General features: G+C 52.0%; 1 protein-coding gene across 4 annotated transcripts; it reads left to right on the forward strand.

The window, feature by feature from the left end:
* The first annotated feature begins 23,316 nt into the window (after nucleotides 1–23,316).
* On the forward strand, nucleotides 23,317–59,274 carry TACC1 (transforming acidic coiled-coil containing protein 1). Of its 4 annotated transcripts, XM_058820139.1 has the most exons (14): nucleotides 36,228–36,420; nucleotides 37,309–37,421; nucleotides 44,250–45,180; nucleotides 46,292–46,327; nucleotides 47,978–48,041; nucleotides 48,867–49,065; nucleotides 50,641–50,696; nucleotides 52,507–52,629; nucleotides 52,859–52,935; nucleotides 53,893–53,936; nucleotides 54,031–54,191; nucleotides 54,433–54,539; nucleotides 55,686–55,806; nucleotides 56,401–59,274. In XM_058820139.1, the coding sequence occupies exons 1-14, from the start codon at nucleotides 36,245–36,247 to the stop codon at nucleotides 56,467–56,469; spliced, it is 2,277 nt and encodes a 758-aa protein (XP_058676122.1). In that variant the 5' UTR covers nucleotides 36,228–36,244; the 3' UTR covers nucleotides 56,470–59,274. The 4 variants fall into 4 exon arrangements, with proteins under 4 accessions (XP_058676120.1, XP_058676118.1, XP_058676121.1 ...); XM_058820137.1 differs by lacking the exons at nucleotides 36,228–36,420; nucleotides 46,292–46,327 and adding an exon at nucleotides 23,317–23,421; XM_058820135.1 differs by lacking the exons at nucleotides 36,228–36,420; nucleotides 46,292–46,327 and adding an exon at nucleotides 28,699–28,788.
* The last annotated feature ends 1,674 nt before the right edge of the window (nucleotides 59,275–60,948 follow it).

The raw sequence follows: 60,948 nt of genomic DNA on the forward strand, positions 1-60,948 counted from the left end.
TTCTCTGAGGTTCAGAGAAAGCCAGAAATATTCTTGGGAGGAATTGTGCCTTGCTTTTCTCTGTGGAGAGAAATGTGATGCCAATCCTCTCTCTCTGTCCCCAGGCAACCCCCGAGTGCTCCTGGCTGTGCCATCTATTTTGTGGTGTGATTGAAGAGCTCTCCAGTGCCCGGCATTTGCTGCCCACGGAGGCACTTACTCACTGCAATCAGGGAGGCACTTCAGCTCCTTCTGATTAGCTGAGCAGGGCTCAATCAGGCTGCAGGAAGCACCCCGTGGAGATGCAGCACCTCGTGGAGATTCTTCCCAATGCTCTTGGAGATGCTCCTCAGCACCCCAGGGTTAAAAATAAGTTAGAAAGTGTCGTAAAATAGTTGGTAGGTCGTCAAGCATGTACTCTCAGTTTGGTTATTATATTGTAAAAGGGGTTCAAAGGGTGGTTGTAAGAAATCCGGTACTCAAGGTACCATAACGCACCTCAGCAAAGCACACCACGAGCCGGCCTGGACAGAACTGCAATGGCCAATCAAGGCCTAAAACCTTCATGCAGATGAAGGATCCAAACAGAAACCAATCCAAAGGGACAAAAAACAGGATAAAAAGGGGCTCCTGACCCACTGAGTTGTGCTGCTCCATCTGGGACATCATCAAAAAGAAAATCCAGGGCTGGTGGATGGGAACGCTCCTGCTTGGCCCACTCCCCCTTGCTTTAGGCCTTTTTTTTTTCATAATAAATGCTGAAAATCACCCTTGCTTTAGGCCTTTTTTTTTCTTATAATAAATGTTGAAAATCGCTTCAGTACCTGGATCCTGCTCTGTTTTTATCACCAGGGAGATGCCCTGGTTCAGTGATGCTGCTCCCACTTCCACTGCCCAGACAGGGGATGCTGGAGAGGCCCTTGTCTGTGCTGCAGCTCCCAGGGAGGGATTTCTCAGCTCCCTGGCTTGGCTGGATGAGACTCTGAGACCCCTCAGCCCCAGGACACCGCAGAGCAGCCAGACTTGCTTCTAAGAGCCAAACCCTGCAGATAACAGACCAGCTGCTGGGCAGAGAACGGGCTCAAGGGTGCAGTTACAGCACAGATACTGCACCTTGGAGCTGCCATGGTGCTGGAGACGTCCAAAACTTGGATGTTCATGAAACCCCTGCCCCAGGAGCTGCTTCCCCATCCCGCAGCAATCTGTTCCGGCAGATTTTGTGAGGGCACTGTAGGGCAGGCAGCAGCCAGAGATTGCTCTCAACCAAAAAGCACTAAAAAGCAGGAAGGGTTTAAACCCTCCCCTCGGAACGAGCAAGGCATGTTACCTATAAATCAGGGTGATTAGTGGGTTTTTAAGGGCTGGGAGCATCGATCCCGGCGGGAGCACTCAGCCAGCACTCCAGGCAGCCCGGCAGCCTAATGGACACGGATGTATTTGCAGGAACATCCGATGAGATTGTTGCTGTGGGGTTTTTGCTCTTCCAGGATTGTGAAATCAATTCCCCTGACCTGGTGTCCTCATCCCAGGCTCCTGCACTGCCTGCTCTGGGCACACAGGGCTGTGGAAGATGATGATGGGGATATGATACAGAAATGGCTGCCTCGCACCAAGGAATTAAAACTTTTTATGAGTCTTCTCCTGCCCATTCTGCCCATGTGATGAGAGTCTTTCCCCCATTCCTACTGGAAATATTGTGGGGGGATCAACCCTCCTCCCTCCTCAGCACCATCTTGGGAACCACGAGGGGCTCTGTCCCAACAGTGCTGTGGAAGATGATGGGAATGTGATACAGAAATGGCTGCCTCACACCAAAAAATTAAAACTTTTATAAACCTCTTCTTGCCCGTTCTGCCCATGTGATGAGAGTTTTTCCCCCATTCCCACTGGAAACATTGTGGGGGGATCAACCCTCCTCCCTCCTCAGCACCATCTTGGGAACCACAAGTGAACCCTGGCAAATCTTGGATGCTTTGGTGAGCACAGAGCACATTATCTCCTTTCCTGAGGCCTAATTAGTGTCTGGAATCAAAAATATATTTCCTCTCACTCCATGGGGGTGTGAGGAGTCAGAAAAGGAGCACCTGGATAAGCAATGGCCACATCCCTGATCTCTGGTGGCAGAGCCTTGGTCCTGGAGCTTTTAAAAAAGGTTTTCATCCCAAAATGTGTGTTCAGGCATCAAAATAAGATGGAGGATTCCCAACAGGATCCGGGCTGCTGCTGTTTGGAGCTGGAAGGGAGCAGGGAAATTCTCTGGAGCTGCGGATGGGAACGGCTGTGTGCTCATGGTGCGCTGGAAACCTGAGCCCGCCCCAGCAGGAATTTGCTGGCAAAGGCATAAAACAAAGCCTCTGTCCTGGGAAGTCAAAATGCAGAATTATGGAGATGCAAACTTCAGCTTGCCTTCAGGAGAGACACTCCGCAGCAGCGGTTTATGCAAATGCCATGCAAATGAGGCTGATAAATATGTAGTAGGATGGAAAGGCGACAAAAGGTGGCTGAGTGACTCTGGCACATGATCTGGGGGTGCTGTCCAGAGGAACCCTGAACTGTCAGGAGCCAGGACGTCCCTCTGGCTGTCCTGAGCAGCCCAGACCCCGCCAGGGGTCTCAGAGACCCTGGCACAGAGCCCAAAATGCCTGTGGTTTGAATTATTCCCAACCTTAGATGAAGATCTGCAAGCCATGACAAATTCAGTAGTTAGGAATGATAGTAAATTTAGAATAATTAATTAATTAATTAATTAGTAATTAAGTAGAATGATAGCAAATTTACCACAAAGTAAAAAAAAAAAAAAGTAGATTTTGAAGTTTTTAGAATAGAAATTTAGAAAAACAAAATGGAAGAATCTAAGTGCATCCAGCCTTTGTCCTTCTTCTTCTTGGCCTCCATCTTCTGCTGTGATGGTGGCACTTCTAGATTAATTTAGAGTAGAAGCTCACTGTCTAACACAGGTGATAAGTATTAGGAAGTAATTGTGAATATTGTACATTTAGTTTTTAGTATAAAAACATAACACCGCCCCGGGGGCAGGCAGAGTGCCTCTGACTGACTCAGCAGAACAAAAGAACGATTTTTATAGATAAGACACAATAAACAACCTTGAGACCGAGAAATGAAGAGTTCTGACTCTTCCTTCAAGCACAGGCCTAAGAAAAGAGACTTCCCAGCTTTTCTTGAAGTCATTCTGACCAGCTAAAGATCATGAGGATGCTCTGGAGGAGGTGAGAGCCCCTGCAGGGCTGGTTGGAACTCGGGGGCTCCTTCTCTACCCAAGCTCCTGGGGTTTGCTGCAGGTTTTCTCCCTGCTCAGAGCTCCATCCTCAGCTCCTCCTGCTCAGCAGAATGCTGTGAAACGCAGCAGGGGCAGAGGGAAAAATCCCAAACAACAACAGGATGCTGCAGGCAGCTTGGAGCAGAAATGGCCAAGTGCTGCCACCAGCCAGGGGCTTGTTGGTCTCAGATCCACGGGGAGCAGCGATGGAGCCGTGAGGAGAAACGCTGCGTGCCAGCTGAGCCCAGCACTGCCTCCTCCTCCGTGCTTTCCAGTAAATCTGTTAAAATAACTGGAATAAATCAATAACGGCATGCTTGGTCTGCCCCTCCTGCCAAGGAGAGATTTGGACGGGCTGTGGGGAGGAAGGGATGAGGGGAAGGGTGTGGGGAAGGGATTTGGGGAAGGGTTTTGGGGAGGAAGGGCCGTGAGGAAGGAAGGGCTGAAGGGAGGAAGAGCTTTGGGGAAGGGATTTGGGGAAGGGATATGCGGAGGAAGGGTTGTGGGGAAAGGCTGAGGAGAAGAAGGGTTTTGGGGAGGAAGGGTTTTGGGGAAGGGCTCTGGGGAAGGGTTTTGAGGAGGAAGGGCTGTGTAGAAGAAGAGTTTTGGGGAAGGGCTTTAGGAAAGGACTGAGGAGAGGAAGGGCTTTGAGGAAGGGCTCTGGGGAAGGCATTTGGGGAGGAAGGGCTGAGGGGAAGGGATGTCAGGGAGGGATTTGGGGAAGGGATTTGGGGAAGGGCTCTGGGGAGGAAGGGCTTTGGAGAAGAAAGGTTTTGGGGAGGAAGGGCTGTGAGGAAGGGCTCTGGGGAGGAACGCCTTTGGGGAAGGGTTTTGGGGAGGAAGGCCTTTGGGGAAGGGCTGAGGGAAGGAAGGGCTTTGGGGAAGGGATTTGAGGATTTGGGGAGGAAGGGCTGTGGGGAAGGGCTGAGGGGCTGCAGGAGCTCCTGGCAGGCACTGCAGCGCTGCCCCTGCCCCCGGTAGCCCCCATGGCCCGCAGGGCTCCCTCCCAGCCCTGCCCGCCCTCCTGCTCTCACCCAAGCTAGCAAGGCGCTTTTGTTCCATTCGCCCGGCCTCGTTCCGCCGTCTTTGTTTTCCTTGCGAAGGCAGAGCCGGTGATTTCTGCTGAATTCAGCTGCCGGCTAACAGCGTTGTGTGTTTGCACAAGTTCTCACTGCAGCTTCACACCCGGAGGGCTCAGGAAGGCTCAAAGCAGCCCCTGTTCCTGCAGACGCCAGAGAAAACACAGCTCCCTCCTCGCAGAGGGATGGCGTGAGCAGGTTTTGCTGCTCATGAATCAGAATTTCCCCAGAAATCACACATCTGGCGTGTGGCCTGTATTCCCAGGGCTCAGCAGTGGGGTGGGGAGGTCAAAGCCCCCCGAATGCAGGGGGTGCTGGTGCAGGGGTGGCCCCATCCCAGCACAGGGCTCTCTGGTGATGCCCTGGCTTCCCAGCCACCCTGTGGATGCTGCAGACAAGGATTTGCTCATGGTTTTCTCCTCACAGGAGCCCAGGTTTTCTCCTGGCAGGACCCCAAGATTTCTCCTCACCCTCCTCTCTCTCAGACATTTATTTGAAAGCTCGTGGCCCAGGAGCAGCCCTCAGGCTCTCTGGTGATGCCCTGGCTTCCCAGCCACCCTGTGGATGCTGCAGACAAGGATTTGCTCATGGTTTGGGGGATAAGACTCGAGCAGCAGCCTGAATCCTGCTCGCAGGACCCCAGGATTTCTCTTGGCAGGACCCCAGGTTTTCTCCTCGCCCTCCTCTCTCTCAGACATTTATTTAAAAGCCCGTGGCCGGGATCAGCCCTCAGGCAGCTCCTCTCCCTCCCACACCGGTGTCATTTTCCCTGCGACTCTTCTTCCCCCCGTAATTCACGGCTGGATCCCGGGTTTTGACACTCGGATCACTCCAGATAGGAATCCGCCAGCATTATGATGCAGATGAGCTTCTGAAAGCCTCGGAGTGCTTCTTGTCTGTGCGGCGAGGGGGGTTAAAACAAAGCGGTGTTTATTCCTCGGCTGTGGGAGGAATGCCAAGTGGCATCGCTGGGCTCGGCGTCGTCTGCGCAGCACCCCCAGACTGCTGCAGGGGGAAACCGCCTTGTTCCTGCTCTTTTGCCTTGGAAAGCGGCATTTCAGCCCTCTGGGTTGGGTTATTCTTGTGTGAGTTTGATGGGGAGGGGTTGAGTTCCAGCACTGCCGGCAGGGAGAGGGGAGCAGGGTGAGTTTGGTCTGGAGGGGGCTGGGGATGGAGGTGAACATTCCCCATGCTGAGTAACCCCGCATTTCCCTTCGCAGGGAAAAGCAAGGCACAATTCTCCCCAAGAATATTCCTGGCATTCACGTTCTCTGAACCTCAGAGAAAGGAAACGCAATTCTTATTGGTTTTCTACTACAAAAGTAGAATGCAATATGGAGATTGTTTACCCACAGTGATGGTGTTTTGTTTCCTTGGCCTGTCAGGGCCAGGTGTGTTGTGTGTGTGTGTCGGGACTGTCGGGACAGTCACGAGATTCTGTGCAGTGTGTGCACTCCATTCAGAAAAGATGGAAGAAGTGAAAGATGTGTTAAATGGCAATAATCCCTCGATGAAGTATTTCTCCACATCAGGCGCTGTTGTGTTGTGATTTCAGGGTTTACCTCAGAAACTCAACCCTGATAATTCCCTCCCAGGTGTATCACTCACCCAGCCAGCCAAAAGTGTCTCTGGGGTGAAACACCACAGTGCCACTCTTTGCTTCAGCACCAAGGGCCAGACAAGCTCAGGCACGTTCTGTCTGGCTATATTGGTAATTATTCCAATAAGGCACCAGTAAATGATGATGGTTGTGCCCAGCCTTGATTGTTTCACCTCTGCTTGCATCCTTCATTAGGAATCATCCATGCTCTCTACTCTTGCTCCCCTCCCTGCCCATATATTTATTACCTGTGGGGTCGATGTTCTACACAAACACCTTATAATGAAATTACAAGCAGAAGAAAATCACATTTTAATAGAAATCCTATTGGGTAACATGCCCTGCAGATTTGGGGGGTGGGGGGAATCTCTTTTATCATGTTGGGTTGCAAAAAACAAACAACCATGATTGAGGGGACCTGCATTACCTCGAGTCCACAGCAATGTACTCAGAGCAGTAATGGAAGCTACTCCAGCTTTTGGGGGCACAGCATCCCTGCCAAAACCATCCCACCACTGGAGTATCTTACCAGGATGATGCCACAGTGCCTCTGCCAGGCTGGTGAAATTCCACTTTTGAGGGTTTTTGCTCTGTGCAGACTCTCTATCATTTTCATGGAAAGTTTTGCTGAGACGCCACGTTCTCCTGGACCCATTTTCCAATTTTCCATCAAAAACTTGGGATGTTTTTCAAGTAGAACAAGGCCCACTTCCAAGGAATATGGGCTAGGCTTTGGCCTGCTTTCCAAGAAAAAGGGGATTTTTGCTTTAAGAACATGCCAAAAAATTGTTTTCTCAGGGCTTTTTCTTCTGCACAAAAATTGCAGTTTCATTGAAATTGAAGGAAGAAGGGAACAAAAATCCTCATCCAGGGCTCTTTGAAAGAGGAGCTGCAGCGTGGGGGTTCAGCCTCCCACAGACACAGCCACCCTGGAGCAGGGGTGCCTTTGCTGGGCCATGGAGTATTATAGGGTTGATGTGGAGTATTATAGTATTTATATTTATTTGTATTTGTAGGGAATGTCTCAATGAAGGCAGGAATTAATCATCTGACTCCATGTTCTCAAAAGGCTAATTTATTATTTTATGATACTATATTATATTGAAGAATATTATACTATGCTAAGGAATACAGAATGGATACTTATTAAATGCTGAAAAGATAATAATGAGCACCCCGGGCTTTTTGCAAGCTGGAAAAGCAGTGCCCAAGGGTGTTGAGCAGAGGGTGGCTCCCTGGCCAGCAGGGATCCAGCCCCATGGGGCAGGTGAGGACAGGGATGGGGCAGCACTGATCCAACCCCGTGGTGTTCACATGCCCTCTGAACAGAGAGAAGCTGTGAGACAAGCAAAGAAGGAAAACACAACTCTGATCTTGCTTGCTGTGCTTTGAGATCCCTCAGTTACTGAACAACTGGAAAACAATGGTGTGGCTGGCTGAAGGTGATCCCCTTTTGATGGAACAACACCCTCTGCTTGCAGACAGCTCCAAGGCTCAGAGCAGACCCTACAGCTTGGCAGAAGGGCCCAAAGAGGAGTTTTAGGGTTTAAAATGTAACACAGGATGGCAATGTAATGATTCTTATGGGCTGTATGTAAACGCTGTAGGATTTGTATCTTGTACTAGATTGGTTAGTGAGAATCAAATATTCAACACAGAAGGTTTATTGTATTGGAATGGGAACTTCGCCCTCTTAGCTCTTACCTCTTGTCTCTTAGCTCTTGCTTTTTATGCTCTTACCCCTTTTACTCTCTTACCCTTTTACTCTCTCCCCCTCTCCTCTCTCAGGCCTGCTCTGAGCTGTGCCTGGCAGCTCCCAGCAGGGCCCTGCACTTGGCCCTTTGCAATGAACCCCAAGTTCCATGACCAGAAGAAGATTTATTTTATTGTAACGGGAACCTTGCTCTCTCATCCTCTTTACCCCTCTCTTTACCTCTCTTTCTCTCTCTCAGGCCTGCTCTGAGCTGTGGCTGGCAGCTCCAAACAAGGCCTGCACTTGGCCCTTCGCAATAACCCCAAATTCCAAGCCCTGGCTGCAGAGATCTCTCATCTCCATCCATCCCCACCATCCTACCCCCAACTCTCCACATGCTGCCCCTTCATGGGGTACATGGGGAGGGAGATGCCAATCCAAGAGAGCTGCAGCTCCCCTGGCAGGGCAGCCCTGTCCCTGTGTGCCTGTGTGTGGCCTTTACAGCCCGTGACCAATGGCCCCGCTCAGCCCGAGCCGGCCGCCGCAGCCGCGGGCTTTCATCCCAGCCAGGAATGCCAATTAAACTTTGACTTTCTCGGTGTCGCTTACCCAAGAGCTCAACTCTAACCCTTCGCCTTTCATATCGCAAATCGAGCCGTAGCACGCCTGTTAACATCTGCACAGATGTTTGGGGAGGGAGAGGAGGGAGATCCAGCCCTGGAGGGACCTTGCTGGTGCCACTCCTCTCCTCGAAGCCCCAGCGATCACGCCCTCCCAATCATCTCTAGGTTGAATTGCTCAGCCCAGCACTTGCATTTTCCTCATATGACCTTGCTGCAGGGGTGGGAGAGTGTCAGTGATGGAGATTGACTCGGTGATCAGAACCCCATTTTATTGTGGGATGCTGTTGGAACCTGGGAAATTCCTCTGGCTGCTCTGGAGGGCTTGAGTCCCTGCCCAGGGGGCTCAGAGACCAAGACCTCTGTGCCTTTGATTTAGCCCTTGGAAAAAAACAATTACCAACCTTTACATGAAGAATTACAAGTCAAATGAGTTCAAGTAGAATAATAGTCACTGAGTGAAAACCAGATTTTTTGAGGTTTTTAGAATGGGGGCTTGAGGTCCCAAGATGGAGGAATTTGGGCATGGCCTGTCCTTCTTCTTTCTTCTTCCTAGCCTCCATCTTCTAAGTGATGTTGACGTTTTTAAATTAAAGTAGAAACTCACTGTCTAACATAAGTAATAAGTATTGGAAAGTTATTGTAAATATTGTACACGTAGTTTTTAGTATGACAAGATAACACCACCCCAGGGGTGGCCAAGGTGCCTCTGTCTGACCTGCTGAATGGACCTCAGCAGGCCAGAGAAAGAATTTTACAGATAAGAAACAATGAACAACCTTGAGAAAAAAAACTGAAGAGTTTTGACTCCTTCGACTTCTGGGCTGAGAAAAGAGACTTTAACATATCTCAGAGTCACTCTGAGCAGCAGAGATTCCAAGAGGATACAAACACTTCTATCCTATTTCAGGGAGACCAGTAATGTGTACTACAATGATTAGGTTACAATCACACACACAAACTTATCCATATAACAACATCTCTTGCTTGCAGAGTTTAATGGGATTTTCTTCTTTTGGTAAACCTGTTTGATTTAATCTTCTTGCAATCCAGGTCTAATTTTCAAAGCTGTATTTGCTTTTGCCAAGGCATCCTGTTATCAAATCTCTTATGTTAACCAGGTCTAAAGTCCATCATCTGTCCTGTGACCCCCAACATTCCAAGAGGAGAGGAGCCCCCTCAGCAGCAGTGCAGCTCTGCTGAGGGAGATGATGGTTATCAGAGTGCATTGCTGTGTTTCCACAGGGGAGCAGGAATTTCCAGGTGTGTCCACGTCCCTGTGGAGTTCTGGCTTGGCTGAAAGGTGCCAGGCAAAAGAAGGGCTGCCATGGGGACTCCCATGGAATTTCTGAATCCTCTCAGCTCTCATCTCTGGAATCCTAGCAGAGCAGATGTCGCATGCATGACCACAGGCAGAAACTCCCAGGCTGGATTTGCAGCCCCAGCTCATCCAACCACCTGAGCCCCGTTCTCTCTCGTTTTAATTCATCATCTCCCCATGTCTGCAGGGAGGGCAGGCTGGCTGCTGTGCCTGTCCTGATGCCCAGGTGAGGGCAGGGCCCTGCTGCTCCCCACCCTGGGCAGCAAAGGAGCACTGTTAGAAGCCTGCAATGGTTATGCCCTTCTGCAGAAGGAAAGGGAGGAGGCAGGAGCAGCGGTGCCCTGAGTAATCCCCCTCCTCCCCAGCAGCTGCCAGCAGGGGTTTACAGCTCCTCTCAAGGTTTTATTAGTGCCTGGTACAGACCCAGGCCTCCTGCCTCTGCCCAATTGGCAGGTTGCTCATAAACCAGAATGATTTTGGAATAACTAATGCTGAAAGTATTCCATATCACAAAGGATCAAGGGCTCCTTCCCTGCCAGAAATGCTCTGCAGTGATGGTGCTCCTGAGCCCTGGTGAGCTACAGAAAACAGAGAGCACTTAATTAAACAAAAAGGCAGAGAGGAAACCAGCATGGTGCAGGGTTGCTGGGATGCCAGGGTGTTTATAAACACATTCTGGGCTCATGGAGCTGCCTGGCCACAGCATCCTGAAATAGTTTGGGATGGACCTTAAAGCCCATCCATGTCCCCACACCATGGGCAGGGACACCTCTCACCATCCCAGGTTTTCCAAGCCCTATCCAAAGCAGTGTGGTGCAGGGTTTGCTGAGGTGTCAGGGTGTTTACAAACACGTTTTTGGGCTCATGGAGATGCCTGGCCACAGCAGGGACATCACAGAATCCTGAAATGGTTTGGGATGGACCTTAAAGCCCATCCATGCCCCCACACCTCTCACCATCCCAGGTTTTCCAAGGCCTGTCCAACCTGGCCTTGAACCCTTGCAGAGACGGGGCAGCCACAGCTTCTCAGGACATCTGTGGCACTGAAATGAGCTCAAAGATCTCCCTGAAACCTTCTCTTCTCCAGGCTGAAAACCCCCAAAATAGAGACCCAAGTCCCTCGGGAGTCCGGCATGGAGCTGGGGTGCTCAGCACAGGTCTCAGCCCTGTCCCTCTGCCCAGTGACACTCTGGTGGCCAGTGTCACCCATCCTGGGAGGGTCTGGGGACCAGGCAGGAGCCAGCCCGGGGTTCTGTGCTCATCTGCCGGGCTGCGGGCGGGCGGGAGGAGGCTGCTGGGGAGCGGGATCGGGTTCTCCTCTCTGCGGTGCCGTATCTCCTTGAAGCGTGACAGCCGCGATTGCTTCCAGATGTTCTCCTGCTCGCCTCCAGCCGGCCGGGGGGGATGTGGTGAGCTCGGCGATGGAAACCAAAACGCGGAGCAGATGTAGCAGGGCAGGCTCAGCGAGGAGCGCATCTGGCACCGCCGCTCCTCCCCGCAGCATCCTCCCTCCGCAGGTACCTGTTGTGTTTGGGAGGTGGCAGGAAGGAAATGATGAATCGGACTCCGTGTTCTTAGAAGGGTGATACTATGTTATATTAAGATATAAGATATATATAAGATACGATATAAGATATATATAAGATATGTTAAAGAATGCTATACTATAGCATTGTTTAGTAAAGTATACTATACTAAAATATACAGAAAGGATACAGACACAAGGTTATAAAGATACCAATGAAGGCTGATACTATATTATATTAAGATATAAGATAGGTATATATATAAGATACTATATTATATTAAAGAATGCTATACTATAGCATTGTTTAGTAAAGTATACTAAAGTAAACTATACTGAAAATACAGAAAGGATCCAGACAGAAGGCTAAAAAGATAATAATGAAGGCTGATACTATCTTATATTAAGATATAAGATAGGTATATAAGATATTATGTTATATTATAGAATGTTATACTATAGCATTCCTTAGTAAAGTATATTATACTAGAGTATACTATACTGAAAATACAGAAAGGATACAGACAGAAGGTTAGAAAGATAATAATGAAGGCTGATACTATCTTATATTAAGATATAAGATAAATATAAGATACTATGTTATAGTAAATAATGTTATACTACAGCATTATTTAGTAAAGTATATTATACTAAAGTATACTATACTGAAAATACAGAAAGGATATAGACAGAAGGATAAAAGGATAATAATGAAAACTTGTGACTCTTTCCAGAGTCCTGACACAGCTTGGCCCCTGATGGGCCAATAAGTTGAAACAATTCACATGAAATTTAATGACACAATCACCAGTTGGTAAACAATGTCCAAACCACATTCCAAAGCAGCAAGACACAGGAGAAGTGAATCAGATAATTATTGTTTTCATTTTTCTCTGAGGCCTCTCAGCTTCCCAGGAGAAGAATCCTGGGCAAAGAGATTTTTCCAGAAAACATGACAGTGACAGGAACCAGTGGCAGCCAGCCTGGGGGCGGCCAGAAAGGTTCTGGGGGGCTGTGCAGCCCCTCCTTAGTGCCACTGAGACCTTGAGCTGTGCTGTGGGTCTCAGGTTGAGGGAAGAGACGAGGATCTGGCTCCATGTTTCAGAAGGCTTGATTAATTATTTTATGATATATATTACATTAAAACTATACTAAAAGAATAGAAGAAAAGGTTCTCATCAGAAGGCCGGCTAAGCTAAGAATAGAAAGGAATGATAACAAAGGTTTGTGGCTCGGACAGAGAGCTCGAGCCAGCTGGGCTGTGATTGGCCATTAATGAGAAACAACCACATGAGACCAATCCCAGACCCACCTGTTGCATTCCACAGCAGCAGATAACCATTGTTTACATTTTGTTCCTGAGGCCTCCCAGCTTCTCAGGAGGAAAAATCCTAAGGAAAGGATTTTCCATAAAAGATGTCTGCGACACCTCCCCTGCAGCCTGCACAGCCCATTCCATCCAGCCAATGCCTTGGAACTCTGCTTTTACTTTGGATCTCACTTCCCCCCTCACACCCAGCACTCATAACAGCTATCCTCATGTTCCCCCTTCACAGAGGACTCGGGAGAAGCAATTAATCTCAGTAACAGGCTTTGAAGAGCAGAAGTGCTGCCTAAGCACTGTGCTGTCTCCTTTTGATGGGGTTAGCCGTGCTGGAATATGAGCAAAGACATTTGGAGTAAATTAATAAAGCGTTTAATGACATCCAAAAGTTAGGGGGATGGAGCATTTGAAAGGGGTTTATGGCTTTATGGGCAATGGAGAGCAATGCAGAGGGCGCGTTTTCTACATCAGCTCTGTTCTTTGGGCTGCCTGAACATGAGAAAACCTTTCTTTGTGTTTTTTACCGGGGTGCATCTGTAACCCCAGCCAGGCCAATCCCACATCCCAGTGCCTGCTGCTCCCCTGGCAGTGCTGCTGGTCCAGGACATGGATATGTGGTCACATTCTGGTGCTCCAAAATGGGAGGATTTGTGTGGATGCTCTGCTGGCACTGCTGATCCTCACTCTGCTGATGCCAGGGTTGCAGTGGGAAGCTCAGGACGCTGCAGACAATAATTTAAATAATTCAGTTATTTAAATCTCACTTTCCCTACAGGTGAGGACATGGATGTGTGGTCATGTTCTGGTGCTCCAGAATGGGAGGATTTGTGTGAATGCTCTGCTGGCACTGCTGATCCTCACTCTGCTGATGCCAGGGCTGCAGTGGGAAGGTCAGGGCGCTGCAGGACAGTCATTTAAATAATTCAGTTATTATTTATTATTTTATTACTCTTCACATTTCTTTTCTGATGCTTCTCAGCTTCCCAGGAGAAGAATCCTGGGCAAAGAGATTTTTCCAGAAAATATGACGGTGACAGGTTACCAGTTCCCCTACAGGTGATGATGAAGGATCATTAAAATGCAACAGGTGCCATGGGCTGCTCTGAGCTCTCCCTGCTCCAAGAGCACTGCAGAGATAATGTGTTTTCCTGGTGTATTTATGAGAGTGGAGATATGAGCACTTGGCCAAGCTCCCGGAGCGAGCGGCTGATGCCGCACACCCCCCTAGATGGTGTTTTTCATGTTGTTTTTATATTTTTAGCCTGATTAATACCCTTGTGGTGGCTGGAGCACGGAGGCTGCTTTATGTTTTGCCAGCAGGTTCTGAAGCCGACGTGATTTACGCAGCAGCTGGTGGGAGGGGGAGACACTGATGCAGCAAAGGGTTCTTCACCCGCTTCCTCAGCACCTTCCTGGTGCCTTGGCATCTCCTGGGATGTGACACCTTCCCTGCACCCAATTTCATGGCACAGCCTTTCCAAATAACGCCTTTTGCTGATGATCCCCAAGGGTCCCAAAGCAGGGCCTGGGGCTGTGTGTGGGGATGGTTTTTCCCTGCAGATCTGCTTGGGAAAGCAAAGGGGGGAGCAGCCAGGGTGCCCTCCCTCTGCTCAGTGCTTCCAGCTCTGCAGGAATACCTTGGAGAGTCTAACACCCAGCCTAGGGTGGGCAGAAAAGCCCCCAGGGTGCCCCCTGGCTCTGGGGCTCCTCCAGATGTTAATCTGACATTAATGAGCTGTTAATTAGCCATCAGGCCCCTACAGGCTATAAAAGCTCTTTGTGACTGTAGCAGCCCAGCCCAAGGCTCTGAGAGCTGGGCATTTGGGCATTTATTTCCACAGGCAGAGCCTTGCAGGTGCCCAGAGCCCTGTGAGCTGCTGGCACCACGCTCTGCAGAGGGACACAGGTGAGGATGAGGCACTTCCAGGGACAGATGCACCTTGCAGGTGTCAGATAAACCACGGTGGTGCAGCAAAAAATGTGTTAAATCCTTAAAGCCAGGCTGGAACACATAAAAGGCACATGTAGATCTGTATAAACATCCAGGTATGTGCTTGCATGAGGGTACAGCTATTTCTCAGGGAGTCCTGGCCTTGTTTTCCCTGCCTTTTCTTGGTCTGGGTGGTTGTTCCATGTTAGTGCTGCCCTGGTTTTGGCAGCACATCCTCCCCACCTCCCAGCCTGGCCCTGGCTCTTGTGCTGCTCTGAGAGGCTTCCTTGGGCTCTGGGACCCTGCACTGTCACTGTGGTGCCTCTCCCTGGCCTGATGGGCTTTGCTGGCTTCATCCAAAGGGAGATCTGGGATGGGAAATGTGCAGGGCTAGGGCAGACCCCACTGGGACCTTCTCTCAGGCTTCAGCACATGTAGGGCAGTGGTTGGAGAACAGGGATAGAACAGTGCAACCAGAACACACCCTCCTGCCCTTTCCATGGGGCTGGAACTGCCCTACAGATCTGCAGCTATTCCTTAATTCCACGCTGTGACTACGCAATCAAACTCTGCGGCGCAATAACTCCAAACCCCTTCTCGATTCCTGCATTAAATAAAGCACATTTACAGAGTATATGAATTCCAGATTCAGCCCAGGACTCCAGGGATGCATATTCCTCTCCTGGAACTTGTATATCCGGCCTGAGGATGAAAACCCCCCGAAGCCCTGAGCATAACAAGCATTTCTTGTATTTCTGCTGTCTCCGTCACATCGGGCATGTAGCGAGCGCTCGGGCTGATAAACAGCATCTGGTTGGAGTCAGGTAAGGCCCTCTCTGGGGATTTGCTCCGTGGTCAGCTGCCAACCTTTCTCTCCCTCCTTAATGTGCTTTTGCAGATGGATGAGAAGCGCAGCCAGTCAGGGCTGTGGTTTCAGATAACGCTGGGGAAGGGGAGGGGGCTCCATGATTAAGCAAGAGCCCTGGCAGCAGGACAGAACCGACCTTGTCCCCCCTCCCCTCCTCACAGGGGGCTAAAAGGGAACTCCATGGGGCGAGCTACGTAAAAAACCCTGGAGCCGATTTCCCTTTGTGCAGATCAGGGTGCCAGGTGCCTCTCTGTGCTTGCCTTGCTGCTGCTTTCAAGGAAGGGAGCAGTGATGCCCCGCTTGGTTTTTGTTGGAAGTCCTGCAGGCACCTCCTGGGAAGCCTCGGGGCCGCTGCCAGGTTCTGGAGAAATGTCTGAATCCGTGTTTCTTACACAACATTTTTATTTTTTTTTTTTTCCTGCAGGAGGCGGAGGAAATTCTTGTACAAAAATGGAAACGCGCCCCTTCTGCCAAGCTATGAATTCTGCTTCCTATGGAAACAGAGGGGTCCCTGCCTTTGTGCTGGGATCCTGCACTCGACTCCCAAGTTTATTTTTATGCCCAGATTTGGCAAAGCACTGAGGGCTGAGGGTGGGTCTGAAACACCTACCAGCACCCACAGGCACGTGCTCCAGCAAACACCCCCACACTGGGCTTGTTCCTTACTGTGAGACTTTCTTTTCTTGTCCTTGCCAAGTTATCCCCTGCTTTAATTAATTTTGCACAGCGAGCCTGGGAGCTGCTGGTGGTTTTGAGCCTCTGGAATAGTCAGGGAAGCAATTTAATCAGCGTGAGCGGGCCAAAGTTGCTTAAGCGATTTGTAATAAGTTCCAGGCTCTTCCACACCAAAGGGGTTTCAGCTGAGGACAGAAACTTCCTGAGCCTGTTCTGCAGGATGGGCTCTTTATCAGCATCTGACTGACACTTGTGTGGAGATGTGGAGCAGCCCTGAATGAGAATTCATGGAATCACAGGGTGTTTGGGGCTGGAAATGACCTTTAAAGTCCATTTAGTCCATGGGCAGGGACAGCTTCAGCTGCAGCAGGGTGCTCAGAGCCCTGTGTATGTACAAAAGGCCACAGCGCTGTCAAAAAGTTATGAGGGGAATTTCACCTCCAACCACAAGTATAAAATGTTGGTGAGCCTTAGTCTGAATTTTGACCAAGCCAGCGGTGGTTCTGTTTTTTCAGAAAACAAAAAACCCAAGAAATTCCCTGGTGACTAAGCAGGCACTGGAAGTTGGTTGCTATTAAAGTAAAGCTGTGGGTAACATTTCCTCAGCTTTGAACAGATCAAATATACAAGAGGAGAGTGGAAAAAAAGACAGCGAGTGAGGAATGAACACAAAAGGCTGTGCCTTTAATTAATGCTGCTGTTTTCTTCACCATTTCCAAGGAAACTCACTGCTGATATTGAAACTAGGTTTAATATTGTGACTTGTAGAACAAGATGGTGGATTTTAAGGTGTCTGAATTCTGATCATCCCCTTGGACAGGATAAGAGGAAGGAAAGGGCCAGCAGGTGGGATTTTCTGCTTGGTAAAAACATCTTCTTGTTTGGGGTGGGTTTATCCTTTGCTCCAAGCCATAAAAACCCCTTCTAACTAACACACCCTTTGCTTCTTTAGTTATCCAGTAAAACTGGCTCAGCAATTCTTCTATATCAAAACTTGCTTCCATCTCTATTCCTTCATCTACATTTAAAAATCTTTCTGCCAAGCACACAGATCTGTGAGACTTTCTTGTCAAACTTTCATTCTTCCCAACAAGCTGGCATGGAGAGGATCCCAAGTGCTGGTTCTGCACTCAGGGATGCCCTGACCCACACCTGGTCCTGGTGGTGTTCCCTGCCCACCCACAGCCACGTTCCCACTTTGCAGGGGAGCCTGGAAGGGAGTGTAAATTAAACCCACACCAAAAAAAAAAAATCAATTTAATATTTAATTACCTGGGAATAAAGATCCCATTATTCTCTCTGCACCCTGAAGCAAGAAAAAGAAATTTCCCCTCATTTCCTTCCTAAATTCAAACGGGGGTTTATGGGGAAGGTTTGCCTGGCACGGGAGCAAGAGCAACAGGAGCTGGTGGTGCTTGGTCCCAATGGGGTCTCAGTGGCTCCAGGCTCCTCAGGAGGAGGAAATGCTCCCAGGACAAAGCTCCTTTGGCTCTGTGATGATCCTCTCCCCAAGGATCTCATTGTGCTGTCTGATGATCTGCATCAGGTTTGGAGCCTGGGCAGGAGAAAGACCCACTCAATTCCCAAAAATGCAGCTTTGTTCAATGGGGATGGGCCTGTCCCCACCAGCCCAGCAGCTCCAGAGCTCCCTGGGACCAAATTAGTGGTGATGCTGGAAAACAAAGGCTGGTTTTCCATGGAAGTGGAAGCTCCCAGTCTAAACCAGTCCAGCCTGTACCCCTTGATCACCAAACCCTGAAACAGGCACACACCTGGGCTGACAATAACCATCAACAGAACAAAACTGCTGCTTTTGGGAGGAAAAACAGCTGAAAATGCATTTTTCTGGCAGCTTGACAGTTGTGCCTTAAACAAGACGTTTTAAACTTATGCCGCGAGCCAAAAAAAAGTTGTAATTTGAATATACAGCATGGCACATTCCTCCAAAATTGATCATAAAGTTCTGCTAAAACACAGGCACGGCCTGAGTAAAATAAATATTTTTGCTTCCAGAGAAGTGAAAGGTCTGGCCAGCGACTCCATTTATAATATTTTTAGCAGGTGATTCATCCAAGAGGGAAAAAAAATACCCAGGGCAGCTGAATTCAGCAATGGCTCTTTGTCTCAGCAGGGCCAATGAGTCCAGGCGTGTCAGTGGGGAAGCTCCTGGGCTTGGGGGGCTCTTTGCTGGGGTCTCTGAGCCCCCCAGGACCGGCTCCCTGCAGGATTTGGGGCTGCAGCTCCTCCAGGTGCTGCTTTGGGGATGGGGCTGTGCCTCAGCCCTGCAGCTCTGGGTCCTTTCTCCTTCCAGAGCGGGAATGGGACGGGCAAGGACAGAGAGCCCTCTGAGGTTTTGTTTGCCCAGAGCAGCTTCAGGAGCTGTGGCTTTGGATGGGGTTTCTTGACTGAGCTCCACTCGCTGCATTGCTGAGGATGGAAAACAAACCCTTTGGCCTTTCTTATCTGTGGCTCCAACAGTGGATCCTTTTCTTTTCCTCCCCACAGGTTCTGGCTCTTCCCAGGCGCAGGAAATGGGGGGAAGTACAAGCAAAAAGGAATTTCTCCATGTCCTCAAGGCTGTGCTCTTCATTTTAGGCACACAGTCCATGCAGAACTGCACAGCCCCAGGACCGGTCACTGTTGTCATGTAGGACATGGAATAACACAACATGGACACGCTGCTCCTTCAAGGTAAAAAGAGTTTTTAAATTTCTGACTCCAACATTTATAGATTTCCAAAAGTGACAGTGGGTTGGAGGGTGACAGTGCCACCTCTCCAATGACACTGGACAAACCAATAGTCCATCAATTTTCTCCTTCTCCATAAAGGAATTTAAAGCAATAATTATTTACATAAAAGTGCATGAGAAAGTTCGTTGCATGAATGCAAACATCAGAAGGCTTAGAAAATCTTAAAAACTCAGGGCAACATGGGTGTCACTGTAGGACATGAAACAAAACAACCTGGACACTGGAACTCCAAGGTAAAAAGAAGGGAAGTTTATTTTCTGACTCTGACATTTATAGATTTCCAAAAGTGACAGTGGGTTGGAGGGTGACAGTGCCACCTCTCCAATGACACTGGACAAACCAACAGTCCATCAAATTTCTCCTCCTCCATAAAAGAATGCAAACCAATGAGTTATTTACAGAAAGTGTGCGAGAAAGTTGGTTACAAGAATGTAAACGTCAGAAGGCTTAGAAAATCTTAAAAAATCAGGGTGACATGGGTGCCACTATAGGACATGAAACAAAACAACCTGGACACTGGAACTCCAAGGTAAAAAGAAGGGAAGTTTATTTTCTGACTCCAGCATTTATAGATTTCCAAAAGTGACAGTGCCACCTCTCCAATGGCACTGGCCAAACCAACAGTCCATCAAATTTCTCCTCCTCCATAAGAGAATGCAAAGCAATGAGTTATTTACAGAAAGTGTGTGACAAAATTCGAATGAAAAGAGTGATCTTCAGAAGAGCTGCTGGCCACGCACGAGACACCTGCTCCCGGCTATAAAAATGGATTTGTTGCATTGCAGCTGGAGCCCATCCAGGCAGCAGCGCCTTCCCCAGGATCCCATTTGGCACGCAGAGCCCACCGCCTGAAAGGGCAGGAAAAGCCAGCCAGGGGACGAGCTGCAGAGTTAAAAGGAGGCTCTGGAGGCTGTGATCCTCTCCTGGTGCACCATCAGAGAGCTGGGAGCAGCCCCAGCGCTGTCGCCGAGGCTGGGTCCTGCCTCTGGAGCCCCTTGCTGAGCCTTCCCATTGTTCTTTGTGCTGGAGCCTGCTCCCAGCATGCTCCCAGCTGGCCAGGAGGCAAACCCAGAGCAGCAGATACTAACTCATTGTGCTCCAAGTGTTGGAAGCACTCCATGCTCCAACACAAATGGAGTGGTGAGATATTTAACGGGAGGAAACCCTCCTTGTTAACTGAGCATCCCAGGCACGCCGTGTAGGTGCCTCAGCCCTGCCCTGGGGATTCCACGGGGACATCTGCGGGTCCTGCTGCTGTTGGTGTGGCCCTGCTGTCCCCCAGAGCCCGCTGGGGTGAGGATGAGGAGGGTCCTGCTGGCTGAGCGCCAGAGCAACAGCTGGGCACAGCTGGGCACAGCCCTGGTGGCAGCGCTCTGCTCTCCCATGTCAGAGCAGAGAGAGCAGAGTTGTCAAGGTTCAGACACACATAATCACAAGAATGATCATCTGCAAGCTCTCTAAATAATATATATTTATAGGAATAATTTACACTCTCTTCCAGCCTCCCCTGCAAAGTGGGAACGTGGCCGTATATGCAGGTGCATATACACGTATACATTGCATATACATTGAAGAGCTCTGGGTGTCAGGGGTACAAACCCAAATCTGACTCCAACATGGGTTTGGGATGAACATGTTTTTGTATTCTATCATTATATAACTTTCATGTTAATTATTAAACTTATATTGTTCTATTGTATACATAGATCTCAGCCAAGCATGGGCCCCCCTCAAACTTCTAACATAGTTTCTCATGATTCTTCTTATGGTTATACAATAATTATATTTAATTACTAAACAATCATCACATCTAACAATTATATCATTTATCATATACTGCTCACGCAGGTGCAATTTCACATGATCTGGCAAAACACAAAGCCTAGCATTTTCAGAGTCTATCTTTAACATTTTTCCATTATCAGAGTGAGCAGCCCCTTCTCCTCAGCAGCACTCAGGAACACCCCAAAACAATGGCTGCATGCATTTCCTTCATTCACCTGCAAAATCTTATTCCCCTGCTAGACATCTGCCATAATGCAGCCCTGCCTGGAGTGTCAGCCTCACGTGGAGTTTTATGATGCTCTGAATACCAATTATTTCAGCTCTTCCTGCAGCAATCCCTGCCCCAAAGGATGCAATAAGAGAACTGGAGCTGAGCTGAGACCACATCTGGGTGATTGCTACAAATCTGGTTTTATCATCAGCTATTTTGGTCAGGGTGCCACTTGGTCCTCACTGACACACTCTGCAATCCCTCCACCCATCCTGCCTGGGACCAGCTGTTGGAAAACAGCTGGCAAGGTCAGGGCTGCAGCCATCAGCTCAGGTTTCTGACTGGTTTGCAGTGCTTGGGGAAGCTCCCAGAGCTGCAGCACGGCCCTGCCACGCTCCTCACCAAAAGCGGGATGTTGGGATGGGCAGGGTTTGGAGCAACCAGCTGGGGAAGGCACCAGGATGAGGGAGGAGAAGAGGATGGAGAGCTGCAGGAAGGCAGGTTTCCCTGGGAATTCCTGCAGCTCTCTGGGCAGCCTGGGCTCCTCTACCACCCTCACCTGGAGGCAAACACCAGCAGCACCCCAGAAAGGCAGGAAAACAAAGGAGGGGGTGGGAAATGAACGTGGCCCCCAGGGCTGAGCTGGCTGTGGGCAGGGTGATGCAAACAGGGTCAATTAAGCTGCTCCCACACAGCCTCGCGGGGCACATTAAGTGCCAATTTTCTGCACTGCTGAAGAGGTAAAGAATGAAAATGAGAGCCAACAGGAAGCTCCAGCTGGAGAGAAAGAAAGAGCCACTTGGGAGATGGGAGCTGAAGCTAGGCTGGGGCCAGGGATGAGACGAGCAGGCAAGCGCCACTGCAACAGATGGGAATGCTCTCCTACCCCAAAACCTGCCCCAAACACGGGCTCTGGGGTGAACCCTGGGCAGAAGACGGTTTTTGGGGTGTTGGCATGGCTGTGCACAGGGCTGGCAGCACACAGAGCCAAGCCTGTGGGTGCTGGGACAGGTGAGACACAGCAAACACCCCAGCAAGGAGGCGTCAGAGAGAGAAAAAGAGAGAAAGAAATGGATGGAAATGGTGGGCAGATGGAGGAACCTGGCAAGGCAGCAGTAATCGGGGCTCCCAGGCTGCCTCTCCCCACCCTGTTTGTCCCTGGAAGGTGCAGCAGGGTCCTTTCCACTCACTGCCCTGATTTTGGAGGAATTCGTTGCTTTTGGAGGGATTCATTTCTGGATGCAGCATCCCAGCCCGGAGCGCAGGCAGGTCCTGGCAGCTCTGTCCAGCAGATGCAGATGTGTGTGTGTGTGTGTCCTGCTGGGCAGGGCAGCATTTCCAAATGCAGCGCTCAGAAATGGGCTGGAGGAAATTCCTTTGAATTTAGGAGCTGGCAGTGAAGAGGGCAGGTTCGTTCCCCTGCACGGATGTCCTGTGGCTTTAGGACGGGAATTCCGGGCAAGGCACCGCTGAACAGATGGCACAATCGGTTCGCGAGGGAAGCTTCCCATCTGAGCGGAGTTTTTTCCTCTTTGAGAAGCAGCTCCCCTGCTGATGCTTCCCGAGGATGAAATGGCTGCGCGGAGCCCGCGGCTCATTCCCGCTCCTTGCGCTCCCTCTGCAGGAGCGGCCGGGGCTCGGGAGGGCCCGGGGGTCGCTGCCAGCCCCCACCGGGGTGGCACGAACCCTGCCAGGGCTGCCAGGATGTGACCGTGCTCACAGGGGTCTTGTGTCGAGGGAAGAGACGAGGATCTGACTCCATGTTTCAGAAGGCTTGTGTTATTATTTTATGATATATATTGCATTAAAACTATAATAAAAGATTAGAAAAAAAGTTTCAGCTCAGAAGGCTGGCTAAGAATAGAAAAAGAAAGAATGATAACAAAGGTTCTGTCTCGGCTCTCCGTCCGAGCCAGCTGACTGATTGGCCATTAATTAGAAACAACCACACGAGCCCAATCCCAGATGCACCTGTTGCATTCCACAGCAGCAGATAACCATTGTTTACATGTTGTTCCAGAGGCTTCTCAGGAGGAAAAAAATCCTAAGGAAAGGATTTTCCATAAAAGATGTCTGCGACACCAGGGAATTCCCATTCCTGGGAATTCAACAGAATGCCTTGAGGTGAATTCCGTGCCCCAGCTCAAAACTGCTCCCCATCACCTCTCCCAGCTCAGAACTGCTCCCCATCACCTCTCCCTTCTCAGAACTGCTCCCTATCCCCTCTCCCTTCTCAGAACTGCTCCCCATCCCCTCTCCCAGCTCGGAACTGCTCCCCATCCCCTCTCCAAGCTCAGAACTGCTCCCCATCCCCTCTCCCTGCTCAGAACTGCTCCCCATCCCCTCTCCCTGCTCAGAACTGCTCCCCATCCCCTCTCCCTGCAGCCCCAGCTCCCGCTCCCTCTGTAAGCGCAGAGGTTCCCACCCCGTCAAGGTCCCGGCTGCCAAATTCCAGCCTGGAGCGCATTTTTACGGCGTGACAGCACTGGGGCCCCGGCAGGAGCCGGCATGAGAGCTCCGGGCGTTCCCCCGGTACCGGGACCGCGGCTCCCGGTGCGCGGCCCCGCTTCCCTCGCTCTGCCCAAATATTCCAAAACATCCTCCTCCCTTCCCCTGCGGCCACAGGGAGCAGAGACACCCTCGGCCCGGCCCTCTCCTCCCCGTCCATCCCCTTCCTTCCTCCCTGCCCTTTCCCAGGCAGCTGCCACGGGAGCGGCTGTGCGAGGAGCCCCGGACAGGTAGCAGGGAGTGCCAGAGCTTGGGACGAGCCTGCAGCTGCCAAGGTAGGAGGAGAAGGGAGCTGAGGGCCGGGAGGCTCACGCAGAGGCCGGAGGGAGGAGGAGAGCAGGGATGGAGGTGCAGAGGTGTCCCGTGCAAAGCCTGGAGGACACTTTGGGACATAAAGTTCCTGCGGGTGTGCCGTGCAGGGAGGTGATGGCACGGAGCTGTGCGTCCATCCCGGGCTCTCCTCCAGAGCTGGCCGGGGTGTGATGTGCTGCCAGCCCCTGTTGTGGCTCTGTTTGGGTTGCTAAGGAGGCGCTGCTGGAGCCAGACGGGACGGGACGGGATGGGATGGTGCGTGCGATGCGTGCCATGTGTGCTGGCGCTCGCTGCTCACGCTGCCCACCCTCCCTTGGCACCCTCGGGAACGGGAGATGCCACCACGGGAGAGCTCCGGGCCAGCCAGGGGGACAGGGAGACACAATCAGGTCCTCTAAGGGCAAAACAGAACCAGTGATCTTCCAAGGTCCAAACTGGTTTAATGTGGTGGTGTTCGCAGGGGTGCCAGGACGAGGGAAGAGATGAGAATCTTCACTCTATGTGTCAGAAGGTTGATTTATTATTTTATGATATATATATATATATATGATATTAAAAGTAAATGATTGTTGGGAAGGATGAAAGTTTGACAAAAAAGTCTCACAGATATGTGTGCTTGGCAGAAAGTTTTTGAATGTAGAGTCTGATGAAGGAATAGGAATGAAGCAAGTTTTGATACAGAAGAAAAGAATTGCTGAGCCAGTCTTGCTGGATAACCAAGGAGGCAAAGGGTGTGTTAGTTAGAAGGGGTTTTTATGGCTTAGAGCAAAGGATAAACCCACCCCAAACAAGAAGATGTTTTTACCCAGCAGGAAGACAGCACAGGCAAACAAGGCAGCAAAGCTGCAAGTAGAGAAAAGGTCTCAGAATTTTCCACTGCAAGAAAACTGAAAAACAACTTCTGGCTTAAACTGTAATGTACTGACTTTTAGTGATTGGAGAACAGTAACATGAATATGGTAATTACAGTAGTTATGATAGGCTGTAGGTAATAGTTAAGGTATAGATTTGTTGTACTGTATGAAGATGCTCAGCAAAGAAAAGTAAATAATGCAGTGTAACCAAAAGAAAAGTAAATAATTCATTTTAACCAAAACCAAAGGGTGTCCAGGCCTGCAGCTGGAGCTGACAGCTGTGGGCACAGCTCTGTCACCCACTACCCTGGTCTGCTGTAACCTCTTAGACAGAATAAACTGCATTTTGGAGAGCTGCCTAGAGTCCCGCATCTCTCATTTAGGCGCTTACAAATAATATATTGGAATTATACTAAAAGAATAGAAGAAAGGATTTCATCAGAAGGCTAGCAAGGAATAGAAAGGAATGATTATAAAATCTTGTGACTGACCAGAGAGCCCAAGCCAGCTGACTGTGATTGGCCATTAATTAGAAACAACCACTTTCCCAGGCCCATGGAAATTTCCATGGAATTAGCACCAGGATAATTATTCTTCCCAGCTGCCCCTGGCCAGCTCCAGTGCTCCTGGGGGTGCTGCAGGAGCCCCACCTGAGCCCAAGGAGTGGGACCCCACATCTGGGGCACATCTGGCTGCTCCGTGTGACTGGCACCCAGCCCTGCCTGCAGTGCCAGCTCTGGGCAGGGTGCTGCGGCTGGTTAAGGTCCCAGGTGAGGAAGCAAAGCCTCTCCTGCGGCTCTGCTCGCCCTCAGGTGGGTCTGGGGGCTGCTCTGGGGCTCCTGAGGGGTCTGAGCAGCCCCTGGCACTGCCCCAAGGCCTGTGGCTCACAGGTGATGCCACTGATCCTTCCCGCTGTCCTGAAGGGCTGGGAAAAGCTTCATCAGGATTTTTCCTGCTGGTTTGTCAGGCTGAGGGAGCTCTGAGGAGCGTGGGGAAGGACTCGCCGTGTGCCCTCAGGGTTTTTGGATTTGGAAACTGGTTGTTTTTTCCCTGCCGGCGTGCTGCACAAATGTCACTTAATTTAGTTTCCCTCCAGGGTCTGCCAGCAGTTTCCCAGCAATCCCAGTGTGTTTATTCCTCTCAGGGTGGGACCCAGCCAAGGAGGGTGGGGAAAAAGTGCCGAGCCTGGAGCCACAGTGTCACACGTCCCCGCCGCCTGTCCCCGGCTTGTTTGGCATCCATGAGCATTTTTAATGATATTTTTTAATGTGTGTGTGCTGCAGCCTTGGCTCCCGGTCAGACTCACCCCTCCGGTTTAGATCCCTGCTCTAAAAGAATGCACTTTTACAGGAAATGCTGAATTCCTGCCGCTGAGGGGAGCGATCCTCATCTCGGTAAAGCCTCGTGGAAGCGTTTTTAAATTTCTGGGATTCATTTCTGGGTGCAGCATCCCAGCCTGGAGCGCAGGCAGGTCCTGGCAGCTCCGTCCAGCAGATGCAGATGTGTGTGTGTGTGTGTCCCAATGGCCGGGCAGCATTTCCAAATGCAGCACTCAGAAAGGGCTGGAGGAAATTCCTTTGAAACCAAAGGCACAGGAATGGAAAGGCCAAGCCCTGGGAATTCTGCCCATGCCAGAGCCTGGCCCCACAGGAGGATGCTGTGCAGGGACTGAATGTCCAGTCCCAGGTGTGAGAAACTACTGCTCACTTTGAAAATTCAAAGAGGTTTTGTTCTTTAGGCAAGAAACTTCAGAAATTTGCATTTCCCTCTGCCCTTTATGGTGACGGTGTTCACAGGGGTTCTTGGATTGGGGAAGAGACGAGGATCTGACTCCATGTTTCAGAAGGCTTGATTGATTATTTTATGATATATATTACATTAAAACTATACTAAAAGAATAGAAGAAAGGATTTCATCAGAAGGCTGGCTAAGAATAGAGTAGGAAAGAATGATGACAAAGGTTTGTGGCTTGGACAGAGAGTCTGAGCCAGCTGACTGTGATTGGCCATTAATTAGAAACAACCACATGAGACCAATCACAGATGCACCTGTTGCATCCCACAGCAGCAGATAATCAATGTTTACATTTTGTTCCTGAGGCCTCCAGCTTTCTCAGGAGGAAAAATCCTAAGGAAAGGATTTTCCCTTAAAAGATGTCTGTGACACTTTGTACCATGGCAGAGGTTTCTTAAGTAAAAAGGTTCAAATTCAACACATAGTTCTACAGGCTAAAATTTAAATGCTTCATTCACATTGCTAACTCAGGTGAAGGCCAAAAATCTCCATTTCAGTGCCACCAATGGTGCAGGTGCCTGTGATGGTGTTCACAGGGGTTCTTGGATGAGGGAAGACATGAGGATCCGACTCCATGTTTCAGAAGGCTTGATTGATAAATTTTATGATATATATTACATTAAACTATACTAAAAGAATAGAAGAAAGGTTTCATCAGAAGGCTGGCTAAGAATAGAATAGAATAGAATAGAATAGAATAGAATAGAATAGAATAGAATAGAATAGAATAGAATAGAATAGAATAGAATAGAATAGAATGATAACAAAGGCTCTGTCTCGGACTCTCTGTCCAAGCTGTCTGGGCTATGATTGGTCATTAATTAGAAACAACTGACTTGGGCTAATCAAAGATCTACCTGTTGCATTCCACAGCAGCAGATAACCATTGCTTACATTCTATTCCTGAGGCCTCCCAGCTTCTCAGGAGGAAAAATCCTAAGGAAAGGATTTTTAATGAAAAGACGCCTGCACCAGGTGGCACCAATGGCACAGGCAGGTGCCAGCAGTGCCCAGGCTGCTCAATGTGGTGCAGGCTGTGCCCTGCAGCCCTGCCAGGGATTTCCTGCCCTCCTGCAGCAGGCAGGGCCCCACGCCAGGTCCCGCATGGCTGTCACCTGACTCAGCCCCTGTGACCAACCTGGGGACCGACAGCAGCCTCTGAGCTCGCACAGGTAACTCTGGCTCCTCCCGGGGCCATCTCAGGGCTCTGGGGGGGTCGGGATGTTTTGGGAGCACCCCCTGGTCACAGAGGGGTCCCCATGGGTGGGCATGGCTGAGGGCACCACCATAGGCAGGAGAGCGGTTGAGCCTGGCCTGGATTTTTTCATCTAAGGAAAGTTTGGTTGGCTTTTTTTGTTTTTTTTGTGGTGGTTTTTGTTTTTTTTTTTTTTTTTTTTTTTTTTTTTTTTGTTTGTTTTTTTGTTTGATTTTTGGGTTTTTTTGTGTTTTTTTTTTTTTTTTTTTTTTTTCTTTGTTTTTCTTAGGAAGGTGAGAGCTTTCAAGGGCATTGACACTTTTCTGGGCACTGACACTTTTCTTGCCAAGAAGCGCCGCAGCTCCAGCCAGAACACCTTGACTGACAGGGGGAAAAAAAAAAAAAAAAAGATTAATATTCCAGTTTTCAGTTTCTCAAAAGTAAAAAGGCTCGGATGTTGTCAGAAACGGATGCATTCTGAGGCACTTTAATTAAAATTACTCCAACCAGCAGGGTCACCTCTGAGCTTTTAAAGTGTGACCTTAAATCTTCCTCCTGTGGAAGGATCTGGCTGCCCCTGCCATTGGGACTGGCTGTTCGGCTTCGCCTGCATGAGGTTCGGGAAGGGTCCTCAGGGCAGAAATCACACCAGCACTTTATCAGGGCTTTGGGGCAGAGATCAGGTGCCCTGGACGAGGGGCTCAGATATGGGAGCAGGAATGACATTTCCTTACCAGTGTGGATGATAAAGCGAACAAACAACAACAACAACAACAATGCCCCGCTGGTGCGAGCGGCACCCAGAGCACCCCCAGCCCCACCCGAGCCCCGCCAGCCCTCATCTCTCCTCCTCTTTCCCTCCCTGTGTCCCTCTCTCTCACCCTGTCTGCTTCTCTCTCTCCTTCTTTCCCTCTTTCCTCTCTCCCTCCCTTTCTCTCTCTCTCCCTCTCTCCCTTCTCTTTCCCTTTTCTCCCGTCTCTCTCCCTTTCTCCCTCCTTCTTCTCTCCCTCTCTCTTTCCCTCCCTGTCTCACTCTCTCCGTCTCCCTCTCTGCCTTTTTCCCTCCATCCTCTCTCCCTCTCTCTCCTTCCTCCCTCCCTCTCTCCCCCTCCTCTCTCCCTCCCTCTTTCCCTCTCTCCCTTTCTCCTCCCCGTCTCTCTCCTTCCCTCCCTCTCTCCTCCCTTTCTCCATCCCTCTCTTCTCCCTCTTTCCCTCCCTCCCGCTCTTTCTCCTTCCTTTCTTTTTCCTCCCTCCCTCCTCTCTCCCCCTCTCCGTCCTCTCTCCTCTCCCTTCCCTCTCTCCCTCCGTCCCTCCCTCCCTCTTTCCCTCCGTCCCTCCCTCTTCTCTCCCTCTCCCTCCTCTCTCCTCCCTCCCTCTCTCTCTCCCGGGGTTGGACGCTCCGGGAGCGGCGGCAGCGATCGGGGCCATGGGGGCAGCCCAGAGCCGGGACCCCCGATCCCCCCGGGACCCCCGGGAGCCCCGGGACCGGTGAGTGGAGGGGAAGGGGCCGCTCGCGGTCCGGGTGGGTCCCGATGCCCCCTCCCCGGGCAGCGAACGGACAGCGAGGTTTGATTAGCGGGGAGAAAGTTCCTTCCCCTCTGTCCTTCTGTCCTGCTCAGCACACCGAACCCCATCCCTGTGCCAGCCCAGCCCAGGCTGCCTCGGGACCCCCGGCTTTGAGCTGGGGGGGGTCTGCAGGCTGGGGAGAGCCGGAGCTGCTCCCCACCAGCTGCTCCGCTGGGAACTGAACGGGAGACATTGCTGGGATCAAAAGGAAAAGTGGAAATATCTTATCTGTGAATCAACCAAAACAGTGCTGAGAGCAGAGTGTTTTGTTGAAGCGGGACGCTGCGAGGCTGTGTGTTTGCAAACAGTGGGCTCCGACAAGGAAAACAAGCAGTTCTGTCCTTGTAAATGCTCACTCCTGCCTTTATTTCCTGCACTATCTCATACCTGGACATTGGAGGTGTTTTCAGGTGGAAAAGCCACCCCAGTGCTCCCTGCGTGGCTGGAGCTGCTCCTTTCTGCCCCGTTGGACTCAGCTGTTTCTCCTTCCCACCTGTTTGCTCCACCTTGAGCAAAGTTTGTTTTGTTCCTCCCACCCTTTACCACCTTCCTGGTCCCCTCCCCATGTCCTGGCTGTTGTCCTCACTCACTGTCCCCATTCCTGCTGGTATCCCAGGTTATGGGTTAGGGTGTTGTTACGGGTTAGGGTGCTGCCTGCATTTTTTCCCAAAATGCCTGATTCTGGAGTTAACTCCGGGATCTAAGGGCCTGACAAACACCTGATAAAAGCATTCCTGCCACATAGCACAGATATTTTTAGCAAAGGGAGCAAAGGAGCTGAAGGGGGAGTCAATAAGCTGCATGATGAAGGCAGCTGCTTGTGTTCATCCAGCATCAGGGTGGAAACGGGGCTGGAGCCTGCTCCTTTTGAAATGAGCTCGCGCCCACACGAGCGCACCAGCGAGATTAAGCTGTGCTTGGCATTTTTAAAATGCAGGGATAGCAGAGCATTCATTATCCCATCGGTCCTTTTCAGAGCAGCCACAAATGTCTGTATTTATCCATTTGCTGGCAGTCTGCTGGGGAGAGGCAGCTGGAGCCCGGGGCTGGCTGCGGGTGTCCAGCCTCGTGTGTGACAGTTGTGTCCTTTATTTCTATTCCTGTAGCGCTGCTTTGATGGAATGTGGGGCGCTGGGAGCTGGCACATCCCAGGCCGGGGAGGGTCTCGGGGCAGCTGAGCTGCTCTGCAGAGCTGTCCCGCGCTGGGCATGGCTTTGGAGCTCGGGGGTGGTGCCACAGGGGGGGACAGCGCTCCTGCTGGGATACCCGGGCTCCTTTTGTGCCACCTGGGCTCCTGCTGTGCCACTCCGGCTTGGCTGTGACACCCCAGCTCTTGCTGTGCCACCCTGGCTCCTCCTATGTCCCTCTGGGTCCCTCTGTGCCACCCCAACTCCTCCTGTGCCACCCCAGTTCCTACTGTGCCACCCAGGTTCCCTCTGTGCCACCCCAGTTCCTGCTGTGCCACCCCGGCACCTCCTGTGACACTCCGGGTCCTGCAGCGCCATCCAGGCTCCCTCTGTGCCATCTCAGCTCCCTCTGTGCCACCCGGGTCCCTCTGTGCCACCTGGGCTCCTTTTGTGCCACCTGAGCTCCTGCTGTGCCACCCCAGCTCCTGCAGTGCCACCCCGGTTCTTGCTTTGACACCACGGCTCCCTCTGTGCCACCCCAGCTCCCTTTGCGCCACTCGGGCTCCCTCTGTGCCACCCCAAGTCCCGCTGTGCCACCTGAGCTCCTGCTGTGCCACCCCAGCTCGGCTGTGCCACCCCGGGTCCCTCTGTGCCACCCCGGTACCTCCTGTGCCACCCAGGTTCCATCTGTGCCACCTCAGCTCCCACTGTGCCACTCGGGCTCCCTCTGTGCCCCCCAGGCTCCTTCTGTGCCATCCTGGCTCCTCCTGTGACACTTGGGCTCCTTCTGTCCCATCCCACTCCTGCTGTGCCACCCCGGGTCCCTCTGTGCCACCTGGGCTCCTCCTGTGCCACTCAGGCAGACGGCAGAGCCCGAGATGGGAGCAGCTCGGTTTCGTCCGCCTTGAATCCCAATTTCAATCCCAATTTCAATGCCAGGGCATTGCGTGTCTGTCGTTCTGCTCGCTCCGGGCTGTGCCCAGAGGTGCCCAGGCTGAGGCTGTGCCCAGGTCGGGAGAAGCAGAAGGAGCTCCGGGCCCGGAGCGCTCGGCAGCGCTCGGAAATCCATCCTGGGGAGCCCTCTAGCGAGAGCAGAGCCCGCCGGGCTCCGGGGATGCTGCTGTGCCCGGGACGAGCTCCGGGGGGCTGGCACGGCTCGGGGCTACGCCGGGATGCTCCGGGATGTGACCGTGCTCACAGCCGTTCTTGGATGAGGGAAGGGACGAGGGTCTGACTCCACGTTTCAGAAGGCTCGATTTATTATTTTATGATATATATTGCATTAAAACTATACTAAAAGAACAGAAGGAAAGGTTCTCATCAGAAGGCTGGCTAGGAATAGAAAAAGAAGGAATGATAACAAAGGTTTGTGGCTCAGACTCTCTGTCCGAGCCAGCTGACTGTGATTGGCCATTAATTAGAAACAAGCACATGAGCCCAATCCCAGATGCACCTGTTGCATCCCACAGCAGCAGATCATCAATGTTTACATTTTGTTCCTGAGGTCTCTCAGCTTCTCAGGAGGAAAAATCCTAAGGAAAGGATTTTCCATAAAAGATGTCTGTGACACCGGGATGCTCCGGGATGCTCCAGGTGCTGATCCCTGCTTGATAAAATAGGTTGGAATAAAATGCAGGAACAGAAAAATGCTCCTGAAATGCCCTGGACCTCCTCTCCTGCAGGAGATAAGTGTTATGTGGATAAAGTGCTTATTACAAGCTGGGGGGGGGGGCGGATTTACACAGCAGTGAAATGTGGATTTGGGCTTTTTGGATTTGTGTGCTGATCTCTGAATTGTCACCACCTTCCCCTGCTGTCCTTGTGCCCCATCCTGGCATTTCCTACAGAGGGCCAGGCCCTGGTCCTGGTGCTCCACTGCAGAGAGGCAGGAGTGGGGAAGAGAAATGAAACCCCACAAAAGATCTGTTTCTGAGCTAGAAATGTCAGTGCTGGCTGCTGTGCCGTGCCCAGAAAAGCTTGGAAGCCAGAAATAGGTGTTGTGCTGCCTAATGAAAGGGCTGAGAAGGGAAATTCCAGGTGCACGCCTTCCCCTGGCCTGGGGCACTGCAGCTCCAAACCAGGTGTGGCTGTGTGCTACCTGTTCCTCAGCCTTATTCTTGTGCCTTTCCTGGGGTGGGCAGACACTGAGAATGGTGCACACTGTGTTTGGGGTCAGGAATTGTGCACAATTGTGCACACCGTGTTTTTGGGATCAGGAGTTGTGCACACTGTGTTTGGGGTCAGGAATTGTGCACAATTGTGCACACTGTGTTTTTGGGGTCAGGAATTGTGCACGCCGTGTTTTTGGGGGTCAGGAATTGTGCACACTGTGTTTTTTTCGGTCAAGAATTGTGCAGGCTGTGTTTTTGGGGTCAAGAATTGTGCAGGCTGTGTTTTTGGGGTCAGGAATTGTGCACACTGTGTTTTTGGGGGTCAGGAATTGTGCACACTGTGTTTTTTTCGGTCAAGAATTGTGCAGGCTGTGTTTTTGGGGTCAAGAATTGTGCAGGCTGTGTTTTGGGGGTCAGGAATTGTGCACACTGCGTTTTGGGGGTCAGGAATTGTGCACACTGTGTTTTTGGGGGTCAGGAATTATGCACACTGCGTTTTGGGGGTCAGGAATTGTGCACACTGTGTTTTTGGGGGTCAGGAATTGTGCACACTGCATTTTCGGGTCAGGCAGAGGCTGTGCTGCCAAGCTGCCAGCAGGAATTTCATCCCCAGAGTGAAGGGAAGGTCCAGCTGTTATCCCTGGATGCAGCTGCCTCCCTGCAAGGATAAATATAAAAAGCTAAGCAAGGTTTTGCTTCTTTTTGCAGCTTCTGTGATGACAGGGCTCTTCTGGTTCCAAAATATTTGAGGCTCCTCCTGTTTTCTGTGCAGCAGGGGCCGCTGGAGTCCCCCTCCTGGAAAGAGTGAGAATTGTGGGTGGAGTTTTAGGCAGTTCAGAGACGTCCCTGAGCTTTATTATAAATCAAAGCCGACTCTGACATTGGTGAGGGAGAGAGAATGATGCATCTGACTCTGTGGATATCAGAAGGTTAATGAATTACTTCATTATACTATATTATGCACATTGTATTTAAACTGAATTTGCTCTGCGCTCACTCTTGCTGTTGTGACTGTCACCCAAAAATCTTGACACACACACCATGACTTTGGGTAAACAATGTCCACGTTGCATTCTGCTTTTGCACAAACACAGGCACAGCAAATGATAAAAATTGTGTTTTCTCTCTCTGAAGTTGAAAAAATGTAAACCCCAGAAATATTTTTAAGAAGAATTAAGACAACTGCCCTGTGGGTGTGCAGTGACAGCAGTGAGGGAGGTGACAGCAGTGCCAAGGACAGCCCGTCCAGCTGCTGCCTGTGTGGGCTGCGCCTCTCTGCCAGCCTGGAAACTGCTGCCAGGTGTTTTTCAGCAGGTCAGCACCCTCGCTGCTCTGCAGGGATGTGTTTGCTGACTGTGCCAAGCAGCCTTTGGCAGGCAGAGCCTGCAGCGTGACCGACAAAGTCAGGTTATCTCCCTGGTGGTGATTCGCAGCCAGGCTGGGTCAGGTGCCAAGCTGGAAAATGCCACTGGAGGCATTTTCTTAATTGCTCCTCGGGAACAGCAGGTGGAAGCAGGATCTGCCCCAGGGCTCTGCAGGGTTCAGTCCTGCTCATCCTGTTCCTGCTGGCTCCTTCCCGAGGTGCTGGGTGGGATTTGGGATTCCTGGGGTTCCAAGGACAGGTCCTGAATGCTTTCCTGCTCTCGTGTGCCCCAGTTCCCTCATCCAGCAGGTCGCACACAGCTCCTTCCCTCTGCAGCAGAGGCGCCTCATCCCTGCTGCTGCTGTGCCAGTGCTGCCAAGCTGGAAAATGGCACTCGAGGCAATTTTAAAATTTTTCCTCAGGAGCAGCAGGTGGAAGCAGGCTCTGCCCCTGCACTGCTCTGGTATCTCCATGCCCCAGGGCTCTGCAGCCAGTCCTGCTGATCCTGTTCCTGCTGGCTCCTTCCTGGGGTGCTGGGTGGGATTGGGATTCCTGGGGTTCCAAGAACAGGTCCTGAATGCTTTCCTGCTCTCGTGTGCCCCAGTTCCCTCACCCAGCAGGTCGCACACAGCTCCTTCCCTCTGCAGCAGAGGCGCCTCATCCCTGCTGCTGCCGTGCCAAAGCTGCTGCTGCTCCTGCTGCACTCTTTCCCATCTCACGGCTTTCTGATCCCCTGTGAGGTCCCTGCAGAGCTCCTCGGCTGCTCCTTGGCTCCAGGGAGGTGGGAAGGGGAAGCAGAGGCAGGAGCAGGATGAGGTCAGGCTGCAGCATCGCTCACGCTGATGAGGATCTGATGTAAAATTCATCTGCAGAAATCAGCTCTGCTGCTTCGGAGCGGGGATGTGGGCTGTGCTCTGCTCACGGCAGCCATGGGCAACAGGATGTGGAGCTTCTGCTTTTGCATCGGAGTCGTGGTTTTGCTTCAGAGTCACGGTTGTGTTTCAGACTCGTGGTTTTGCTTCAGACTCATGGTTTTTGGCTAAGCTTCAGTGAGATTCACACATTCCCCTCTTGCTCTGTGTCCTCTACAGCAGCAGGGCAGTGTGCAGGGTCCCTTGTCCCCCTGGGGATGTGGGGCCAATGTTGTGCAGGGGCTGAGGTGTTCCTTGGGACTCTTTTACCTCTCCTGCCACTGACCTGTGCTGGGAACAGGCAGCACCTCAGCTTTTGGTTCACCCAGCTTTGGTGAAGCTTAGAAGTGTTGTGGAAAGGGGTAAGAGGTTTTCTTTTTGAGAGGGTGGCGTGTGAAAGCACGCAGGAATGACACAAATACCTAATAAGGACACCAAGAGAGGGAAGCCTGGAGAAAGGATCCCTGCAGGGAGGTTATTTGAGATGCACAACGGTGACTGCCGAGCCCTTTGAAGCTTCAGACAGAGGCAGCCAGACCAGATGGACAGGTCTGCTGTGGCCCAGGGGCCTCTCTGTCCGTGCAGAGGCATTCCCAGCCCCCAGAGCTGACTCACATGGAGCCCTTGGTGTGGTCAGCAGCGTTCTCTGCAGTTTGCCAGGCTGGTTTCACAGCAGGACAGCTGTCTGTCCGTCCTGAGGCCATCCCTGGGACTGGGCTAAACCAGTCAGGAGCTGCCAAATGTCACTGCCCGTGACAGATCTGCCCTGGACATTCCTCCCGGTGCTGCAGCATGGTGTCAGTAATGTTATCCTCCTCTCTCTAGCAAGCGTGTGGGAGGTGATGAATTTGGGAGTGGGAGCCCTCGTTAAGGGAAAGAAGTTCCTGAGGGAGGCCAGCAAGGTTGATTTCTGTGGGAACTGCTGGCTGGTATTTTTAAACAACAATAGACTTAATAAATAAATAAATAAACTTGCTGCCACGGAAGGATATAGCATCAGCCAGGGCTGTTGGGGCCGGTATTTCCTTGGAAAGTGGAAAGGACAGGTGTTTCCCTCCCATTTGGCCCTGCCTGCTGTGTGTGGCTCCTCAGCGCTGGGGAACCCAGTCTTCCTTGGGGGAACTGAATCTTCCAGGGGAGAATCGAGTCTTCCTTGGGGGAACTGAGGATTCCTGGGGGGAATGAAGATTCCTTGGGGAAATGAGGATTCCTGGGGGAAAATGAGGATTCCTGGGCGCTGCCCACCCCCTAGGGCACTTCCCCACCCCTGTGGGGTCTTCTCGGGCGCGTCCAGAGTGGAAAGAATCTGCTCTAGCACAGGTGCAACCAAATCGATGCGGGATAAACTGCCGGGATTGGGTTTCACCGTTCCGTGCCTCTCACGACGTGGGGGAAAGCAGGGCAGGCGAGGGGTGACAGCGACCTGCCCGGGGCCCGCTTTTGGGCAGAAATTGGCCAGTTTGGGCAGAAATCGGCCAATTTAGGAGCTCGCGTAGGCAGGAAAAGCAGCGGGAGGGTCGGGAGGCGGGCAAGCCGGGGAGCCCCGCGTCCATTTTCGGGTCCATCCCCGCGTCGGGGGCTGCGGGAGGCGTTGGGGGGGTTCGGGATCGACCCCTCCTCGGGGCGGGGTATCACCGCGTCCGTGCCCGTGTCCATCCTTGCATCCATCCCCGGGTCCATCCCCTCGGCGAGGGCTCCGGGAGGCGTTGCGGGGGTTCGGTTCGCTCGGCCCCTCCCCGGGGCGGGCGCTCCCCGCCGGCAGTGCCGCGGTGCGGGGGCGGGCGGCCCGAGCGGAGCGGAGCGGGGCGCGATGGGGGCGGCGCGGCCGCAGTGAGCCCGGCGGGGAGCGGGCACGGAGCGGGGCCGATGGCGTTCAGCGCCTGGCAGATCCTCTCGCCGGTGCAGTGGGCCCGCTGGACATGGTCTGCGGTGCGGGGCGGCGGCAGCCCCGAGGAGGAGGGGGACGGGGCTGCTGGCGAGGAGGAGGATGATGATGATGAGGAGCAGGACCCGCCGGCGGGGGGCTCGGCCCTCGGCTTCAGGCAAGTCACCCATGGCCCTTTCCCTTCCCTGCGCGTCCTCCCCGGCCCTGTCCCCATCCTCCCTTCGCTCGCTGCTTGTCTGCCGGGGATCCCGCACCGCACCGGGGACTGGGGGGCCGGGAGCCGCTCCCGAGGATGCCGGAGCAGCCGGGGCTGGGGGATCAGAGCCGCTCCCGAGGATGCCGGGATTGGGGGATCAGGAGCCGCTCCCCCGATGATGCCGGGATTGGGGGATCAGAGCCGCTCCCCGGAGCAGCCGGGGTTGGGGGATCAGGAGCCGCTCCCCCGAGGATGCCGGGGTTGGGGGATCAGAGCCGCTCCCCCGAGGATGCCGGGGCTGGGGGATCAGAGCCGCTCCCCCGAGGATGCCGGGGCTGGGGGATCAGAGCCGCTCCCGATGATGCCGGGGCTGGGGGATCAGAGCCGCTCCCCCGAGGATGCCGGGGTTGGGGGATCAGAGCCGCTCCCCCGAGGATGCCGGGGTTGGGGGATCAGAGCCGCTCCCCCGAGGATGCCGGGGTTGGGGGATCAGAGCCGCTCCCGATGATGCCGGGGTTGGGGGATCAGAGCCGCTCCCCGGAGCAGCCGGGGTTGGGGGATCAGGAGCCGCTCCCCCGAGGATGCCGGGGCTGGGGGATCAGAGCCGCTCCCCCCAGGATGCCGGAGCAGCCGGGCTCGCTGCGTGTCCTTGGAGGCCCGTGCTGTGTGCTCAGCCTGGCTGAAAGCCTCCCGCAGGGCTGGGGAGCGCAGGGCGATGTGCCGATGATGTTTCACCTGCTCTCCCTTCTCCCTTTGCCAGCCTGGACAGGAGCGAGGGGATGCTGGAGGATTTCAGAGGTAGCCTTGAAAGCAGTAATTCCTCACTCTTTTCCCTTCCCTTTTCGGCAGCTCGGACTCCACTGATAATTTTGAGACCCCTGAAGCACAAACACCGGCCTGCTCACCCCTCGAGGAGTTCTGTGAGCCCCCGGGATCGCCAGAGCCTGAGGCCAGGAGCCAAGGTAAAGAGCTCTAAGTATGCACATTCTGCTCTTGGTGCTCTGCTCCGGTGGCAGAAAGGCAGGGTGGGGTCAAGGAGTGAAATTCTCTGACTTTGAGTAATGCCTGGCACACTTTTGGTGGTTAACGGCCTGGACAGTTCAAATGCCAGGGCTGGGCTGGGCGCCCCACAAGGAGCTGTGATGGGGGACTGGGAGGAGTCCCAGGGTGCTGTTGGATTATTTTATCGGTTAAACGTTCCTCTGACACTTCCTCTGCAGCCTGGGGGCTGCCCTGGCTGCTGCTGGGACCTTGCTCATGTGTCCCTCACAGCAGTGGCAAGATGCCATTCTGTGTCCCCCAGGCTGGTCAGTGCAGGGATTTCATTGGATTGATTCAGTATTTCATTTGATTCAGTGGGATTTCACTGCACAGGCCGTTTTTCCTTGCAGTTAGGTGCCAGCTGTCCTCACCGTTAAAGATGCAAGAGCTCAATGCTGCTAAACCCCATTTTTTGAGGAATTGCAGGGGATCTGCTCTAGGAAAACTCTAGGAAAACTCAGCTGGGAACTTTGTGTGGGGTTGGTGTCGGAGCACATGGGCTTGGTCCAGACCATGGGTCCTTCTGTGCAGGAGCCCAGGCACAGGATGCCATGGCTCTCCATCCCCTGTGGTGTTGTTCTGCTTTGGGTGCTCATCCATCCCTGTGAAAAACTCATTTTTGTCTGCTGTGAGTGCTCTGTTCGTGCTTCCAGTAATCACAGCTCTTGGAATAATCCTTTTAAGAAGGGATGATAGAGGCATCTTTACTTTGAGGATAATGCCTGGGAAAGGGGAGGGGGGGTTAGATCAAGGCTTTCCTAGCAGGTAGGAGGATCATTTCAGGGTGTCACTGTTCCCCTTGTCCTGGGATGAGCAGCTCCTGCTCAGCACTGAGGGAGTATCTGCTCCGGCACACAAAGCTCCCAGTGTTCTGCACATGGGGGCATGATCTCCAGCAAAAGCTGTTTTTCTGTGCTGCCTGGCAGACAGTGGCATGTTGGGGCCAGCAGAGCCAAACTGGTGCCACCACACTTGGCTCCAGCCCTTCCCTGCCCCTGTGTCTGTTCAGTTTGTCTGGAATGGTGGAGAGAAGGGATTTTTCTGGCTGTGGGTGGCTTTGCAGTGTGCAAAAGGCTGTCACGCCACCAGCGCAATCCCTGTGTTAAGGCCTCATCTTTGCATTTTGCTGCTGCACAGAGCCTTGGGTCTGGCTGCAGCTCGGTTGCAGCAGGGATGGAATCCCTGAAATGGCTGCTTGGCCCTGCTGGGCTGTTTGGGGCAGTGCCAGGGCTGCACCTGGGGGCAGGCACTGCACCCCTGGCACTGTCTGCTGTGTGTTTGCAGTCTCACCCTGCCTTGGGAATAAATAGAGTGAGGAATGACACAAGCCGTGGCTGCAGGGCTGGCTGCTCCATGCACAGGCAAGAGATGACCTGGCGTGTTAAACCCTGTCCTTGGAGACAAAAATTCAGCCCTGGAGAGAGCTGCAGTGAAGGGTCTATCCACTCAGGATCACTCAGTTTATTCCTGTGGTCTCGGCTGGTGGGATTAATTCCACCCCAAGAATTCCATCCCATTCTTGCTGGAGTTATCTGCAGTTATCTGCCAGTAGATATTTTGCACTCCAGGGCTGGCTGCTCCATGCACAGCCAAGAGATGACCTGGGTATGTTAAACCCTGTCCTTGGGGACAACAATTCAGCCCTGGAGGGAGCTGTATTAAAGGTTTGGGCCCACTCAGGATCGCTCAGTTTATTCCTGTGGTCTTGGATGGTGGGATTTATTCCATCCCATTCTTGCTGCAGTTATGTGTAGTCATCTGCCATTAGATATTTTGCACTCCAGGGCTGGCTGCTCTATGAACAGCCAAGAGGTGACCTGGGTGTGTTAAACTTTGGCCTTGGGGACAAAAATTCAGCCCTGGAGGGAGCTGCAGTGAGGGTTCTTCCCACTCAGGATCACTCAATTTCTTCCTGTGGTCTCGGCTGGTGGGATTAATTCCACCCCAAGAATTCTATCCCATTCTTGCTGCAGTCATCTGCCTGTAGATTTTTGCACTCCAGGGCCGGCTGCTCCATGCACAGTCAAGAGGTGACCTGAGTGTGTTAAACCCTGTCCTTGGGGACAAAAATTCAGCTCTGGAGGGAGCTGCAGTGAGGGTTTGTTCCCACTCATTTTCTTCTTGTGATTTTGGCTGGTGGGACTAATTCTATCCCATTCTTGCTGGAGTTATCTGTCATCTGCCAGTAGATGTTTTGCACAAGGAAAAGCAGATATTGGAGTTATCTGCAGTCATCTGCAGACAGATGTTTTGCACAAGGAAATGAGCAGAAGCAGCAGATCTGGAGCCATCAGAGCTGCGAGCTGCCCTGATGCAGGGCACGTGTTTTCCGGTGCGTTAGCAGCATCCTCCCTCTGATGCTAATTCTTAACAGAATGAGTTTAAAAATAGCCCAATGGCTGTTGAACACCGACAGAAAGCAGTGGTGGGGCTGAGCTGGGTGTGTGGGGCAGATATCCTGTGCTGGGATGGGAAGTGTGTGACTCACAGCTGAGCACAGAGGGGCTGTTCTGGCACAGGGATGGAAAGGGCCCTGAGCTTTGCTGCCAAGTTCTCCTGCTTGGTTTGAGGGATGGCGTGTTGGAAAGCTGTTTAAATCAGTGTTTGTGTTTAATTTCAGCCCGAGGAAGACAAGCAAAGCAATTAAAATGCAGAGGCACAACGCGTCTGTTGCTGCGGTGCCAGACTGCCCTGCCTGCTTTTCTTTAGAAAGTAAAAAAAATTCTGTTTTCACTTTGTAGCATCCCCTGCAGGTGCTCAGCTGGGTGTGGAGCAGGTTTGCAGCCTGAGCACAGCCAGGACAGTGGGTGTGGGTGAGATCCAGCTTGTCCTGTGCTGTGTTTGGGACAGAGCCTGGGGTCTGTGTGTGTGTGCCATGCTCTGACAGTGTCCAGAACTGTCAGGGTGCAGAGGTGGGACAGGATTGTGATTGGGTTTCCCTTAGACAAAGGAAGGAATGGTTGTGGTGGTGTTCACAGGGGTCCCAGTACGAGGGAAGAGATGAGAATCTTGACTCCATGTTTTGGAAGGTTGATTTATTATTTTATGATATATATATTATATTAAAAGAAAATGATATATTAAAACTATACTAAAAGAATAGAAGAAAGAATTTCGTCAGAAGGCTTGAAAGGAATAGAAAGGAATGATAATAAAATCTTGTGACTGAGCAGAGAATCTGAGCCAGCTGACTGTGATTGGCCATTAATTAAAAACAATCACATGAGACCAATCAAAGATGCACCTGTTGCATTCCACAGCAGCAGATAATTATTGCTTTTCTTTTCCTCTGAGGCCTTTCAGCTTCTCAGGAGAAAAACCCTAGCAAAGGGGTTTTTCATAAAATATCATAGCGACAAATGATGAATTTGACTCTATGTTTTTAGAAGGCTAATTCATTATGATATGATATTATAGAATATTGTACTAAACTATACTAAAGAATAAAGAAAGGAAACAGACAGAAGGTTAAAAAGACAATAATGAAAACTCGTGACTCTTTCCAGAATCTCGACACAGCTTGGCCCTGATTGGCCAAAGAGTCAAAACACTCAGACTAGAAATTTAATTAAACAACTACTTGTGGGTAAACAACCTCTAAACACATTCTAAAGGAGTAAAACACAGGAGAAGCAAATCAGATAATTATTGTTTTCTTTTTTTTTTTTTTTTTTTTCTGAAGCTTCTCAGTTTCCCAGGAGAAAAATCCTGAGCAAAGGGATTTTTCCAAAAAAAAAAAAAAGTGAATCCCACAGGATGGGCCACGTCAGGGTCACCTCTTTGGGATGCTCTGGAAGGGGCAGAGCTGTGTGCGGTCCGTGGCTGCCACCCCGGCTTCTCCTGGGCTGCTCAGCTCAGATTTGGCGCGGAGGGAGGATTTGGGCAGTGACAGGGCTGGGGGACAGCTGCAGGAGTGGGGGACAGGCTGGTTTCCCTGGCAGGAGCCACGAGCCAAGGGGAGTACGTGCGGAGCCGGCCGGGCTGCTCACAACGTGACTGCCTGGGGCTGGGGCTGGGGGAGAGCTCGGGAGGAGCAGGGAGAGCTGCAGGCACCGTGCTGGGCTTGGAGAGGGCTCCCTGGATGGAGCCAGGGCTGCACTCAGGTTTTGCCAGGGCTGGGCAGCTGTGGGAGCCCCCAAGGAAGGGGTTTCTGCTCTCTGCATCCTGTGTAATTGTTCCTGCTGCTGTTGGAGGCAGAAGAAATGTTGAGGGGGGAAGAGGAACTAAGGGAAATCCCCCCTGAGCTTGCAGAGGGACATTTTTCTGCAAAAGATTTCCAAAAACAGCACCTGAGCCTGTGCCTCCCACTTCCCAGTATAGCCCAGTTCCTCAGACTGGCTACAGATGGGGCTGAGCACCCCTGGGTGCAGAAAATGATGGAATCACAAAGCTGGAGAGGCTGGCTGGGTGCTCCTTCTGCTTTTTGTGTTTAAACCATTCTGAGCCATGGCCACACTCTCCTTTCCTCCCCACCCTGGAGACACCATGGAGAGGCAGTTTGTGTGCTGGCTGCTTGTTATTCAAGGAGTAATTACTCATTGCTTGGGTTAGAAACCAGGATGGGCTCATGCCTGTGAGAGCAGCAGCTGCCAAACCTTCTGCTGGGAAGGCAAAAAAAGCACTTAAATAGTCCTTTTGCCCTGACTTTGAAGTCTGTTCTTCTATTCAGGGCTGTCTCAGGAAGGCTTCAAACAGCTGAGCAGCACAGCAAGTGTAATAAAGTTTTCTTTGGGGTCTGTTAAGGAGGTTTTCCTGGTTCCTAATGATGGGAAGGCCTGCCAGGCTCTGCCTCAGACTGTTTCCTGGCTGCACTCCAAGTACTCATCCACTGGATTTGTGTTTACTGATGCATTTTCTGGGGCATCAAGGCAACGTTCTACTTGGAGGGAGTTGCTTTTTTTTTTTTTGCAGTCAGAGGAAGCATTTTTGCAGTCTCAGGGAGCGCACAGACCCTCATGATTCATTTCCATGGCTTTTAGCATCCCAGGGATCAATTATGCTAACCACGAGCCATCCACTGAGTCAGGATTGTTGGCTCCACGTCCTGGATCAGCCCTGGGAGCAGATATTTGCCTGATTCCCTGTTCCTCTGCCAGCCTGGCTCTGTTACCAGCACAAATGAGCTGGTTGCAAATGCCTGGTGGTAGGAAAATGTAAGAGCTTAAATGAGAGATGTGGGACTCTGGGGGCTCTCTGAAATGCAGTTTATTGTATACAAAATGCAGTTTATTCTGTCTAAGAGGTTACAGGAGTCCAGGGCCATGGGTGACAGAGCTGTGCCTCCAGCTGTCAGCTCCAGCTGCAGGCAGGCCTGGAAACCCACATCCCTCATTCAGGCTCTCACTGATGGTGCCCCACGTTGGGCGCCACTGTGAGAGCTGAAATGAGAGATGTGGGACTCCAGGGGCTCTTCAAAATGCAGTTTATTGTGTACAAAATGCAGTTTATTATATAAAAAATGTAATTTATTGTATACAAAATGAAGTCTATTGTACACAAAATGCAGTTTATTCCATCCCAGAGGTTACAGCAGTCCAGGGTGGTGGGTGACAGAGCTGTGCCCACAGCTGTCAGCTCCAGCTGCAGGCCTGGAGACCCTTTGGTTTTGGTTACAATGCATTATTTACTTTTCTTTGCTGAACATCTTAATACAGTAGAACCAATCTATACCTTAACTATTATCTAAGCCTTGGCACAGCTGCACCACAAGCCTGGCTCTGGGTGCTCGGTGGGTGCAGCTTTCAGGGTGCCCCAGTAGATAAAGGATCTTTCCCATCCCTTGATGTCAAAGAAAAGATTAAACAGTAAAAGGATTGAGGGGAAAGGATTGCAGATTAAGTCATGGATCAGGATTTGTCATTAGAAGATGCTGACAGCAGTGTGGAGAGCCTGGTGTGAGTACAGCAGGGTTTGTGCAGGTGGAGAGGAGCTGGTGTGGGGCAGGAGTGTCCAACCCTGCAACCCCCAAATCCCTCCTGCAGCCACATTCTGCTCCTCCCCTGAGCACACCTTCCCATTCCCCTCCTCCCTGGGCCCTGCTGGCTCAAATTCTGTGCTGTTGCCTCATGCTGTGCATCCCTGAACTCTTCTCACTGATTTTTAACTCTGCCTAAGCGAGCAGTGACTCCCTGCGGTGTGGCAGGAGGGAAGCTGAGCTGTGAGTCAGTGAATCCCCCATAAAATCCAACCCTGGAGCAGCTGTGAGGGGGGAACAGAAACTCTTCTGGAGGGGAGTGCACTGCAGGTTGTCGCAGATATCTTTTATGGAAAATATTTTCCTTAGGATTTTTCCTCCTGAGAAGCTGGGAGGCCTCAGGAACAAAAATGTAAACAATGGTTATCTGCTGCTGTGGAATGCAAGAGGTGCATCTGTGATTGGTCTCATAGAGTTATTTCTAATTAATGGCCAATCATGGCCCAGCTGGCTTAGACTCTGTCCAAGCCACAAACCTTTGTTACAATTCTATTCTATTCTATTCTATTCTATTCTATTCTATTCTATTCTATTCTATTCTATTCTATTCTATTCTATTCTATTCTATTCTATTCTATTCTATTCTATTCTATATTCTATTCTATTCTTAGCCAGCCTTCTGATGAAACCTTTTCTTCTATTCTTTGAGTATAGTTTTAATGTAATATATACCATAAAATAATAAATCCTGGAGTCAGATCCTCGTCTCTTCCCCAAACCCCTGTGAGCACGGTCACACAGGTCAGGGTTTAACCATCTCCTTTTCTCTTCCCAGAGCCAGGTGGCCATGGTGACCTGCTGGTAGGAGAAGCCCACTGGGACAGCTCGCCTGGGAAGCACCCCAAAGATGAGGCCCAGCCAGAGATTGGAGCCCCTACAGCCAGTTTGGATGCTAAAGGGGAAACTGAGCCCGACAACTCACCCCTGATGCAGCCCTTGGGCTGCCAGGCTGACCCTGGGCACTCTGCTGGGGAGCCTGTGCCCCACGTGGGCACTGCCACCATGCCAGCAGGGGACACTGGCATGGGGCTGCTGGAGCTGAGGGCTGATGCCCTGGGCCAGGAGCAGCTCGGGAAAGGGAAAACACCTTCATTGGGGAGGAAAACAGATGAAGGCACAGAGGAGACCCAGCTTGAGCAGCACGAGAGGAGTGTGAGCCCCTGCCAGCTGCAGAGCTCTGCCCCAGCAGCCCCACAAAGCCTCCCCCATCCTGGTGAGCTGGGGGGAGACCCGGCTCTGGATGCCCCAGGGCAGCTCCTGAAACCTGGGGCTGATTCTGCAGAGAGTGTGGAGGCCAAGCCAGCTTCACCCAGGAGGGGCAGCAGGATCCCAGCCAGCAAGCTGACACCCAGGAGACACAGAGAGTCCCCCAAGAGAGCAGCTGAGGATGCAGAGAGGGGTCCCACAGAGCCACCCCCAGCCCGGGGCTCCTCCCAGCTGCCTCCCAGCCTCAGCTCTCTCAGTGGCAGCTCAGCACTGCAAAACTCACCAGTTCTCCCCAAGGGCTCTTACCAGTTTGACCCCAGTAACTTTGACTCCGTGGATCCATTCAAGCCCACCAAGACTCTTGCCAACCGTGACCCTGACTCGTGCTCCACTGCAGACAACAGCCTCAATGAAATCCTGGAATCTCAGACCCTGGAGCTGCAGGATGATGCCCTGAAAGGCAGAGACTCCCCCAAGAAGCCCAAGTCACGCCTGATAACGTGAGTGCCAATGTCAGAGCTGGGGCTGCAGCCCCCCTGTGCTCCCCACGGGCAGGCAGAGCTGCACTGGTGGTGGTGATGGAGGAGATGATGGATGAAGTGATGATGGAGGAGATGATGGAGAGGTGATTGTGGTGATGATGGAGAAGGTGATGCAGGTGGTGATGATAGTGATGGGGTGGTGATGGAGGAGATGATGATGGAGAAGGTGATGGCGGAGGTGATGGTGATGGAGGAGATGATGGAGAGGTGATGAAGGTGGTGATGGTGGTGGAGAGATGATGGAGAGGTGATGGAGATGGTGTTGGAGAGGTGATGATGGTGGTGGCACTGCTCCTGCCCTGCTGGTGCTCCTGCCCTGCTGATGCTCCTGCCCTGGTGCCTCCTGAACCAGCCCCAGGTCCTGCCATGCACCTCAGGCTCTGCTGCTGGCTCAGTTTTGTCCTCCTGTGCCTGTCAGTCCCACTGTGGGAGCAGAGGGACAGGAGTTCTGGAGCAGTGCCAGTGTCCTGAGTCCCAAGGGAAGGCTGGATTGGGACCTGCTTGCAGGGTCACCTCTTTGGAAACCCTTTGAGGGTCCAGCTGGTGGCTCAGGGTGTAGATGTGGTGTCAGAGGAGCCCTCAGGGGAGGCTGGAGCTGCTGTGTTTGCTGGACTTGGGCAGGACCAAGCACACCCTGGTGGATGCAGGTGTGGTCGGTCAAATGAGCTGAGACATTTATTTTGTGAGCTGCCACCAAGTTTGTGTTTTATGTCAGAGGAAAAGAACAGGTTGGACAGGCAGTCTCTCACTCTGCTGTCAGATTCTCCAGTGAGAAAATCAGATAGTGGGTTTTAACAGGGAAAGAGAAAACCTCACAGGCAAAAATTTATTTTTTTTGTTTTGAGGTTTGTGTTTGGATCTCATCTTGCTGTGGTGGGCAGCACAGGCAGGATCAGAGTGTCCCATGTGTGAGTGTGCCTTCCCAAAACCTGAGCTAGGCAGCTCCCTGTGCTTCTCAGAGCAGAGTTAACATCCAGGTCTTTTCACACACTCTTCTTCAGGTCTTTTCACACACTCTTCTTCTCTCCATCTGTCTGTCTCTCTCCCTGTCCATGCTTTGGTGCATCAGGACTACTGAGCAAGTGAAATTTCTCTGTTTTCTGTTGTAAGTACTCTCTCCTGTACTCCTTTCCTTCTCCTTTGCTGTTCTTGTCCTCTCTCTGGGTGTGTGCTGCCCCTCTGGTCTCCATGGCATGCTGGCTCCTTCTGCCCTTTGACTTGTGCTCTCTGCTGTCTGGTTGGTGTGGTGGGGTCCCCAGGGTGGCCTGGCCTGGTGTGAGGGAGAAGAGGAGAGCTGAGCTGGGCTGAGCTGAGCTGAGCTGCACTGGAGGCACACACCCGTGCTTGTCCTCGCAGCATGCCGCCTTGCAGCATCTTCTGATGGTGGACAAATGCTCAAAACCTTCAGCAGGTTTTTGTGCAATCCAGAGCTGTTATCTTGGGGCTGGGGAGGGGCTCACACCAGCTGCCAGGTACCTGGCACAGGAGAAGGTGCAGAAAAGAGGAGGGTGAGGACATGAGGGGGGAGCTCAAACCAGCAGCCAGGTGATGGGACAACCCTGGCACAGGAGAGGGTGCAGAACAGAGGAGTTTGACAAGTTTGTCTTGCTCGTGGCAGGGCATGAGAGAGAAAAACAGCTCTGAGGGATTCTTCAGTGTGATCCAGGTGTGCATGGCAGCGTGCAGAGCCAGCTCTGTGTGCCCCACCTTGTGCTCTGCTGTGCTGGGCTGGACACTGCCAGAGGCTGGGGGCAGCTCCATGGACCTGGGAGCAGCTCCTGCAGTGCTGCTGGAGCCTTTCTCTGTGCCTGGAGGCTGGGATCCCTCTGCAGGTCCCTGCAGTGGCTGTCACAGGAGCTGCTCCAGCTGCTGGAGGCTTTCCCTGTCCCTGGAGGCTGGGATCCCTCCCCAGGGATCACACGAGCTGTTCCAGCTCAGCAAGCATCTCCTGAGGGGTCGGACATGGCCATGAGGCTGGGAGGTCCCTGAGTGTGGAGTGTGAGGGGGTGAGATGCAGGAGAAGTTTCCTGCTGTCCCCCCATGTTCCCACTGGGGCCGCAGGGATGCGGCCGTGCCTGCAGCCCTGTGCAGGTGGCTCTGGATGGGTGTCTTCAGGAACATGGGATGGAGTTCCAGGGACAGCCTCCTCCCCGAAGGGTGAGGAGATCACCTGCAAGACCTCCTTGGGCTAAAGATCCCACCTGAGGGGCCCTTCTCCTTGGGGCAGCGTTTGTGCCTCACAGAGCGTTTGTTTGAGGCACAGCACCTTGCCCTGAGTCACCTGGGAGATGTGGCTGCTGTGGAGAAGTCCCAGACAAACTTCCAGCTGCAGGGACAGGCCATGAGACAGCCTGGACATGGTTCTTCCTGCAGAAAGTCGACTTGCACCAAAGCCTGGGGTGCCGTGGTGCTGGGCACGCAGGGCGAGGGAGATCCTTCTGTGCCAGCTCCTTGGCAGTGCCTCTCTCCCCATCAGCCTCTTGGGCTCCTTGCTCTGCTCCTTACCTTCCTCAGGAATAAACAGCTCACGGACAAACCCAACCTCTGTGTAGTTGTGTCTTTTGTTTGCCTGTTCCTCCTGTCCCTCCCAGCCGTCGCTCTGCCTCGGTGTTCACTGGTGAGTGGGGTGCTGGCACGCCGTGGGTGCAAGGCTGGTGCTGGGACTGCCTCCCCCTGCTTGGGCTGTCTGGCACTCACCCCACACCCCCCTCGCTGCCCCTGAGCCCCCCTGAGCTGCTGCTCCTCTCTCCTGCAGGAGTGGATGCAAGGTGAAGCAGCACGAGGCGCAGCAGCCCCTGGTCCTGGACATCAGTGCTCAGGTACGGGGGTGAGACCCCAAAACTGGGCTGGGGAGGGCTGGGCTGGCTGAGCTTGAGGCTGGCATCTTCCCTCTGGGCAGTTCCTGAGGATGGGAAGGTGTTGGGGAAGATGAAACAGGAAAGCCTTATAAACATGATTGTCTGGCAGAAGATTTGGAGAATATAGAAACTATGAGTGAGATTGAAATGAAAGCAAGCTTTGAGATCCCTCAGTTACTGAACAACTGGAAAACAATGGTGTGGCTGGCTGAAGGTGATCCCCTTTTGATGGAACAACACCCTCTGCTTGCAGACAGCTCCAAGGCTCAGAGCAGACCCTACAGCTTGGCAGAAGGGCCCAAAGAGGAGTTTGTAGGGTTTAAAATGTAACACAGGATGGTAATGTAATGATTCTTATAGGCTGTATGGAAATGCTGTAGGATTTGTATCTTGTACTAGATTGGTTGGTGAGAATCAGAATATTCAACACAGAAGAAGATTTATTGTATTGGAATGGGAACCTCACTCTTACCCTTTTACTCTCTCACCCTCTCATCCTCTCTCCCCCTCTCCTCTCTCAGGCCTGCTCTGAGCTGTGGCTGCAGCTCCCAGCAGGGTCCTGCACTTGGCCCTTTGCAATGAACCCCAAATTCCACAACCTGGCTGCACAGATCTCTCATCTCCATCCATCCCCACCCTCCTTCCCCCATTGCTCCTACAGGAAGGGAGGCAGGAGCAGCTCACCTGTGGATTTTAAGCTTTCCATGCTTTCTGTGCAGTATCAGTAGCTCACCTGGTGGCCTGACCCCTGCAGGTCTTGCCTAACTGCGTGTTTTGGTCGTGCAGGATGAAGGAGTGTTGATGTCAGAGCTCCCAGATGTTACAAACCGGGATGGCCGTGCCACTGATGAGGAGAAGTTGGCCTCCACCACCTCCACACAGAAACCAGCGGGGCTGGAGAAGAAGGCCGAGGCAGAAGATGACCTGGAGTACTTTGAGTGTTCCAACGTGCCTGTGTCCTCAGGGAAGCACAGACCAGAGGCAGGTGAGGAGCACCCTGCTTGCCTTCAGCCCTGGGAACGTGCTGTGGGAGCCTCTGGCAAGGATTTGGTGCTGCAGCCTCATCAGAGTGATTTATTTGCACTGACAGGGCTAAAGGCTGCTGCAGTTTCTCATGGAACCTCCCATTGCTTCCCTGCTCTGTTTCCAGCATGGAAAACCATGGTCCAGGCTGTGTTTGTTTAGATTTTGTGCATAGAGCTCTCTCCCTATGATGCTGCAGAGGGATGTGGGGTGAATTTGGGGGATTTAAGGTCAGGTCAGGTAGATTTGGGGGTTTTAGGGTCACTTCGGGGGATTTGGGGTCGGTGAGTGCAGAATCCGAGGGCCACGAGGAGGAGGAGGAGGAGGATTTTGGGAGTTTGGGGTTGGTTCAGGGGGATTTGGGGTGATTTAGGGTTTCCCCCACCAGTGCTCACTGCTGAGCAGAGCAATTTTCCCTTCAGAGCATGGACCTGGTGTCCTGGCACAGGGCTGTGCTTGATGGAGATCTCAGTAATGCCCACACAGACCCAATTATTGCTCCTGGTGGAATTCTGCCCTCAGTTTCCCACGTAATTAGCCTCTCTGCCCAAGCCATTACAAAATAATTAAAAGCCAGGCCAACATGGCATTTAATCAATAGCCAAGCCCTAGGTGCAAGCAGGGGAAATCACCACGGGGGGGTTGCAGCCTCACTTTGCAGGAACCCATTAATCATTTCTGCTGAGGGCTGTGCTGGGCTGCCAGCTGCATGAGAATGGTGCTTTGTCCTCAGGGGAGGAAAATCTGACAGCCAGGGGGGAGGCTGGAGGCTCTGTGTGAGCATCTCCCGTTCCAGAGCTCTCCTGGAGCACCAGGGATGAGGGTGCTGGTGCTCTGAGCAGCTGCTGAGGTGCAGAATGTCCTGTCCCAGCTTGGGGACATGGGCACAGCTGGACTGCCACCTCATGGTGGGACATGGGCACAGCTGAACTGCCACCTCATGGTGGGACATGGGCACGGACTGAGCTGCCACCTCATGGTGGGACATGGGCACAGCTGGACTGTCACCTCATGGTGGGACATGGGCACAGCTGAACTGCCACCTCATGGTGGGACATGGGCACAGCTGGACTGCCACCTTATGGTAGGACATGGGGACATGGGCACAGCTGAACTGCCACCACACGGTGGGACATGGGCGCAGCTGAACTGCCACCCCATAGTGGGACATGGGGACATGGGCACAGCCTGAACTGCCACCACACGGTGGGACATGGGCACAGCTGAACTGCCACCAGAGGGGAGTGTTGGTTCCCACTCCAGGAGTGCTGGAAGGCTGGCAAGGATGGCTCATCCCTGTCCCCAGCCCTGCTCCTTGTGGCACCTGGGGACAGGGTTTCATGGTGACCTTGCTGGGGACTCCGTGGTCTTAGAGAGCTTTTCCAACCAACATGATTCCAGCAAGGAGCTGGGGGCAAAGACACCTTTGGGAGGGGATGGGAAGGCTCAGAGGGACCCTCCTCTGTCTCAGAAAATCTATGTGTGCCCCAAGGTGCTGTTTCCAAATCAATTAAAGGTTGTTTTTCGTTGTCTTCAGGTTTTGAAAAGGAGCTCTGCAAGCAGATGGAAAAGGGAGGGCCTGGCATCTTCCCCGTGAGTGCCTCTCGCTTTTCTCCTTTCTGAAACGAGTTTCTCTGGGAGGTAAAATTCCTGACAAGCCCACGCAGGGACTTGATAAAAATAGCAGAGATTTCCCAGCAGGCCTGGAGGAGCCTGGCAGAGACAGATCCATCCTGGGTGGGCGAGGGGAGGGGGAGAGGGAGGGGACAGGAACAGGGCTGGGGATGGACAGGAGCAGTGCTGGGGACAGGAGCAGTGTTGGGATACAGGCAGGGAGGGGACAGGAGCAATGCTGGGGACAGGAGCAGGGCTGGGGACAGGGATGAACAATGCTGGGGACAGGAGCAGGGCTGGGGACAGACAGGACAGTGCTGGGGACAGGGATGAGCACTGTTTGGGACAACGATGAGCATTGTTGGGGACATGAGCAGTGCTGGGACAGGCAGGAGCAGGGCTGGGGACAGAGATGGGCAGTGCTGGGGACAGCAATGAGCACTGTTTGGAACAGGGGTGAGCAGTGTTGGGGACAGTGCAGAGCCAGGGAGGTGGCTGCAGGGCAGGGAGGGCAGAGCAGAGCACAGCCTGCACAGGTTGTGTCTCACATGGAGTGCCCAGGGCTGGCTCTGGTGGCCCCTTGGTGCTGCAGGGACCCTCAGGGCTCTGCCCTCTGGCAGCAGAGCTGGGGAGAGCACAGGAGCCCTGCTCTGCAGCCCCACAGTGCTGGGACAGCCCTGCCATGGCCTGAGGAGCCCCAGGGGACACCCTGTGCCAGCCCCTGGCCAAAGCTGCTTGAGCTGACAAGCAGATGACAATGGGATTAGCAACATCAGCAAAAGCAGCCCCTGTGAGACAGATTAACTGGGCTGAGCCCCACAAGGACGTGGGCAAAGTGAGCTTTAATTGGTGCCCTGAGAGCCTGGACAGGCTCTGGTCCTGCAGGCAGGCTGCTGTCACCCCACAGGTACCTGCAGGAGCTCAGGTGTGCATCTGCTGTTGGAAGATGCTGTGGGAGGCTGAACCTGCTCAGTGCTGGGGTGGAGCAGCATCCCAAACCTGCCCCAGGAGTCGCTCCCACCTCTGCCATGGCCACAGGGAGCTCAAACTGAGCAGCTGAAGCACCAGGGGGAGACAGGAGAGGAAAAGTGCTCCAGTGCTCTGGTTTCCACACTGTGAGGAGCAGGCTGCCTCCTCTCTCCCCTTCCTCCCTTCTCTATTTCTGGCAGCCCCTTCTCAGGGAGATGCTGCAGGGCTGTCACTGCTCTGGGTGGGGAAGTGAGGGGCAGGCAGTGCCAACTGAGCCTTGTGCCCTGTTTGTCCCAGTGGCTGCAGTGTAACCGTGATATTTTCTAAGAAATCCTTTCCTTAGGATTTTTCCTCCTGAGAAGCTGGGAGGCCTCAGGAACAAAATGTAAACAATGGTTATCTGCTGCTGTGGAATGCAACAGGTGCATCTGGGATTGGTCTCATGTGGTTGTTTCTAATTAATGGCCAATCACAGTCAGCTGGCTTGGACTCTCTGTCTGAGACACAAACCTTTGTTATCATTCTTTCTTTTTCTGTTCTCAGCCAGCCTTCTGATGAAATCCTTTCTTCTGTTCTTTTAGTATAGTTTAAATAGAATATATATCATAAAATAATAAATCAAGCCTTCTGAAACATGGAGTCAGATCCTCATGTCTTCCCTCATCCTGGAACCCCTGTGAATGTGGTCACAGCAGCACTGCCAGGGCTCAGATGCAGGCTCTGGGCTCTGTGTGTGCAGAAAGGGAAAATGCTGATAAAACAGGGTGGGTGGGTGAAAAGAACCCCCTGGTAACATCCCATCCCTGGGTGATTCCCCCAGGACAATCCCGGGCTGTGCTCCATGGACAAGTGCCCCAGCGTGAGCAGCAGTGACAGTGCCCTGGCTGGCATCTGCCTTAGCGAGTCCGAGAAGGCAGCGGTGCTCACGCTCATCAGAGAGGAGGTAAAGCTCTGTTCCTGTCCCCTGGGGCTGTCCCTTGTGTCCCTGGGGCTGTCCCTTGTGTCCCTGGACTGCCCCTCCTGTCCCTGTCCCTGGGCTGTCCCTCCCTGCACCTGTCCCCATGGCAGCAGGGGCAGCTCTGCTCTGCCCGGGGTGGGCGATCTGATCGCCTGCGTGGGGCAGAGAGGGGAAACCCCTCCGAGCACATCCCAAACGTGTCTGCTGCCCCCAGATCATCACCAAGGAGATCGAGTCTAACGAGTGGAAGAAGAAATACGAGGAGAGCCGGCAGGAGGTGCTGGAGATGAGGTGAGAACTGTCCCCTGAGGGGGCATCAGGGGTGGCACAGCTCAGCCTCACCAGGCTTGGCAGAGATTTCTCTTAGTGCTGTGTCCTGTCACTGTGATATTTTCTGAAAAATCTCTTCGCCAGGATTTCTTCTCCTGGGAGGCTGAGAAGCCTCAGAGAAAAATGAAATCAATAATTATGTGATTTGCTTCTCCTGTGTTTTGCTGCTTTGGAATGTGGCTTGGGCATTGTTTATCCAACAGGTGCATGTTTGATTGGTTCCATGTGAATTGTTTTTAATTAATGACCAATCACCATCCAGCTGTGTTGGACTCTGAGGAGTCAGTCACGAGTTTTTCATTATCATTCTTGTTAAGCTTTCTGATGTATCCTTTCTCTTTCTTTAGTATAGTTATAGTATAGCATTATATAATATGACATGATATAATGTAATATAAATACAATATAATATAGTACAATATAGTATAATGTAGTATAATATAATATAATATAATATAATATAATATAATATAATATAATATAATATAATATAATATAATATAATATAATATATAATGATAAATCAGCCTTCTGAGAACATGGAGTCAGATTCTCAATTCCTCCTTTGTCCTGGGGACCTCACAAACCCAGCACCAGTGTTCTCTTAGTGCTGGTGCTGCATCCTGCTCATTCCTTTGCTGCAGAAATAAAATAAAAATAAATAAAAATAGAAATAAAAGAAGTAAAATCCCATGAGCTGTGCCAGCCCCAGTGGCAGAGTAGGGTTTTGGTCTGAAGCAGCACTGACAGGTGGTGCAGCCCCAACATCTGGGATGCAGCCCCAACATCTGGGCCCTGTACCCGTGCTCCTGTGGGGTGCAGTGGTGACAGGGCCAGCAGGGCCTCCATGGGGCAGGTTGCCACCATGTCCCCACAATCAGTGGCCTCTCACCTGTTTGTTTTTTCTCTTCCTTCTAGGAAAATCGTGGCAGAGTATGAGAAGACCATTGCCCAGATGATAGGTAAGGTGCTGTCACCTGGCCAGGTGTGCAGGGCAGGGAGCTGGCTACCACAGCTGTCCCCACTCAATCACTGTTTGTTTGTTCTCCATCCCAGAGGATGAGCAGAGGACCAACATGACATCTCAGAAGAACCTGCAGCAGCTCACCATGGAGAAGGAGCAGGCCCTGGCAGACCTGAATTCAGTGGAGAGGTCCCTGTCGGATCTGTTCAGGAGATATGAAAACCTGAAGGGCGTCCTGGAAGGATTTAAGAAGGTCCTTACCTTGGTTTGCCCTTTCTCCCTGCAGCTCTGGTCCCTGGACAGAGCTGCTGGTTTGGATTTTGGGATTCTTAGAGGGTTCCTGGGCATTCACAGTCCATGTTTCTATGGTGCTGGGTGTAAAGCAGAAATCGGATTTGTTAAAAACCTTTTTTTTCACGCTCAGAACAGTATCTATCATCCTGTCAGAGCAATGTGCCCAGTCCCAATGCAGATGGATGTACTTTCTTTTCCAGAATGAAGAAGCTCTGAAGAAATGTGCTCAGGATTACCTGACCCGTGTCAAGCAGGAGGAGCAGCGCTATCAGGCCCTGAAAGTCCACGCAGAAGAAAAATTAGACAAGTAAGGTCATGCATGAGATTGCTGGGTGCTTCAAGACCATGTAGGGAAGCAGCTTCATTTGCTGTGCTGAGGCTGCAAGGCAGGAGCTGAATGATGTGAAAAGCTGCATTTTACAACCTCAGGCTCAAGTGTGTCTAAGCAAGGCAGAGCAAATCCCTGAATGCACTCTCTGATCTCTGCTTATTTATTTTTTAATGGAGAACCTGAGGTTCACGGTCTATTTATGGCCACTTAACCAAGCTCCCATCTCTCAGAGTGCTCCTGTTTGTGGTACAGGAGGGGGCTGTGCAGCCCTGGGGCTCAGCTGATGAGCAGGAGCTCAGCAGAATGTGTAACCCCGAGTGAGGTGGGTGATGAGCAGGTTTAGCTTGGCCCTGAAAGAGCAGAGGGGCTGGAGGAGATGAATTAACCCAGTTTCACCCAGGTTCCACAGGGGCAAACCCTCTGTTTTTCCCAAATGAGCAGAGCCAGGCTCTGCAGTTGCTGCACAGCCTCAGGACGTGCTGTGGTGTCATTTCTGTGGAGAATGACACAGGAACAGGCAGGATTGTAGAAAGAGCAAAGAAGGTTTTATTTAAGAGAACCACAAAGTTTTTATAAAGACACAGGAGCAGGCAGGAGGAAGGATTGTAGAAAGAGCAAAGAAGGTTTTATTTAAGAGAACCACAAAGTTTTTATAATGACACAGGAGCAGGCAGGAGGAAGGATTGTAGAAAGAGCAAAGAAGGTTTTATTTAAGAGAACCACACGGTTTTTGTAGTGACACAGGAGCAGGTAGGAGGCAGGTTTAGCTTGGCCCTGAGAGAGCAGAGTTTCACAGAGGGGCTGGAGGAGCTGAATTAACCCAGTTTCACCCAGTTTCCACAGGGCTAAACCCCCTCTCTTGTACCCAGGGAAGCAGAGCCAGGCTCTGGACATGCTGTGATGTCACTTTTGTGGAGAATGTCACAGGAACAGGCAGGAGGCAGGGCTGTAGAAAGGGCAAAGACGGCTTTATTTAAGAGAACCACACGATTCCAGGACTGACAGACAGTGCTGGGAGGGGAAAGGAGAGGTGACTGACACACCTGGGAGGGAATTATCATGGAAGGGACCCGAGGTTCTGGGGTAAACCCTGAAGTCACCCTGGCCCCCTGTGTCCCCCAGAGCCAACGAGGAGATCGCCCAGGTGCGCGCCAAGGCCAAGGCGGAGAGCGCGGCGCTGCACGCGGCACTGCGCAAGGAGCAGATGAAGGTGGAGTCCCTGGAGAGAACCCTGCAGCAGAAGGTAACACACACACCTGCTCCTGCCTCTCCTGCTGCTGCCCTCAGCGTCCTCTTGATGCCAGAGGTGTCCTCCAGATGTTTGGTCCAGAAGGTGTTTGGGTTTTGGGATACTTTTTTGGGTTTTTTGTGTTTTGTGGGGTTGGTTTGGATTTTTTTTTGGGGTCTGGCTTATGTGTGCCTGTTTGCAGAGTTGTAGGCTGGGGCTGGCTTGCTGCAGATCCCTGCAGGTCTGACTGGGATGAGGAGTTGCTGTTCTGCCCTGAGCATCCTGTTGATGCCAGAGGTGTCCTCCAGCCTTTTGGTCCAGAAGGTGTTTTGTGGGTTTGGTTTTTGGGAGTTTTTTTTTTTTTTTTTTTTTTTTTGTGTTTTGTGGGGTTGGTTTGGATTTTTTTTTTTGGGCAGAATGGGCACTGCTGGCTTATGTGTGCCTGTATGCAGAGATGTGGGCTGGGGCTGGCTTGCTGCAGATCTGGCATGAGGAGGGGTGAGCACAGGGCTCCACAGGGTCACATATAGGAGCTGGCTGCCCTTTCCCATATATCCTTGATGCCAGATGGGCCCTGCTGTTGGTCCCCAAGATCTTCTTCTCTTCCAGAACCAGGAGATCGAGGAGCTGACCAAGATCTGCGACGAGCTGATAGCGAAACTGGGAAAGTCAGACTGAGCCTCAGCACCCCCTCCTCGCCCAGCACTCTGCACTTGGCTGCTTCTCTCGTGACCTTGAGCACCTTGCCTTACCCTGGAGTCCCTGCAGGGAAGCTCCCGTGTCCAGCTGCCCCTTGGCTGCCAGACCTGTGGCTCCTGAGCAGGGCTGCTCCCTTCTCTGTGTCTGTCTGCTTCCCACAGCTCCAGGCTGGGATCCCTGCAGTCAGCTTGGGAATCATCCTGGGCTCAGGCTTGGGAATCATCCTGTGCTTGCCTGGGAAGCCTGAGTTTAGTCTGGGAATCATCCTGAGCTCAGCCTGGGAATCATCCTGGGCTCAACTTGGGAATCATCCTGGGCTCAACTTGGGAATCATCCTGGGCTCAGTTTGGGAATCCTGGGTTTAGTCTGGGAATCATCCTGAGCTCAGCCTGGGAATCATCCTGAGCTCAGCCTGGGAATCATCCTGGGCTCAGCTTGGGAATCATCCTGGGCTTAGCCTGGGAATCATCCTGGGCTCAGTTTGGGAATCAGGGCTCAGCTTGGGAATCCTGGGTTTAGCCTGGGAATCTTCCTGTGCTCAGCTTGGGAATGATCCTGGGTTCAGCCTGGGCCTGTGTGTCCCTCTCTGGGCCTGTGTGTCCCTCCCAGGGCGTGCTGCCCTGTCCCTCTGCACCTCTCAGGTGGGAGGTGACACCCTGGGCTCTGTCCCCCGTGGCTGGGCTGTGTCCCCACTGCACTCTCTGTCCCTGATTGTCCCCATGGGCTCAGCAGAACAGGTCCAGCCTCTGGTGGGTCCTGCCCTGGGATGTGGGGGGTGGCAGGGAGGGACCTGCAGGCTCCTGCACTGGGTTTGGCTGGTGTCTGGTTGGTGGGTGAAGCACAGCACAGCCTCGCCCTGCCCCTGGCTGTGGCAGCCTCAGAGGAAGGGAGCTGACATCTCTGCATTCGTGCACTTTATGAGCATTTATGGGCGCTGGGGCTCTCTGCTCACTCCTTCCAGTCAGGCAGGACTTGTTCCCCCCAGAGCAGTCACACAGCCTGCAGTACCTTCAGGTGAGGGGAGGCAGGAGGTTTCTGCACCAAGAGGTGTTTGAGAAGCAAACAGATGCTTCTCAAATGGAGATGTTGGTTCTGGAGGGCTGGGAGTGCCCATCCATCCTCCCTGTGCCCACCCTGGCCCCTGCAGGGCCCTGTTTGTGATTCCTGTGCCATGCTGAGATCAGGGCTCCCTTTCAGAGGAAGGAGCTGAGCCCTGATGTGCCTCTGGGTGCTGCAGTGGTGCAGGATTCTCTGCCTTGAATGGATAGCTGTGAAATAAGGGAAATATTTGCAGTTTGGACTGTTTCCTGCCCAGCCTGTTGAACACTTTCACAAACCTTTTTGCTGCTACCTTTTTGTAACAGAATTGAGCTCTTCTCCTTCTATTTTCTAATTCCCCGTGTCGAGCATGCAGAGCAAACACCTGTTTAAGCCAGAGCCATACACTTGATTATATTTTATTAGTTATATAATATAGAGAGAGTTTATTCTACACTTAAGCAAAGGTGTCAGCAGCCTCCCCCAGCACACAGCTCCCCAACTCCAGTTCTCCATGTTCTTCCCCGTTCCCCAGTTATCCCAGTGACAGACTGGTCATGGAAACCAGTGGCTGACACCACTCAAAGCAGTGCACCTGTTGCTTGTGCTGGATATTCACCCTTGCACAGCTGGCAGAAAAGAAAAACCCTTTTTCCCCCCTTTCTTTTTAACCCTTTGACCTCCTCACATGTCCCTTCCTGGGCTGGTGAAAAACCTTCAATCCTGCGATCAACAAGGACTATTCCTGTTCCCATTTGGGAGTCTGTGCAGGTAAAGCGAACCCCTGAAACCCTGAGATTTCTGGGGCAGAAATGGCTTTTTTCTCTTGAGGAAGCAGAGTGCAGCATTGCATCACCCCTCAGAGCTGCTCCAGGGCTGGTTTCTGGTTTGAGCCTTGGGGCATTGCCCTGTCCAGCCCACAGCAGCACCCACAGTGCTGATGGACCACTGCAGAATTTAGGTTTCACCACTCCCCCAGAGCCCTGCCCTGCACACAGCAGTCACTGGGGGCTGTCTGCAAAGCTGTGACCCACAGGACACAGCCCTCCATCCCTCCTGTCCCCAGTGCCACCCAGTCCTGCTGTGCCACCTCCCCTCGCCCGTCCTGTGCACCCCAGCCTGGGCAAAGAAGATTCCTAAGGAATGATTTATTAACTATAATATGGTTGTAGCTCCAGATATAGATATAAATACATGCATAATGGCTATGGTGATGTAAAACAAGGGGTGTTTGCCTTGATGGCTGCACCTCTGGGTGATGGGGTGGTGTCAGGGATGGCACAGGGAATGGCACAGGGAATGGCAGGTCCCTGTGAGTGCTGTCACAGCTGGGTGTGTGTTTGTCCCCTGTCCCTTGCAGTAGGCTTTAAATGCCCTTTTGGCAGCAGCAGCAGGCCCTGCCCCTGCTGCTGCTGTGTTGCTGTTTGCAGTGTGTGTTTGCCAGCAGATCTGTCTGTAACCAAGTGCCAACCAGTGACCCCCAACTACTGATCCCTCCCCTGTGCCTCCCCCAGGCAGGAAATTCAAATTCCTCTGCGTTGGACCCCTCTGCTTCCAGCCACGTGTGTAACTGCCATTGCCATCGGTTTTATATGTATGATAATTTCCCTTTTATATGTCAGGTAAATATTTGTAAGAGTTATACTCACACAAATGAGATTATTATTATTATTATTATAATGATTACTAATATATTTTTTCCATGTTTCATTGCCTGAGTAAAGACTGTGTTTATCACTCTTGAAAGCTTTCTTGGTGTTTGTGAGGTTGGTGAAGAGTTTTGGGAGGAGTGGGTTTTACCTTCCAGTATGGGCTGTGTTCTGCCTTGTCTCTATTAATATGGTTTATATGGTTATTATTTGGTTTCAAATAAGCTCAGTTATCATCTGTTCCTAAAATCTGCATTTCTGAGCTCTGAAATTCAGACCTGGGATTATTTTTCTGGCCTCCCAGCACACTGTGACTGTCCTAAGCATGGGCTGTGTTCTGCCTTGACTTTATTAATGTGGTTTATATGGTTATTATTGGGTTTCAAATAAGTACAGTTCACAGTATGGTTATTATTTGGTTTCAGATAAGCACAGTTATCATCTGTTCCTGAAATCTGCATTTCTGAGCTCTGAAATTCAGACTTGGGATGATTTTTCTGGCCTCCCAGCACACTGTGACTGTCCTAAGCCATGCAGTGAGCTCAGGCAGCAGGAAGAGCTGAGGCAGCAGCAGGATGTGCCAGGCAGGAGAATCCTTGTCCTAATCCCTGCACTGACCCTGACACCCCTCTGTGGCCTTGGCTAAATCCTGCTGGAGCCTGAGGGGTGCAGAAATGGTTCCACTGGGAGAAAAGAATAGATCAACTGAGAATCTCAGGGATTTTCATTTGTTCTCTTGCACTTCTCCTTTGGTGGGTTGGAAAATCTGGAGGGGTTTTCCCCAACTTGTGATAAGAAAGGGGCTGTTCTCTGATGGAGCAGCTGGGCTTGGTGAAGACCTTTGAAAGCCACCACAAGGTCCCGTGTCCAGAGAAGGTTTCCAGAGCAGGATATGGAGCAGAGCCCAGCCCATCCATGGCAGCATCACTAAGAATCCTTGTCCTGATCCCTGACATCCCTCTGTGGCCTTGGCTAAATCCTGCTGGAGCCTGGCGGTGCAGGAATGGTTCCACCGGGCTCCCAGGGGTTTTCTGTTGTTCTCTTGCACTTCTCCTTTGGTGGGTTGGAGAATCTGGAGGAATTTTCCCCACCTTGGCTGCTACTCATGACAAAAAAGGGACTTAACTGTGATGGAGCAGCTGGGTTTGATGAAGACCTTTGAAAGCCGCCACAAGGTCCCGTGTCCAGAGAAGGTTTCCAGAGCAGGATATGGAGCAAAGCCCAGCCCGGTGTGGTGCCATCACCCAGCCCACGTCCTTGGGGAGCTGTGTCCTGTCCCCCCAGCTAAGATGGCATTAGCCCAGCCCCTGATGCAGTCAGCCAAGCAGATTAGCTGTAAGACCTTAAGACAAAAGAGCAGCTGCCCAGCCCACCCTGCACTCTGCTGAGGATGCCTGCCATGAGGACCCTGCTGGCCCTGGCCCTGGTCACGTCCCTGGCTGGAGGAGGTAAGTGTCCCTTGGCTGGAGCTGGGTTTGCCTGCTAAAATTTGGTTCTTCAAAGGTATAATCACAAAAAAAAACATGGTAAAAGGGGGGTGGCTGCACTGCTCAGAGCAATGCCATGGAATTGGGGCAGCTCTGGGCTGTTTCAGGGTTTTTGGATCAAGGCAAGATGAACACTCTTGTGTTGTGAGGTCCCCAGGATGAGGTGAGAGATGAGAATTTGACATATTATATTATATTATATTATATTATATTATATTATATTATATTATATTATATTATATTATATTATATTATATTATATTATATTATATTATATTATATTA

The sequence above is a fragment of the Ammospiza caudacuta genome, chromosome 26, assembly GCF_027887145.1.
Source record: "Ammospiza caudacuta isolate bAmmCau1 chromosome 26, bAmmCau1.pri, whole genome shotgun sequence".
Classification (NCBI taxonomy): Eukaryota; Metazoa; Chordata; class Aves; order Passeriformes; family Passerellidae; genus Ammospiza; species Ammospiza caudacuta.

Coding starts and splice junctions, on each gene's coding strand:
- TACC1 (XM_058820139.1), top strand. CDS start 36,245: ATGGCGTTCAGCGCCTGGCAGATCCTCTCGCCGGTGCAGTGGGCCCGC. Junction 52,630..52,858: donor TCACGCTCATCAGAGAGGAG/GTAAAGCTCTGT, acceptor TGCTGCCCCCAG/ATCATCACCAAGGAGATCGA. Junction 54,192..54,432: donor TCCTGGAAGGATTTAAGAAG/GTCCTTACCTTG, acceptor TTTCTTTTCCAG/AATGAAGAAGCTCTGAAGAA.